This window comes from Capricornis sumatraensis, chromosome 2, assembly GCF_032405125.1.
Source record: "Capricornis sumatraensis isolate serow.1 chromosome 2, serow.2, whole genome shotgun sequence".
NCBI lineage: Eukaryota > Metazoa > Chordata > Mammalia > Artiodactyla > Bovidae > Capricornis > Capricornis sumatraensis.
Window position 1 is genome coordinate 44,424,598 of NC_091070.1, and position 72,089 is coordinate 44,496,686.

General features: G+C 40.7%; 1 protein-coding gene across 3 annotated transcripts; it reads left to right on the forward strand.

The window, feature by feature from the left end:
• Window positions 1-9,701: 9,701 nt before the first annotated feature.
• MAPK6 (mitogen-activated protein kinase 6) lies at window positions 9,702-43,156 on the forward strand. Of its 3 annotated transcripts, none has more exons than XM_068994025.1 (6): window positions 9,702-9,823; window positions 28,793-29,981; window positions 31,374-31,518; window positions 34,770-34,934; window positions 39,601-39,802; window positions 40,810-43,156. In XM_068994025.1, the coding sequence occupies exons 2-6, from the start codon at window positions 29,427-29,429 to the stop codon at window positions 41,909-41,911; spliced, it is 2,169 nt and encodes a 722-aa protein (XP_068850126.1). In that variant the 5' UTR covers window positions 9,702-9,823; window positions 28,793-29,426; the 3' UTR covers window positions 41,912-43,156. The 3 variants fall into 3 exon arrangements, with proteins under 3 accessions (XP_068850126.1, XP_068850128.1, XP_068850127.1); XM_068994026.1 differs by lacking the exon at window positions 9,702-9,823 and adding an exon at window positions 10,416-10,490; XM_068994027.1 differs by lacking the exons at window positions 34,770-34,934; window positions 39,601-39,802; window positions 40,810-43,156 and having other exon boundaries at window positions 31,374-31,523.
• The last annotated feature ends 28,933 nt before the right edge of the window (window positions 43,157-72,089 follow it).

Sequence of the window (72,089 nt, forward strand, 5' to 3'; positions counted from 1 at the left end):
ATAAGGGGAAGTAACACAAGAAAGGACGTGATAGGGTTCCTTGATCTTTTGTATTTCCTAAAATGCCTTCTTTCTGCCTTTGAAGCAAGTTCTGGTTCCAATGGAAACATGGCCTCTCAGAGCTGTCAGCACCCCCACTTATTCAGTTGTAAATGTATCACACCTTGTACTTCTTTGCTTTGTCTCACTGAACTCCAGTGCATTGTGAGTCCACCAGAATTCTGTCCTCATGGGGCACTGAGAAAATTGCATGTGAATGGGGTGGCAAAGAACAGTGGACACGAATTGCATCTATCTCCTGCTCACATGGATGTTCCATTGTCCCATCCAACTGCCCTGCAAAACATGAGTTCAAAGATAAACTTACTAGGGATTTCAAGATGGTGAGAAGAGAGTATTAAACCAAATATGGGGTCTTCTGAGCTTGGGTCCTGTGTAATGCCCTGGATATGGGACGAGTGTCAAAGATGGGGAGATAGCCTGGGGTGGGAATTCACCGGATAGAGCTTCCCAGGATGGGCAGATGGATCTTTTAAGCCTGCTGAGGGTCTGGCCATTTCCTTTCAGAATACCGCTCCTAGGGTACTCTTCACTGGAAACAGTGAAGGCTTCAGTCAGGTCTCAGAGACGGGTACTGGCCTCTGGGGATGACATCTTCAGGGAAGGTTGTTCCAATGGTGGTAACTGACAGCTGGTAAAATATGTCAAATAGGAGATGGGATTGTGGCAGGTAGACCTACTGAACAATATTATATACCAGTTGATAACTTGAGCACTCAGAATGACCAATGTAAACACATCATCAGCATGTTTCCTTAGAGTTACACATAGTGATTACCTTCTTCCCCAAATGGCAGATAGCTCGACAATTTGGAGTGCAAAAAGGAGGGGAATGACCTTGTGTACTATAGAAAGCTGCTTTGTCCCCACAATTCAAAATATTTATCACTCGGTGGATAGGCTAAGGAACAGTTTGTCGAATCTTACTTTAATTTGCATTGATCATGTGCTGGAGGCCCAGATTGTTCTCAAAAACTGAGGATGGCTATAGAAGACTTTGTGGTCTCAAGAGTTCATTTCAAAAATGTGGACTATCTCCAGAACTCAGGAGCATCTCTTCTCCTCAGGCTAACAGGGCTCTCACGATAGGAAGAGGACGGACAGAGTATAAATAAGAAAACCCTCAGACCAGATTTCTCTAAAGCCAAGAGTGTCACCATAGCTCTGCTCCCTCTTAAAAAGTATGTGTGTGTTGCCACAGGATCTACACTATTGTATTAGTCATTTAACTCTACCATTTCTGCAAATTTATCCCACTTCCAGAAAATACTGACTTCCAAGGCAGATAAATCACGGGGAGGATCCTTTACTTGTTGTTCTTGTAAAATTATCCGAATAGGTATTTCCCAGTATATTTAAGTGGTTAGTTACATAACCATTATTCAAAAAGTAAGTGTACAGATTGAGATTTTGTTGCAAAGAAAGCTAGATTTTTGTCTAAAAAATGTAAGAAGCTTATGGCATTGCAGCTTTTCTCCAAAATCCTATTTATCATAGCCTAAGAGAATGAAATAATGTTTATAAAGTGTTTATCTGAAAGGGGTTACTTGATAAAGGATATTACCAGGAAACTAACAATAAATAATAACGAATAAATAATAAATAAAGGAAACTAATCCTGTATCCCCCTTAAAAGCAATGGTTCAGCAGTCACTAGTTCAATGTTCAAAGCAACCTTACAGAACATAATTCCACAAAGAACAAGAATCAGCTGGAGTTGGCAATCAGTTTCTTCAATGGAAAGTTGTTTTATTTACAAAGAAAATTACAACATATTCCTTTGGAAACCATGTCTAGAAAAGCAATCATTTTAAATTAATAGTATAAATATTGACACATGGAAACTTCCAATTAAAGACCTTGGATGTTATCACCTCTCTATAGGCCCCTCCAGAAATTCCTTTTATAGCATCCCTGACAGGTGGCCACTGTTTTCTGATTGAACGCTTCCAGTGATGTAGAACTCACTTCACCAGGAGGTCCTGACCACGGGGCTCAATTCCAGTATCCAAAACTGTCCTTTCTTATGCTGAGCCAAAATCTTTCTCTCCATAATAGCCCTCCTGATGGTCTTATATCTGAACTCCAGTGCAATATGGAATAAATCTACTCTCTGCATAACAACTCTTTAGCAAATTGCTTTTCTGCAGGTTAAGCAGACCCAATTCCCTCATCTTTTCTTTAGAGAAAAAATGGTTTCCATACTCTACCTGGATGTCTCCTTCTAAAGAATTCTGATTTGTTATGCAAGGAGCTCTTTTAATGTTGTATCTATGCTTGAACACATGAGTTCAGAAATTCTGAACTGAATAGCATAGGTCTAGTGCCCCTGTGACTTGAACACTGTTTTGCATTAACACAGTCTACATTTTGTTAGTTTTTTTTTTGGTGGCAGCTCACATTGTATGCATATCTCTATCTTATAGTCACACTATCAGGTCAAGTCTCCTAAATCCTGGCCCCTTTCAAATGATTTCTTGAACAAAGATACTATGCTTTGTATTTATTGCAACCAGATGTCATCTTTAAAAAAAATTTTTTTTTGAGTAAATATTCTGTCAACATATTCAGATCTGAGTTCTGTATCTTCCTCAAATCTTAACTGAAAACATTGATAAAAATATTGCCCAAGTCTTGACAAAGGAGGACAAATCTGTATCGCTTTTCTTGAGACTGGAAGCCTCAAGATTAATGTCTCTCCAGTAATTAGCACTCTTTGAATCAAACTTTCTCTACAATTCAGTTCAGTCTCTACAATTATCTAAACCCGTATTTCTCAATCTTATCCACAAAAATGCTTTGACTTTTTGAGATGATCAAGACTACACTACCCATTGTTTAGTAATGTAATAATCCTATCAAAAAAGGAAGTGGTATTTCTTTTGTCATTATTTACTTGAAAAGAATCTATGATGACTCCTATTAACTGTTACATTTCCCCTAACATATGTTTAATGATTTACATTAGAAAATTTCCAGGAATTGGCATCAAGCTTGGTGGTCTATATGTCTAAAATCTGCCTTACCCTCCATCTTTAAAATCAAGATACTGACAGTTTATTTTCATAGGAAGACAGTAAGTGAATTGGAAAAAGATCAAACAAGTAGCCTAATGAGGGAATCTAAACTCAAACAGGAAAAATGGGACCCACGTGGGTGACTCACGACTTTCCCTTTATCAAGGCCAGTTGATTTGGCTTCAAGTTATCCTTGTATTAACATCCCCTTTCTATGCCCAATAGAAATACATTTCTTCTCTCTTCCATCCCGCCCTCCTTCTCTCATGCTTAAAACACAATTTGAATTGGGTTTTCTGTCACTGTAACAAAAAGAATTCTGACTTACAGAAAGGGTGGCTCCTTAAAGGACATCAGAGTATTGTCACCAGAGTAAGACAGACTGGATGCACGGCAGAAAACAACAATGTAGACGAATCCTTCTGCCTTCTTCCTGTTGCCAACTTCTTGTTCACCTAATCTACCCTTTCCATTCATTCCAGAATTACCGTTCTTAAATACTAGTTGAATCATCTAAATTCCTCTCCTTCTGCCTTTAGCATAAATCCAAAAGTTTTGGCATCCAAGCAAGGCCTTCTCAATTGGGTACGAACTTGCCTTCATTTCCCCAGTCCTGTCAGACTTATTTCCAAAGCGTGTCCAGCACATTCATGCTTTTGTACATTCTGCCCTCTCATCTTGAAATGTCTTTTTCCTCATACTTTGCTGATGGAATCAAGCCCAACTCAAACGCTCTGTCTTCAGGTTGAAACTTTCCTGGTATCTTCAGACCTCATCACTTGTTCCCTCCAATAAGAGCAGGTACTTTGCATTTCTGCTCAGGAAGCGCTCATTTCAAGCTGCCTTATGGTGGACTTACCTGCTTCTTTCCTACATTCTTCCCCTACAATGGTGGCTTTCAAACCCTTAGCAATAACACAGCTCAAAGCAATAATGAGCAATAAGTAGTGCTAAATGTAATTTGCTCAGTTGTGTCTGATTCTTTGGGACCTCATGGACTATACAGTCCATGGAATTCTCCAGGCCAGAATACTGGAGTGGGTAGCCGTTCCCTTCTCCAGGCGATCTTCCCAATCTAGGGATCGAACCTAGGTCTCCTGCGTTGCAGGTAGATTCTTCACCAGCTGAGCCACCAGGGAAGTGCTACTGTGATCCAATTACCATTTTTATAGATATCCTACAATTAGTTCATCAATTCTAAGAAGTTCTTCCTCTTATTTGAATATCTCTGCGATTAGGATGTAGCAATAGGGTATCATTATTTGGATAGTTTTTGCTTTCTTGCTCCTGCTACTGCTAAGTCACTTCAGTCGTGTCCGACTCTGTGCGACCCCATGGACGGCAGCCCACCAAGCTCCACCGTCCCCGGGATTCTCCAGGCAAGAACACTGGAGTGGGTTGCCATCTCCTTCTCCAATGTATGAAAGTGAAAAGTGAAAGTGAAGTCGCTCAGTCGTGTCCGACAATACTACATAAAATATTGGTGTCATCAGTTCAGTTCAGTTCAGTGGTGTCTGACTCAGTTGTGTCTGACTCTTTGTGACCCCATGAATCTCAGCACACCAGGCCTCCCTCTCTATCACCAACTCCCAGAGTCCACCCAAACTCATGTGCATTGAGTCAGTGATGCCATCCAGCCATCTCATCCTCTGTCGTCCCCTTCTTCTCCTGCCCCCAATCGCTCCCAGCATCTTTTCCAATGAGTCAACTCTTTGCATGAGGTGTCCAAAGTATTGGAGTTTCAGCCTCATCATCAGTCCCTCCAATGAACAGCCAGGACTGGTTTCCTTTAGGATGGACTGGTTGGATCTCCTTGCAGTACAAGAGAATCTCAAGAGTCTTCTCCAACACCACAGTTCAAAAGCAGTGATTCTTCTGCACTCAGCTTTCTTCACAGTCCAACTCTCACATCCATACATGACTATTGGAAAAACCACAGCTTTGACTAGATGGACCTGACTAGATGGACCTTTGTTGACAAAGTAATATCTCTGCTTTTTAATATGCTATCTAGGTTGGTCATAACTTTCTTTCCAAGGAATAAGCGTCTTTTAATTTCATGGCTGCAGTCACCATCTGCAGTGATTTTGGAGCCCCCAAAAATAAAGTCAGCCACTGTTTCCACTATTTCCCCATCTATTTGCCGTGAAGTGATGAAACCGGATGCCATGGTCTTCATTTTCTGAATGTTGAGCTTTAAGCCAACTTTTTCACTTTCCACTTGTGCTTTCAAGAGGCTTTTTAGTTCCTCTTCACTGTCGGCCATAAGGGTGGTGTCATCTGCATAACTGAGGTTATTGAGGTTTCTCCCGGCAATCTTGATTCCAGCTTGTGCTTCTTCCAGCCCAGCGTTTCTCACGATGTACTCTGCATAGAAGTTAAATAAGCAGGGTGACAATATACAGCCTTGATGCACTCCTTTTCCTATTTGGAACCAGTCTGTTGTTCCATGTCCAGTTCTAACTGCTGCTTCCTGGCCTGCATATAGGTTTCTCAAGAGTCAGATCAGGTGGTCTGGTATTCCCATCTCTTTCAGAACTTTCCACAGTTTATTGTGATCCACACAGTCAAAGGCTTTGACATAGTCAAGAAAGCAGAAATAGATGTTTTTCTGGAACTCTCTTGCTTTTTTGATGATCCAGCAGATGTTGGCAATTTGATCTCTGGCTCCTCTGCCTTTTCTAAAACCAGCTTGGACATCTGGAAGTTTACAGTTCATGTATTGCTGAAGCCTGGTTTGGTGACTTTTGAGCATTGCTTCACTAGCGTGTGAGATGAGTGCTGTTGTGTGGTAGTTTGAGCATTCTTTGGCATTGCCTTTCTTTGGGATTGGAATGAAAACTGACCTTTTCCAGTCCTGTGGCCACTGCTGAGTTTTCCAAATTTGCTGGCATATTGAGTGCAGCACTTTCACAGCATCATCTTTCAGGATTTGAAACAGCTCAACTGGAATTCCATCACCTCCACTAGCTTTGTTCGTAGTGATGCTTTCTAAGGCCCACTTGACTTCACATTCCAGCATGTCTGGCTCTAGGTGAGTGATCAACACCACCGTGATTATCTGGGTCGTGAAGCTCTTTTTTGTACAGTTCTTCTGTGTATTCTTGCCACCTCTTCTTAATATCTTCTGCTTCTGTTAGGTCCATACCATTTCTGTCCTTTATTGAGCCTGTCTTTGCATGAAATGTTCCCTTGGTATCTCTAATTTTCTTGAAGAGATCTCTATCTTTCCCATTCTGTTGTTTTCCTCTATTTCCTTGCACTGATTGCTGAGTAAGGCTTTCTTATCTCTCCTCGGTATTCACTGGAACTCTGCATTCAAATGGGAATATCTTTCCTTTTGTCCTTTGCTTTTTGCTTCTCTTCTCTTCACAGCTTTTTGTAAGGCCTCCTCAGACAACCATTTTGGTTTTTTGCATTTCTTTTCCATGGGGATGGTCTTGATTCCTGTCTCCTGTACAGTGTCATGAACCTCCGTCCTAATTGATGACACTTCAGATTTGTTGGAATAAGATACATCATCAAAACACATTTCACAAAACAATGTTTTTACCCTTTGTTATAGGCTATGCTCTCTAGTTTTTTCTATTTCATTAAGAAAAAAATGCAGATCTTAATCCACCAAAATGACTGCACTATGTATGGCAGTTTGAAAAACTACTGAGAACTTAAACTCTTTATAGCCACACAATAGAGTTAAGAACTAAACTGACTACATTAATGATTCTACAACCCCAAAATATGCTTAAACATGATTTTAATTTCAAGAAATTTCTGCCCAAAAAGATGAAGTGGCAAATAACTATTGCAGTTTCAAGACCTTCGTCAAAGTCCATTTAACTGAACAACAAAGAGACCTAGCCTTCATCAAGGTAAACAGCCCCTCCTCCATAAGATTACTCTTGGGTTTATCAAATAATTGTTGACTTTTTAAGGTTTGCTTCAAAACTCTTCCCTAGGTCTAATAATCCAAAGATTTGTTGTTTGTTGTTCAGTCACTCAGTCGTGTCTGACTCTTTGCAACCCCAGACTGCAGGATGCCAGGTTTCCCTGTCCTTCACCTTCTCCAGGAGTTTGCTCAAACTCATGTCCGCTGAGTTGGTGATGACATCCAATCATCTCATCCTCTGTCGTCCCCTTCTCCTCCTGCCTTCAATGCTTCCCAGCATCCTGGTCTTTTCTAATGAGTCAGTTCTTCGAATCAAGTGACCAAAGTATTAGTTTCAGCTTTAGCATTAGTCCTTCCAATGAATATTCAGAGTTGATTTCCTTTAGGGTTAACTGGTTTGATCTTCTTGTAGTCCAAATATTATATCACAAAATTTAGTCCTATCTCAAACATGCTTTCCAGAGAAGGCAATGGCAACCCACTCTAGTACTCTTGGTAGGCTGCAGTCCATGGGGTCGCTAAGAGTCAGACACGACTGAGCGACTTCACTTTCACTTTTCACTTTCATGCATTGGAGAAGGAAATGGCAACCCACTCCAGCGTTCTTGCCTGGAGAATCCCAGGGATGGAGGAGCCTGGTAGGCTGCCGTCTGTGGGGTCCCACAGAGTCGGACACGACTGAAGCGACTTAGCAGCAGCAGCAGCAGCAGCAGCAAACATGCTTTCACTGAAAGACCTGTTTTTAACCCGAATTCTCTGAAGCTATCCTACCCTTGACCTCTTTCTCTAAGATGCTACTAAAACTCTGAACAAATTTGGCTTTGCTTGATCCACAGGTTATTTCGGTGGTCTGTGACACATAATACGCTCCCTAAGGGAAAGCACAGTGCTTCTTATTTATTCTCTACCCTCTCCTCATCACTGCAGATCGTGATGCGCTTGCTCCTTGGAGGGAAAGTTATGACCAACCTAGATAGTATATTAAAAAGCAGAGACATTACTTTGCCAACAAAGGTCCGTTTAGTCAAGGCTGTGGTTTTTCCAATAGTCATATATGGATGTGAGAATGGGACTATGAAGAAAGCTGAGTGCCAAAGAATTGATCCTTTTGAACTGTGGTGTTGGAGAAGACTCTTAGTCCCTTGGACTGCAAGGAGATCCAACCAGTCCATCCTAAAGAAGATCAGTCCTGGGTGTTCATTGGAAGGACTGATGTTGAAGCTGCAACTCCAATGCTTTGGCTACCTGATGCAGAGAGCTGACTCATTTGAAAAGACCCTGATGCTGGGAAAGATTGAGGGCAGGAGGAGAAGGGGACGACAGAGGATGAGATGGTTGGATGGCATCACCGACACAACGGACATGGGTTTGGGTGGACTCCGGCAGTTGGTGATGGACAGGGAGGCCTGGCGTGCTGTGGTTCATGGGGTCGCAGAGAAGGACACTACTGAGCGACTGAACTGAACTGAACCCTCTCCTCCTGATGTTCAAACACTGATGGATGGGGGAGGAAAGGTGTCATGAATTTCAGGGGAGCTCCAGCAGGCAGAGCAGGGATGTATAGTGGTCAAAGAGGAGCTCTTGTTGTAGAAAAGCGGCATTCACAGATAAGAAATCCTGTGGTTTGGACAACCCTTCCCTTTTTCTTGGTTTCATCTACTCATTGAGTCCTCTTCACACCTGCTATTCAGATGGTATTATTTTTAATATAAAAAAGTATAAACCATTCAAACTCCATCCCACTCACTTAACTTCAAGCTAGTATGTGAGCTTTGAAGTGGTCTTTGCCTCCAGCTTGAGGATATGCATAATAGATATCGGGTTGCCAAACCTTTGGTTCTCACCAGGAATGGTGATTCGGTCACTGAAAAAAATATGTTGACCTGTGTCTCTAATTTAATACCTACTACATTTCACATAAATACTGGAAGGCTTCCTGGATTCAATCAGCCATACTAAAATGAATAAATAAATAAGCTTTTTTTTTTTTTTGTCCTAGTGGGCCCAAGAGGGTACCAATCTACATTTCCCACTTACCTCGCTGTACACTCTGGTCCAAATTCTACGCTTCCCTCAGACTGGCTTAGGCCCAGTTCCTGCAACAAGCCAGGTGCTCCCCTCCTCCACGTTGTGGCTCATTCTGTTCCCTCCGCAGGAACAGGCCCCCTCCTCCGCCAGGCCACCTCCTCTAGTTTCAAGGGCTCCTTCTCATTTAGCTGAAAGGTCAGCGGTGGCAACCTCATTTAGAGGCCTGCCTTAGCACTTGACCTTTAACGCGTTTGCCTTCTTCCTTGGCTGTTGCTTTCTAGCCCATCCATCTTCGGGTCCAGCTTCCTAATTCCCAGGGGATGGGGAAGTCTTGCTCCTCTAGGCCGTCCAGTCCCATGCACGTAGTAGGTGTGCAGTAAACGCTCACAAAGAGTTTGACCACCATGTGCTCTAACGCTGGGGCAAGTAGCAGAGCGAAGAGAGCCTGTCTGTTCACCTCCTTGCCAGCTCCCTAGCCCAGCCCAGCGCATCCAACCGGAGGCGGGGGACAAGCCCGCGTACTTCTCTTGCCGCCCCCGCGGCGCGCGGAGCCCAGTCACGGGCGTTGGAAATTCCGGCGCGTGCCGGCGCGCTGGGCCGGGCGGGGGCGGGGGAACCCGTGGAGTGAGCCTGTGACGTACGGGGGCGTGGCTCCAGAGCCTCCGCCCCCTCTTCCTCACCCTCTCTCGCGGGTCGGGGTTACATGGCGGCGACTGCGGCAAAGCGAGAGCCTCGGAGACGCCGCTGCCGCCAGCACAGCCGGAGACCTGAGCCGACACTGGGGGCTGTCCGTGGGCCCTGCACTCCCTCGATGAGTCGGAGAAGTCCGGTAGGTATATGTGTGTGCGTGTGCGGGGCGCGCCGGCGGGGCGGCTCAGGAGGGCGCCGCGGCGGGCCCGGCGGCTGAGCCGGCTCTCTCCTCCATTGTGTGTGACCCTCCGGCGGCCGTCGCTCAACAAAGGCGCTTTTGTTCCGTCTCCCGCCCGCCCTCGGCCCGCCCGCCGGCTCGCTCTCTCGGGCCTGGCCGGCGCGTCCTCCCGCGGGCCGCCGGCGGCGGGCCGGGGTCCCCGCGTGGGGCCGGCAGAGCGGCCGGCGCGCCCCTCCCACCCGGCACGCCCCTCGCGGGCCGGGGTGCCGGGCCCGGCGGTGCGCGCCGGCCTCGGGCCAGGCTTGCCGGCTGCCTGCCGACCGCTTACGTCTGGCTCCGCAGGTTCGAAACCCGGCCCGGCCGGCGGCGGGCTGACGCGGGGCGGCGGCCGGGAGGGGCTACTCGCCTCAGCAGCGTGAGGTGGCGCGGAGTCTAGCCTTCCTGGCACGCCGCCTTTCGAAATGCTCCCGCGTCTCCTCCCCCATCCCACTCCGGTGACTCGGCCTCAGCTGACTCCGGCCGGGCAAAGTCTCCCAGTGCACAAGGCACATTGCGTAGCGCGCCGCTCACTCGACTCGGCGCGGAGCCCCGAAGTCCTCTGCCCGAGTTGAATCTGGCCGCTAAGGAGGTACAGAAAAACTCCAAATCGAAATTCCTAATTTCTTCCCCCTCCCTCTACTACAGTCTTGTCTGAGCTGCGTTCGGGACGCGCAGCGGTGGTGGTCCGTGAGAGTCCCCAAATGAAAACTTGTTTTGTCTGTTCACAGAAAAAGGGCTTCCTCGCTTCTCGGTGCATTTTTCTCTGACTTGGTGAGGCTCGTTGATAAGTAAGGATTTTTTTGGCCGCTTTTTGTTCCTTGATTGGTAAGATTGGTTCAGGTGTTAGGTGAGAGCGCTCCGAAGCAGGATCTTTTCGATTCCTTTCCTTTTTATTTCTACCTTTGCTCGTTCATTGGGAAAGGTCCACTAACGTGAGGTACTGCATTTGCAGCACAATTCGTGTTCTTTTCCTTCATCGCTAAAAATGCCCTCCAAAGTCAGTCTGAGTTTTTTTTTTTTTTTTTACAGATACAAGATGATTTATCAAGGGAAAGAAAAATTAACAGGGGACAAAATAGAGCGATAACAGCTTCAGAGTACTTTTCCGATTGTTTAAGTCGTCTAGCCTTGTTATTTTTTAAAGCTCTGATGGGACGCATCCTCTCTCTTGAACGTTGGGGAACTGAAATGGAAAGAGTAGTCTAATTAGAAGGTTGAAGGGATCAAACAGGACTGGGCCCTGAAAGGAAATTGCCTCTAGAGTTTCTTCTTAGAATGTCAGATATTTATGTTTGAAATAGGCTTGCTAATCGGTGGCAGAGACTTTACATTTCTTGAATGGGTAGTTGTTCCGACATGTTTAGGAAGGGCTTGCTGTTGTGCCAAGGAGCAGAGTCCTTTCACATCACTGAGTAAGAATTGCCTTGTGAAACTTGTAAAATTGCTTATTGGTGTCCTGAATTCAAGAATTGCAGTCGTCTAGGAAATATACCAGATTTGAGCAGGACGTGTTTTAATCACCTAAGAATTACTGTTAGAAAAAGAGCTCTGGGAAATGAAGGATTATTTATAAAAACCTTTATCTATGACCATATTTTGTAGTTCAGTTATTGGCAAAAGAGGATTAAAAATGTTTGCTACTTTCTGTGATTAAGAAAGAATCCAGAGAAGATTGATTTGAAGATCAGTTAATTTTGCGATAGAAAAAGTATATGTTCTAATGACAAATGTTAGTACTAAAAGTGTTGCAGCATTTTGCATAAGTTCGTTTAAACATCGTGAGAATTCATAACTGAGAAAATAGTAAGGTTTGCTGACTCAGGGTACATTGCTGAGGGGATGGGGTCGGGTAGGAGGAAGCTTCGAAGTGCTGCAAGTTTTGAGTTGGGTGATGACTCATCCTGCCCACGGACTGCTACGTGGCCCTTTTTTTTTTATACACTGTATTTTTTTTTTTTAATGATAGGCTAAAATGCTCCTGTCTACATTATAATTCTCTCTCACACAGAGGAGCCACAGATTCTCTAAAAAAGTAATGGCTTCTAAAATTGCATTTTAAAGGGATATCATATATTCTGCAGGTGGAATTTGGTAACATTTGTTGAAAAGAAAGGTAAAATTAATTGCTAGTCAGTTGGGGCAATGAAATATTTGATCCTATGGGTTGGCCAAAAAGTATGTTTGGGTTTTCCTGTAAAATGTTAGGTGAAAACCGGAGGGAACTTTTTGGCCAATGCCACAGCAGTTCCTTGGCTGTTGATGAGAGAGATTTCTTATGGATTTTTTTTACAGATAGTACTTTTATGGTATAGATAGAAATTAACCCATTTTGTTTTCATTGGTAATGTAAAAGTTAACTTTGTACTATCTAGAAGTTAGTTTGTATTGTAAAAGTACAGCAGTGTTTAATCAGCTACAGCTCTGAACATGAGCATTTCACTCTGGTGGAATTATATATAGTGCTTTCTCCTTTTTTCTAATCTATATTAATTTAATAGACTATAATATATAATAATTTAGTTTAAAAGTTAAAATAGGTATTGTTACAGGCACTATTTTTTCATCAGTCCTTTTGGATTTACATTGAAATTTGGTAATAAAATATTTTGACTGATTGTAGAAAGCCATTGTTTAGCCGGTTGGCCTAAAATAAGATTGAGAAAAAAGGGGATTGAGAATAACAATGTGTTTTAAAGGTGAGAAGAAAAACTCGCCACTCATATTTTTCTTTGTATATACTATTTATCTTCTCAGTTGATTTATTTGAATGGTATTATGGGCAGTAAAGTGTATTAATGTGAATTAAGTCTTTGAAGAGATTTTGGAAGAACATTGCATGATTTATAGAGGGGAACTTTAGTAAAGTTTAATTCAAACTTTAAAATATACTTCCTACTAAAGGAAATATAAAAATACAAGTATGAAAGTATTAAAGACTTTCAAAAGCCTTTTAGAGGTTGAACATGTATTTCCAGTGTGTGTTTGTGTTTTAAGAATGTAGGTAATTACCTGTCATGCTTAATTCAGAATTTATAAACTGGTTATGTTAGTCTGTCTTCTTTCTATGAGGTATTGACTAATGAAATGCTGATGAGCCTCCCTGTTGCTATACAGTTCTGAGTTTGCATTGCCCACTTGAATTCTATGTTACTTTAGGGCCCCTGTTAAAATAGAACATGCCTCAATAGTAAATTCTTTGTAGCATTGTTGGCTTCCCACTGTCAGCTCCTTCAGCCTGATTTGTGGGCTGTTAACATTACCCTATAGCCTGCTAGAGATATGGAGATTTTGGTTGGTTTTATTGCTCAGTCCTGATTGAGACTTTACAAAAACAAAAATGTTATTGTAGTTACTGTTTTTTTTTCCCCCCTTGGGAGTTGCTTTTCATGTGAAACTGATGCCTTTAATAGTGGCATGGGCAAAAAAAAAAAAATAGTGGCATGGGCAGAGTCCACCAATGTTTCTTTTCCTTCTGAACTGCATATTTGGAAAGTGTAGTGTATCCCCTTTGATATGTTTTAAAAGGTTTATCTTACATAACATGTCCACCTTTTAAATCCATTTCTGAAAAAGTATACAGAGATTGCAGCAAATGACATTTTCCCATTGATTTTCATTTAAATTTGATGTCTTTTTCATAGGGAAAAAAAATTTAATTCAGGAAAGAGACTGTCTCTTCAGAATGTGAGAAATCTATGTGCATTTAATTCTGTACAACCATAAAACTATAAAATGTTAGTTTTTACAGAGGGGTCCTGGACATTTTATCTTCCCCCAGGTACATCATTTGACTGCTCAAGAAACTGAGGCCCAGAGTGATCTAAAATCTTGGTACAGGTGATTTCTGAACCAGTAGTATTAGCATCATTTGGGAATTAAATGCAGAATCCTGACCCCATCTCAAGACTTATTTAGAAGCTACAGTTTAACTAGATTCTCAAGTGATTCAAACACATGTTCATTTCTGGAAACACTGCTAAGTGATGCATACGTAAGTTGCTCCACTGGTTAGTGACTGACTTGGAAAACTCAGGTCTTCTGAGTGGCTCTTTCCATTGACTCTCCTGAAAAACATCAAAAGGAAGATTGAGAATCTAATCACTGTCCAGTAGAACTTTCTGTGATGATAGAAGTATTAGTATTTTACTCTGTGTTGTCCAGTGAGATAATCACTAGCCACGTGACAGTTGAGCATTTGACAGGTGGCTAGTATACCCAAGGAACTGAATTTTTAATTATATGTATTTCTAATTAATTTATGCTTCGCTGCATGAAGTTAGTGGCTGCTGTATTGGACAGCACATATTTAGATGATCTTTGCCCACATTAAGTTTAAAATTATTTAAGCTGTAATTTAATAACTGATTAGGCTTAATTTGGGATTCCCTGATGGCTCAGATGGTCAAGAGTCTGCCTGCAATGTGGGAGGCCTGGGTTCAGTCCCTGGATTGGGAAGATCCCCTGGAGAAGGAAATGGCAACCCACTCCAGTATTCTTGCCTGGAAAATCCCATGGATGGAGGAGCCTTGTGGGCAACAGTCCATGAGGTCGCAACAAAGTCGGACAGGATTAAGCAACTTCACTTCACTTAGACTTAATTTAATAATTTCCTCCTAATTTACAAATTGGAGTGATGGTAGGTTTCTAACTACCTACACCCCTAAAATGCCTAGGTATTAGTTTAGTAGTTACTATAAAGCAATGCTAATTTTCTGATATACTCCTGTGTTCAATAGTATAGATAATTTAAGCTGCAAGAATATCTATTTCCCCATTTGTCTCAATCACTTGGATTTAAAAATATTAAAAATAACCTGTTAGGGACTTCCCTGGTGGTCCAGTGGCTGAGATTCCACACTCCCAATGCAGGGGCCTGGGTTCAATCCCTAGTCAGGAAACGAGATCCCACATGCCCCAACTAAGGGTATGCATGCCACAACTGAAAATCCCAAAGGCTGTGACTAAGACCTGGTTTGACCAAGTAAGTAAATATTTAAAATAAATAACCTGTTAAGTAAATGTTCCTTAATTATCTTATGGATAGCATTGAGGGGACAGTTTTTACCTCTGGCGTAATATCTCCAGGTCATTTGGCAGCTGCCAGATTGATCTGCCTTTTGTTGTGTTATTTCCAGGTGTAGAAACATTGAGTGGTTCTTAACCTTCCACCTTATGCAGTGGGAAGATTCTAACCCTAGAGTAAGTCAGAGTGACCTGCGTCCAAATCTTGCATGATTTTGGTGAATTTGCTTTATCTTTTGGAGCGAAGTGCTCTTGTTTGTAAAATGAGACTTAAAAGGTGGTGGTTCTGAGTAACAGAAATAGTTTTTTTACTTAGAAAATGTGTGTGTGCACAACCATGTCCGATTCTTTGTGAACCCATAGACTGGTAGCCCTCCATTCTCCTCCGTCCATTTTCTGATCAAGATTACTGGAGTGAGTTGCCATTTCCTTCTCTAGGCCTGCTTCCTGACCCAGGGATCAAACCCACATCTCCCACTTCTCTTGCATTGTAGGTGATTCTTTACTGCTGAGCCACCAAGGAATCCCCCCTTAGAAAATGCCTGGCACTTAAGGGACACTCAGTAAATTTGAATTACCTTCCCTTTCCCTTGTTCTGAGCTTCGTACAGCCTGTATTTAGTTTTATGTTTAAAATTCTGATTTTAAATCTTGTTGGTTCCCACCAATTACATGGCTTTTTGCCTTGCTTCATTCATGTATATCCCTAGTACATTCCTCCACTTGTGCTCTGAATTCCTTCACTTGATCTTTTTTTTTATTTTAAGAATTTTTTGATGTGAACCATTTTTAAAGTCTTTATTGAACTTGTTACAGTATTGCTTCTGTTTCACGTTTCGGTTTTCTGGCCGAGAGGTATGTGGGATCATAGCTCCCTGACCAGGGAGCGAAGCATCACCCCCTGCATTAGAAAGTGAAATCTTAACCGCTGGACCACCAGGGAGTCCCATTCTCTTAACTTCTTAAGGACTCGTCTCTTGCCTGCCTTATGAATTTTGCCCCTTCTATTGGACTGTCTTCGAAAAAGTGAAAAGTAAAAGTGCCAATTCAACTCTTTGCAACCCCATGGGCTGTAGCTCTCCAGGCTCCTCTGTTCTTGGAATTATCTAGGCAAGAATACTGCAGTGGGTAGCCATTCCTTTCTCCCGGGGATCTTCTTGACCTAGGGATCGAACCCGGTATCTTTATTGATATACAGATGTGCTTAGAGAGCTATACTAAACAGTAGCCACTAGCCACATTTGACTATTTAAACAAAAATTATCAGTTCTTAGTCATGCTAATTACATTTTCCTTGCTTGGTATCCATGTGTAGCTATTGGCTTCTGTACTGGACAGTGTAGATATAGAGTAGAAATCTCTTACAGACCATCTCCTGATTCCACATTTTTCTCTTCTAGCTATTGCTTAGCTGTTGCTTCTAGCTATTTCTCTAGTCCACTTTCAAGCATATTTTCAAGAACTGTCTTTGTGTTCTCGTTCCACTTTGCTTTGTTCTTCAGCTCCAGACTTCTGTCACCATCTCACCACTGTAAGTACTCTAGTCAGGGTTACCAGCGATACCATTTACCAAATCCATCTTAAGGGATCTTACAGCAGCATTCAGTATTGTTAACAGTTTCCTGCCTATTCACCTGCTTCTCTTAGTTTATGGGACACATATTTTTTTCCCCTCCTACTTCACACCTTGTCATACATTAACAGGTTTCTCTCTCCTCTCCTGCCTTTAAATATTGGCATATCCCAGAGTGGTCCGGGCTTCCCTGGTAGCTCAGCTGGTAAAGAATCCACCTGCAGTGTAGGAAACCTAGGTTCAATTCCTGGGTTGGGAAGATCCCGTGGAGGAGGGCATGGCAAACCACTCCAGTATTCTTGTCTGGAGAAACCCCATGGACAGAGGAGCCTGATGGGCTACAGTCTACGGGGTCGCAAAGAGTTGGACACGACTGAGCGACTAAGGACACAGAGGTTGGTCCTGGACTTTCTTCCCCTTCTCTTAGTTCTTTCCATAGATGATCTCATTCAATTTAGTTTTTAAAATACTATCTACATGTGAATAATTATCAAATATATGTTTCTGGTTTAAATATCTCACCTGAATAGACTTAATGTGTCCAAAATAAAAGAACTCCTTCTCTTATAGTGTTATCCAAGTCTCCTCCATCTCAGTAATTGGCACCTAGGAGTTATGCTTAAAACCTGTGTTTTCCTGTATCATCCGCCATATCCAATCCATCGCCAGGTTTTCTTGGTCCCCAGAATATTCGGGTTGTCCTCTTTTTCTTCCTCATTTCTACCAGCCTGGTCTCAGTCGCCATTATCTCATGTGGCCTGCTGAAATAGCTTTTAACTGGTCTCTGCTTTCACTTGACCATCTTCTTCAGTGCATTCTCCTCCCAGTAGCTAGAATTATCTTGGAAACATGGAAATGCAACCATGCCATTTGTCTGCTTAAAATTCTTCAATAGCTTTCTTAGTTATAAAGTTCAGAATCGTGCGTCTTGTTCGCATCAGACCCTGCTCTCTTTACTAAGGACGCCATCAGTACACTGGCTTCTTTTCTTTTCCTCCACAATTCCAAGTTACATCCTGATCTAGAGTGTATTTGCTTTCCCCTCTGTTTGGGACCCTCTTTTTCCATCTCTTAGTAATGCTGCTTCCATCTTACTGTTCAGGCTTCAGCATCTCAGATGGCCATTTCCAAGCCACTCCATCAGAGCACTTGGCCAAACCTGAAGTGCTACTTACTTGTAAGTCTTTTCTCATTAGAGTGTAAACTGTGTGGAAGCAGAAGAACCTTAATTGTCTTATTCTCCACTGTGCCATAGAGCAGTGCTTGACACATGCCAAGTGCTCAGTAAATTTTTATGCACCTATAAAATGTTTGGCTCCCTTAAATTTCTGAAGGGGAAAAGTATGTTAAAGATTGCATTGTAGTCATTGTAAGATAATTCTGAACTGAGTTTTTTAGCTCTCTGTACATTATTGGTACAGTTGCAGAAACTTAAATGGGATCTGAGTATTAGATGGTAATGGGTATGCCAGTGTCAATTTTCTGATTTTGATTGTATTCTGGTTATGTGGAAGAATGTCTTGTCTATAAGAGACATACTAGGGTTGGGAAGGAAGGTATAGTGTACTTGTCAATAAATTACATTACTATTAGAAAGAAGCATGGGCTTTGGACTGAAACCTGAGGTTCAAATTCTGGCTCTCAGTGTGTGTGACTTTTAATGCATTATTTAAATTCTCTAAAAATCTCAGGACCCATTTTGCAGTGTTGTTAGGAGGATTTAGTGCAAGAGTAGTATGCTTCACACACAATACATTCTTACGCTTGCTGCTGTTCTATATTTGAAAAAATCTTATTCCCATGTTCAGTGCTGTGACTTCCTTTATAATCCGAATTTTTTCATTAATTGCTTTTATAAGAGCTGATGATGTAAGATAAATATGTACCAGATGGTGTTATTTATATCCTCAAGTTAAAACTTTTTGAACTGTATTCCATAATGTAGTTTTAAAATTCTTAAAAACTGTATACTTTTAAGTTAAAAAGTAGAGCCTCTCAAAATTATTTCAATTAAAATATGTGGGAAAAAATAATAAAATATGTGTTTGTCTTGAGTAACATGGTAAATTTTTATCTTCTTTGAAATTGTCAGTGCATCTGTGGTATTTAAATGCTAATATATTAGTTTGTATTATTATTGATGTAAAAATACACAAAAATTGCCTAGCAAAATGAATCATCACTTATAATTGGTGATTTATTTAGTTTTCTCTTTTTCTTTCCCTTCACTCCCCTTGATGGGATATTATTAAGTAAACATAATGACCAAAAAGGAACTTCCCAGGTGGCTAAGTGGTAAAGAACACACCTGCCAATGCAGGAAATGCACGAGATGTGGATTTGATCCCTGGGTCAGGAGGTCCCCTGCAGAAGGAAGTGGCAAACCAGTCCAGTATTCTTGCCTGGAAAATTCCATGGACAGAGGAGCCTGGCAGGCTACAGTCCATGGGGTCGCAAAGGAGTCGAACATGACTTTTGACTAAAACAACACATACAGCAACGACAGATGACCAGAAAGGGAGAAGGTGTTTAAGGATGACCCCGGAGCCTTTTTATTTTTTCAGTGTATTATTTCACAGTCTCTTTTAAATAATATAAACTGCTTCACTAACACTGCAGACCTGAAGACCGCATGATTCAGGTTACCCTTGTAACCCACTGTGCTCTTAGGTTTCACTTCTACATATGCTGTGACCCCAGTACATTACTGCTTTTGCTTTAAACAGTCAGTAGGCTCTTAAAGACATTGAAACATGTGGATTGGTTTTTTTTTTTTTTTAAGGCTTTTTGTTTTTTCCAATTATTTATGCTTTCTGTAGATCTTCCATTTGGTTCATCTTCATGATAGCAAACTTAGCATTTCTTGTAATGGGAATCTGTTGGAGACAAATTCTTTTCACTTTTTTCTCTTTAAAAATGTTTTTGTTTTGTTCTTTTTGAAGTATGTTTCTCTCAGTGTGGACTTCTGGACTTCTGGGCTGGTCGTTTCTTTTGACACTTGAGAGATGATTTTCTGTTGTCTTTAGCTTTTGTGTTTGTCAACCTTTGTTCCTATTGTTTTTCCCTAGTATATACTTTTTTCTCTTTCATAGTTGCTTTTAAGAGTTGCTCTTTACCAGGACTTCCCTGGTAGCTCAGACGGTAAAGTGTCTTGCTTACTAGTGCGGGAGACCTGGGTTCGATCCCTGGGTTGGGAAGATCCTCTGGAGAAGGAAATGGCAACCCACTCCAGTACTCTTGCCTGGAAAATCCCATGGACAGAGGAGCGTGGTGGGCTACAGTCCACGGGGTCGCGAAGAGTCGGACACAACTGAGCAACTTCACTTATTCCCACTCTCTAACTAGATATGAGTTTCTTTGTATTTATCCTGCTTGCAGTTCATTGACCTTCCAGGTCTTCGAGTTGGTATCTTTATCAATTTGGGAAAGTTTTTGCCCATTGTCTCATCACATACTTCTGCCCTGTCAGCTTTGTAGATCATGTCAGCTTTCTGAACTACTTTTCAGCCTTGCTGCTGGCTCTTTGGATTGCTTGGACATTTTCTTTGATTTCCAGTACCACCTCAGGTTTTCTTTACATCAGGTTTTTGCCTATTTTCTTAGGAAGAATATTTGCCTTATACTCAAGAGTGCCTTTGAGGGATTTATCTCATACTTCCTGTCTTGACCTCCACCTTAAGAGGGGCATCTGTCTTGGACAAAATGGATGCCCGTATGCTTCATGGGGTTTTCTCTCAGCTTTCCTGACTTGGCTTCAGACTTGCACTCTTAGTGAAGACCCATGGGGAAGGATTGGCAGGTAGGGCTTGTAACTGGGCTTCCTCTGAATTCTAATCTGTTACCTGAACCCGCATGCGGCAAATATCATTGTTTATAAATTTGACTGGTTTCTTCTTCGTCCTGTTAGTGGAAAATATCTTGTTCTCTTGCAACTTTATGAGAAATGGGAATAGCCATGGTCTCTTGTGTTAGGAAGGGCTTGACATTTTCTAGAGTTTAGAGATCTTTGCATCCTTAGCTTTCTGATGTATTTCTTAATTACAGTTCTGTAGCTTACTCAGTTTATCGTGGTTTATCAGGAGAGAGTAATGGTGTCTTGCAACTTTCTGCATTTTAATCAGAAGTGGAAATCCTGAGTCTCTCACTAAACTTAAAATATTTTGGAGCTAGAAGAGACTGTAGAAATCATGGAGTTTAGCTACATCATTTTCCTGATGAGGAACTGAGACATAGTAATATAAGAGGCTTTGATTACAAAGCTAGTTTAGCCACAGATCCTGGGCTAAAGTTCAGATCACGTTAGTTCATGTTTCTTTGTTTTTAATGTGAGGTTAGTGACATCAGATGAGAAGTTTTCAACAGTATCAGACTGTCATGTGACTCTGATAAGAGACTTACGCTATTTTTTTTTTTTTTTTTAATTTGGCCGCATCAGGTCTTTGTAGCGGCTCACAGGCTCTAGAACTCAGGCTCAATCATTATGATGCCTGGGCTTCACTGCTCCATAGCACGTGGAATCTTCTGGGACCAGGGATTAAACCTGTGTCCCCTGCATTGGAAGGTAGATTCTTAACCACTCGACCATCAGGAAAGTCCCTACTTACACTATTTTCTATCTTACAAGCTTTCTTGTTTAGGTTTGGAGAAAAGATATTCCAGAAAAGCTATATGCCATTCTGAATAATTTTTTTTTTTAATTGGGCACACTCTTAAGTAAGCATGTGGTTGTCTCTATTTGGTGGGGATCCAGACATGTTTTATGTGGCCTTGTGCAGTGGGACCTTCTTCAGACCCTCACCAGGGTTAGCTCAGAAATGACAGCTGTTGTATTAGATGCCAGTCTGGAAAGCTGTGGTGCTTTTAGATTCTCCTAACATGGGATAAAGAACAGTACAATCGGAGTACTGGCATGATCTTCCATATCTTCACAATACCTACCTGCTCGGCTAGCAGGACTTTTTACAGAGTCCTGCTAATCTGGTTATATAGGGCACTGCGTAAGTGGTGCAGTCCCCCTCCATTACCTCAGCAAATCAAACTAGGAGCTATAACAGAGCTAACGTTTTTCTGTTTCTTCAGTCCAGCTGGGTTGAAGTCAATTGCTTCCTTCGTGTGTTGACAGACCTATATGTTCACCATAGGGTGAGACTCCTGGGCTAATGGCTGGAAAGGAAAGCACCATATCTGGAGTCATCACTGATGTTCCCACATGGTAGGTCAGAATGTGATCAGATTCTGAAAAAATTGAGGGTAGAGCTTGTGTTCTCCAAAGCTTTCTCCTACCAAGTAGAATATGTTATTTACATTAATTCATTCAATAGTATTTAAGGTGCCTACCATCAGGAGCTATGCTCAGAAAATGTCAGTAAAGATACTTAGTCCCAAACCTTTAAAAATAGAACTGCAGCAAGAGGGAAGGGAGTGGTGCCCTAGAAAATGAATATTGGAGGATTTGAAGATTAGAGGGTAGATTAAATGAGATTGGGGATGGATGGCAAAAGACAAAGGAAGGAAAATGCTATAGAAAAGAGAAAGCAAGCCTAGTGGGACAGAGAGAAGTCTACTACAATGGAATCTACTGCAGTGGAATACAATGCTCTAGGAGTATGTGCTCCATGAGGCTTTTTTTTTTTTTTTTTTTTTTTTTTAACTATTTTGATCCTTCTATACCTTAATACCTAAGACAGTGCCTGGCATTTGATAAGCGCTCAAGGTTTTGTTGAATAAAAATGCAGTGGATGGATGGAAGAATTGAGACAAACAGTGAAAGCTCTTAAAAACTGCTTCTGGGCCATTTTGGGATTACATTTCCTTACTGCATTGAAGTTGGAGCCACCATGTGACCTGCTTTGGTCAGTAAAACATGAGTAGAAGTGAAGTGTATGATTTGTTGGACGAAGGTTTATGAATCATTGGGGCTGTCCAGGTGGATTGGTGGCAAAGATCCTGCCTCCCAGTGCAGGAGATGTGGGTTCTATCCCTGGATCAGGAAGATCCCCTGGAGGACATGGCAACCTACTCCAGTATTCTTGCCAGGATAATCCTTAAGACAGAAGAGCCTGGCAGGCTACAGTCCATGGAGTTGTGAACAGCTGGACATGACTGAGCACGCACAATGTTACGTATCAGTGAGATCTTCTCATTTCTTTCCCTCTGGCACATTGAGTGGCTGTGATAGAGGTGATATAGCTCCTTCAGGAGTTTAGATAACAGCTATGTTTCACTTGTTGCATGAGCCAGACTTAAAAAGTCTTTTTACTCACTGAGGTTTGGGGGTTATTTGTTACTGTAACACCGTATAACCTGTCTCTCGACTACTATAGAAATTTGTATTCATATTTGTTTGGTTGGAATCATCAGATTTCCAAAGGTACTTGAAGGAGAAGGATGCCCAAGTGTCTTCTGCTTATGTATTTGCCCCAGTGTTTCCTTGCCATTGGTTAGGAGAGGAGTCTTAGAAATGACGGCTCTGGCAGGAGGAAGATAGGAAGGGGTTGAAGGGTTAATATAATTATTTTAAATTTTCCAGCCATAAATTTGTAGATGGGATTTTGTTTGTTTAATGTTAATTTTATAGCAATTTGAATCACAGTTCCACCATTCTGGGTGTCCTGCTGTATTAAGTAGGAGCAAAAACTAGTCAGGTTAGAAAATTGTACTGTGCTTTCATAGGTCATAGATTTTTAGAATTGGAAGGGTCTTTAGAGATTGTGTGACTAGTTTATCTGGTCTGTAAACTTCTGATATTCCACTGTGAGTACCTAGAGTAAATAGCAACTAGATACGAGCATCAAAATAAACATATGACGTTTATCTTATAATGGCCTTTTAAATGGTTGAAGTCCCTAATGTTAAAATGCATTTAGGCAGAGGTTCAGACAATTTAAGAACAGAAGTTAGGACTAGAAGAGAAGTTTTTAAAAAACTGGTTACTTTGTTAGAAGCTATGTAAGCATCCATCTTTGAAAGTCTGTCTCTGTAGCTAATGGTAGTTACTGATAGCAGGCAAAAGCCCCTTCGGCTTTGATGCTTAAGTGTTAAGGTCCTCCCTCTCACACCGAGTTCTGAGATGATTCACTGACACTGGTTTGCACTTCGGACCTCCTTGAGGCCCAAATCCTGAGAGGGGTCCTTGATAACTGAGGGCTGTCCTGCGTTAGGAGTAACAGCTTTGTCAGGAATGCCTATGAGCAAGCAGTTAAGCTGTAGTCTTTGGCCTTCTCTGCCCTGGAAGCTTAGTAGCTTTGATGAGAGCTTGAGAACATGATCTTAGGGAAGGTTGAATTTGCTCTAACAACACCTCTCTGTGCCAGGGTTAGGAAACAGTCTTAGGTGAATGTAAGTAGAGCTCAACCTTTCCCTTCTCTCCAAAAGTAACTGAGCTTTGCCTGAGATGTGAGGCTGGCTGAATGCTGGTTAACTCAGGTTACTCAGTTGACCCTGGAGAAGAGCTAAATAGGCAAGAGCTGGTGAGGGGTGGGGGTAAGTGAGTGAGTGAATGTGATCAGGCCAGATGACCCAAATCAGCATTTAACCTGAGAAGCAGCAGAATAGAAGATGGAAGAGAATATCAGGCAAATAACCTTTATATTTAAGGCCCTCACCTCAAACTTTGTACTTGCTGACACTGACCAAGTTGTTCCTGGATAAGAAAGGAAAGAAAATCGAATTTCTGTAGAACGTGGAAGTGAGGCTGCTGCTGCTGCTGCTAAGTCACTTCAGTCGTGTCCGATTCCGTGCGACCCCATAGACGGCAGCCCACCGTCCCTGGAGTTCTCCAGGCAGGAACACTGGAGTGGGTCGCCATTTCCTCCTCCAATGCATGAAAGCAGAGTGAAGTTATTCTACTGTCTTTTTTATTTCTTTCTTTTGTGTTTTATGACTTCATACACTTAGGCCTGACTCAGTACCTGCATTTCTCTTGGTGATGGAGTGAGCTAAGTGACAGAAAGCAGAAGCAATTTAGGGAAGAAAAAGCTCGAAGCAACATTTGTAGCTAATGTAGTTTCAGGGAACTATCTTGTAAGTATTGGAAGCTGGTACTCAGCCTGGCTACACAGAGACCTTTTACTTCCATGTTACGGGTAATCACTAAAAGAAGACCAAAGAGCCAACTTCATTCTTATAAATCATTCTCTGCACTTCATTTTTATTTACCAAATTGTTAAAAACAAAGCAACATCAGCTTATCTAATTAAAACTTAACCAGTGATCTCTCTCCAAGCAACACAGTATCAGCACTCAGGTTAGTAGGAATGGGAAACATTTGGAGACATAGAAATTAAAAAGGTGGTGGGAAGGGTCATTTTAAAGTTACTGTCCTGTCTGGGTTTTCCCTTTCCTCCCTTGAAGTGTGTAGAAAGTGCAAAAGGAAGGAGAACTGCACATCTTGAGTCTGAGCCTTGAACTTTGCTTTTATGAAGTTAAACATGATAGATGGTGGAGAAAATGGTATAAATGAGACATTCTAGAGGTCGCTGAGGTGGATGGAGGATGCCCTGACCAGTAATCTGCTGATCCAGCTTAGTTGCAGTTGTATGCCCAATGACTGCCTGGTGGATGTGAAAGATGGAGGTGATTGGACAAGATCAGGATTTGAAATGTAACTGCTGTAAGGGTCATAGTGATAAGGAAGAACCTGTTTTCATGGTCACAAAGGAGGAGCATGGGAGGCCTTTGGCTTTTATGGCTTCCAGAGGCACCTATCCTGACTGCTTTAATTAGGTCAGATCACCCAGTGTCTAGGCTCTCACAGCATCCTGTACTGCTATTTCCCTCCTGCATTCCCTTTTTTCCTATCGTTTCTATTGTTTGTTTCCAACTGTACTATAAACTTCATGAGGGCAGGAGTCAAGCCTATTTTTACTTAGCATTTTATCTGCAGTGCTTAGGATGCTGACAAGTACATAACACAATTAGCAAATACTTGCTGCATGGAGGGGACTGAATTGGAAGCATTTACTAGATCCACTTTATCATACAGAGGTATGGCATTACCTCCAACTTACTGATTAAGGTGGGCTTACTTTTCAAGCTCCTGGATGAAAAGGTGCTAAAAAGCTTTTGGTCTAACAGATACTGAAGGACTTTGAAGAACACTACTCACAGAGCAGTGAGGCAACTACACAGGCAAGCACTCCCCAATGCTTCCTCCGCCACTCCCCCATCCCAGTTTTTTTATTGGTACAGTCCTCACTGTCTGGTGGATAAATATTACATTCTTTCTTAAGATTGTGGTCTCATATTTCTGTAAAGTTTGCTCAAGGCTTTCAGTGTAGGCATCATCTGAGTCTGTAGTGAGAACTCTGTAGCTCTCAGCCTGGGCACAAGCTCTTACCTTCCCTGAAATGAATTTTTACCCATTCTTTACCCCTGTAAATGATGACCAGTGTCTTTGAAATTTCCGAAAGGGCATTCTCATCCTTACATTTGTTTTTTGGTCTGTAATGCTTCTTGATCTCACTGAGATTGAAAAGGGGCCAATATGGATGGAGGTCTTGAGTCTTCAATTCATCCTCTGAATGGAGTTTCTACTGTGGTACTTTTCTCGTGGATGAGAGTGGTGGTGTTTTAGCGAAGCCTTATTTCTGCTTGTCTCTGATTGCTGTGTTAGTGAACTAGAAGCTTATGAGAGTACTTAGAGGTTTTAGTATTCTTATGTCAAGTCTGTTAGACATAAAAATGTACATTTATCAAAAACTTAAAACTTGACTGAGCTTTTTAAGAAATTGTCTACATCAGGGCAAGAGGGATCATTTATCTACTTAGTTTCTGAGTTATTTGTATTATCATTTTCTTTCACAGTAATTTTTCATATTTATGGATCTCTCAGAATTGAAGATTTGCTCAGATTGAAGCATATACTGTTAACCGTATTTTATTTTTCAGGATCATATATTTCCACATGTGAAGTATGTAGAAATATGAATGAAGCAGACAGGGAAATAAGGTAGATTCCTCTGTTGTATAGAAGCTTCACCACTGTGAAATAGCGGATGTGTTTGGTCCTAGCAATTCTTAAGCCACACCTGAAGGTGATTGGAAGTTGTCGTGTCTTCAGGTTCAGAATGGACAGCTTTATTTCATTCACTGATAAAAGTTTCTCCTGCCTTTAAATAATTATAATTAGCTCTTTGAACCAAGGATTATTGCAGCTGTCCTGTTTCCAGTCCTTTCAGACTCATTATTGAGAAATAGCATTGTATATGCAGCTATACTAGCTTTAAGGTCAAAAGTCAGCAGCAGGAAGCCTTTCCGTTTTAGACTGTATTACATGCTTATAGGCATGTATTAATACGTTTAAATGAGCTACTGCATTGGTCTCCTAGTTGGTTCTGGAACATGAAACAAATGCTCATCTTAGTGTATTTATTTATGCCTAATAGCTTTATGATGTTTTTACTTTTTTCCAGTATTTTATGATAAATTTATTTTATTTTGATTTTTTAAAGCTTTTTATTTTATATTGGAGCCCCCTCTGTCTATAACAATTACTTCCACATAACATCCTTAAGGCCCACCCACCTCCTTACTTCCTCCCTTAGAGCTTTGCTCCAGTAACACCTTATCAGAGAGGCATTTCCTCACTACCCTCTTTGTCTCTTTTCTCTATTTTATTTTTCCATACCACTTATTGCCATTTAATATGTGTTTTGCTTTTTTGTCTGCCTGCGTTTCCCCCTATAATATGAACTCTTCATTTACAGTCTACCTAATTCTATAACATTCTAATAATTTATCATACTTCAGTTGTTTTTTAAAAAATAACACATTAAAGATTGGTTGAAGCAAGCTGTGTAATCCCCCCGCCCCATTCTTGTTTCTTTCTTCATTCTTAAGGTGATTATTATCTTTCATTTGTTATTTATCAATCTTATGTTTTTATACTTTTGCTACATCTGAATGTACCTTAAAATAGCTTTATTTTGCATGTTTATCCACCTGCTATAACTAATTGCAGCATGTATATTTCTGTATGCAGTTTGCTTTTTAAATTTAGTGTATATTTGATGATTTCTGCCATATTCATTTTTACTGTTATATAGTAGTTCACTGTATGACTATAACTCATTTATTCTTATTGTTGAAAGTTTAGGCTATTTTTGTTATTTTGCTATTCCAAAAAAAAAAAAAAATGAACATCTGTATATCCATTTGCAAGCACTTCTCTAGGGAATTTTCCTTGAAGAAAAGTTGCCAAGTCATAGGTATGATATTTATTTATTTACTTATGTATTTACTTATGCCAAATTGTTTTTTGATGTTCTTACTCTTTCCCAATATTTTATGATAACTTTATTTTGTTTTAATTTTTTATTAACTTTAAATTGGAGTATAACTGATTAATAATGATGTGATAGTTTAAGGTGGACAGCAAAGGGACTCAGCCATACATGTACATGTATCCATTCTCCCCTAAACACTCCCCTCCTATCCTGGCTGCCACATAATGTTGAGCAGAGTTCTCTGTGCTCTACAGTAGGTTCTTGTTGGTTATCCATTTTAATTATAACATTTTATATACATGTCAATCCCAAACTCCCTACCTGTCCCTTGTAAACTCTCACCATTTTTGTAGGAAAGTTCCTGTTTTTCCACATTCCTGTTCAGACTTGATATTTGCAGTTGAGACACTTCATTCAAACTATTTTTCTAATCTGAAATATCATCTTCATGAAGTAATTTGATATTTTTGATCATCAGTGAAGTTAAACATTTCATAGGCTTTATTCATAGGTTTATTCACTGTTTAAGTTCACCCCTGTGTAAGTGAACTTTCAAAGTTCACCTTGTAAGTTTAAGAACATGTTTGGCAAATTTCTTAATTTGTACTGCTACATTTTTGTTTATTAGGTATTGTCAGGCATTAACTCTGTCAGGCAGAGTTAATAAATAAACATGCCCTTTAATGAACTAACACTTGAAGTTATTATATATGTATTTTTAGAAAAATGTTGCAAATGCTTTACTGAAAAATTCTAAAGAATTCTGTAAAAATATTATGGACTTTTCCTTTGCTCTTTGGCATTTAAGAAATTATACAACCTAATGACCTAGGTAATACAAAGAATCTAGTATGGTGAGGTCTGGAGCCTGAGTAACACATGTGAATTGCTTACAACATAGGTAGCTATTTTTGATTGAGGGTAATCTTTCCATTTAGTGATGTATGTAAGTTTAATACACCACCAGTGGTACCTTATAGCTAAATGCCCAGTTTGTGTCATTTTATAAAGTTGATTAAAAGAGCATTTCCTGCAGTGGTGACTCTTTTCCTTCTTTTTTCTCATCCTCCAGGTTGTATCAGAGTAAGATGGACGGTAGCTTTGATTGTGATTGTGGTGAGCTGGAGCCACCTGATCACTAACAAAAGACATCTTCTGTTAACCAACAGCCGCCAGGGCTTCCTGTTGAAATATACAGCAACAGAGGAAGAAAAGAAGCAAAACGGAAATAGCGCTTACCAGCACCTTAGAATGATGCTGCTCAGGACCAGTCCAACACTGAATGTATCTGCACTGTGAGGAGAATGTTCATAGAAGCCTATTGTGTGCATATTTATTCACATTTTTGTTAAATGTTAAATCCTTCAGCACAGTAAATCTGAGTGCATAGTATGTCATTTCATTCCGTTTGAGTTTCTTGAGTGTTTTCTTTAAATGTCTGCAGAGTTGTTGTCCCTTTCTTGAACTATGAGTACTGCAATCTTTTTAATTCTCAGTATGAGTAGAGCTTTTTGAGCTTTAAATCTAAGGGGAACTCAACAGGCCTGGTTGGCATATGCAATGAGCATCAAGAAACCATCTTGCTGTGGACGCAGAATTATTTTTTTCTCCCTTTTTAAAAGATCTTTCCTTTTGATGCCAGTTTTCTTCCTTGTTCACACAAGTTCAACAATTTGAAAGGAAAAGCCAATAGTAAGGGTTTCAAAATGGCAGAGAAATTTGAAAGTCTCATGAACATTCATGGTTTTGATCTGGGCTCTAGGTATATGGACTTAAAACCATTGGGTTGTGGAGGCAATGGCTTGGTTTTTTCTGCTGTAGACAATGACTGTGACAAAAGAGTAGCCATCAAGAAAATTGTCCTTACTGATCCCCAGAGTGTCAAACATGCTCTACGTGAAATCAAAATTATTAGAAGACTTGACCACGATAACATTGTGAAGGTGTTTGAAATTCTTGGTCCTAGTGGAAGCCAGTTATCGGATGACGTGGGCTCCCTTACCGAACTGAGCAGCGTTTACATTGTTCAGGAGTACATGGAGACGGACTTGGCCAATGTGCTGGAGCAGGGCCCTTTACTGGAGGAGCACGCCAGGCTTTTCATGTATCAGCTGCTGCGTGGGCTCAAATACATTCACTCAGCAAACGTGCTGCACAGAGACCTCAAACCAGCGAATCTTTTCATTAATACTGAAGACTTGGTGCTGAAGATAGGTGACTTTGGTCTTGCACGGATCATGGATCCCCATTATTCCCATAAGGTATGTGGAAAGTCAGTTGAGACAGACCTCTAAATTGATACAGATCATCAGAACCAGGTGCTTGTAATTTCCTTTGTGCGTGGTGGCAGAATTTGTAGTTAATTGTATTAAACTCTGCATACTACCTTTTTTCCATTCACAATCTCCCTGTGTTTGAAGTGAAGGTGGAATGGGATCCTAGTTAAATACAAATTCTGGTTATTTGTAATAACTGAAATTCTCTCTTACTTAAAAGTAGGATATATCATGTGTTTAGGGCAGAAGGTTGTTGTTTCAACTTTTACTTTTTTTTGTTTGTTTGGATATACTCTTCTCTTATGCCTTGTTTAGCAAACTTAGTTTGAAATCTAAATTTGCACAAACATAAAGTAGGCAGTAAGAATAGGCAGAAGAATTCATAGTAACTTTCCCTTAAATAAATTTGCTTTTGTACGGGAAATTAATGACATTTTTTGAGCTGAACTCTTTAGTTTTAGTTTTTTAGTTTTCAAATGAAATCATATGTGGGACCCTGATGTTTAAAATGTAAAAATGGAGCTGTTTTGGTATAAACCATCCCTGGGAAGCCTGCTTGCTTGGCTTCCCATAGCATACATCTAAGACACATCTTGGTATTTGCATGTATCATCTTACATTGAGTATAACTTAACTTTAAAAAAACTTCAGGATCGAAATTGAGTACCAAAATGAAATGGATGGCCACATCTTTATGGATAACAGTGAAGTATTATGGATAGAACACTGAACTAGGAGTTACACTATCTAAAATTGAGTTCCATTTCTACATCCAGCTAAACTATATGACCTGCAGACTCCTTAACCTGGGTGTTAATATCTACTTTCATATTTTCTCAGCATTATTTTTAGAATGAAACAAGGCAACCTATGTTTAACTGTTTTTGTCAACTACTTCATAAATATAAAGTAGTGAAATTGATTAGAAATGGCATGTGCAGTATAGCCAGGTCCCCTGGTTTGTCAGTGAGGAGGCTGGCATTGCTTTATAAATAGCTCACCTTTGGTACTCTTTCCTGGCTTTCTCTCATTGATTTAAAGCATACCTGCCTCATTGTTGACTTGAAGTGATAAATAGCTTCTCTTCTCAAGCCTGTCAGGAATATGTGCCCTAGAGTTAACACTGAATCCTTACAGTACTCTTTGGTCAGAATACTTCATGAGAATATCATGTTATAGATGATATGTTATGGGGGAGTTTAATCTCCATACAGCCTCAGCAGTGCAAGAGCCTTGAAGATAAGCATAGAAGCCACCAGTGCTGTTTAAGGATTTTACAAGTATAATTTGTTTTTAGATTAAGGGCTCATTAATGAATCATGTTTTATGTACTGTTATTCAGCTAAAGTAAAAAGTATATTTTTGTTCCTTTTTCAGGGTCATCTTTCTGAAGGATTGGTTACTAAATGGTACAGATCTCCGCGTCTTTTACTTTCTCCTAATAATTATACTAAAGCCATTGACATGTGGGCTGCAGGCTGCATCTTTGCTGAAATGCTGACTGGTAAAACCCTCTTTGCAGGTTAGAAATTTTAAAATAAATGGGAAAATTATCCCAAGGAGAAATAATTTCATATATTTCTATGAATCAAGATTTATGTAAGATTTAAACCAATTTATTATAGTCTAAACTATTAATCCGAAGTGTTGACTCATTGGAAAAGACTCTGATGCTGGGAGGGATTTGGAGGCAGGAGGAGAAGGGGACGACAGAGGATGAGATGGCTGGATGGCATCACTGACTCGATGGGCGTGAGTCTGAGTGAACTCCAGGAGTTGGTGATGGACAGGGAGGCCTGGTGTGCTGCGATTCATGGGGTCGCAAAGAGTCAGACACGACTGAGCGACTGAACTGAACTGAAACTATTAAAATGAAAAGATAAAATAGTATTTTAAAGATTGAGAACATTTACATATTCACTGGATTGTTTGGTAAAGTTAGTCTGAATTCTAGTGTTTCTTTTGTATATATCTTTATTTCTTAAACATAATTTCCTATTTTATAGATCAATATTTGTCGGTCGGTTTTGTTAAATGATACCTGTGTTAACCCTGTTGCTTGAACCGCCATATCCTGTTGGCCTGACTGATGTGATATTTCAGAAACAACCAATTTTATAATGAGTTTGGTGCTATGAGGGAATCTAAAAAAGTGCATGAGAAAGTTTTGAGTTAAGGTGGATTAAAACAAATCTAAATAAAACAATTTTTTATTTTAAATCTTTGTACACTTTAAACATTTAATTAAATAGAAATGCTTATTAAATGAGCTCAGTTTTAGTTCCCTCCTAAAACCTTTTCAGTAGGTTTGTGAACCATTCAGTAAAAGCAGAATGAGGGAAATCTATTGGTTAGGATGGGCCTCATATTAATAGTGATAAAAGGCAAGGCCTAAGCATTCACTAGAAATCTGTGTATTTTTAACCTATAGTAAGTACCCTAGCCTTGTTTTTTGGTCTTACTCAGTATCTCCACTTAGATGTTTAATGGCATCCCAAATTTAACTTATCCAAAACTGACCTCCTGATCTCTCTCCCTCATACTTCCTCTTTCTGCTGTCTTCTTCATCTTAGTAAACCAGTCCCACTTCGTAGTTGCTCAGGCCAAAATCTTGGCATCGTCTTTCACTTTTCTCCATAACAGGTCTTATGGGCTGTTTCTTTAAAGTATATCTTGAATCGTACTGCTAGTATCTCTTTCACTACTCTCATCCTCCCAGTCCAGGAAGCCATTCTGCCTTTCCTGGTCTAACACATGATCTCTTAACTGGCTTTACTGCTTTAACTCTTCTTGTCTGTGGTCTAGTTACGACATAGCCACATAGTAGTTTTCTGAAAACATAGCTCATGGCATTTCTCTGTTCAGAACTCTGTAATGGTTTCTTATCTAACTCAGAATGATGTAAACTCTCAGTGTTATGGTACCACTGGGCTCATCTCTTGTCACTTTCCTGAGTCACTGTATTTCAGCTACACTTGCCTAATTGTTCTTTCTTGGACACACCAAGCCCGCAGTCTCCTCTAGGCCTTTGGGCCCTTTCTCATCTTCCTGGAACTCCCTTCCTCTTCATGAATGTATGGTATATTACCTAACTTCCTTGTCAGCTTCTCAGTGAGGCCTTCCTTGGTCATAAGGATGATATGGTCATAACAACCAAGGGGTTGTTAATATAAATTAACTGTACTCCTTACAGTGCTCTCTGTCCCCCTTCAGTTCAGTTCAATTCAGTCGCTCAGTCGTGTCCGACTCTTTGCAACCCCATGAATCGCAGCACGCCAGGCCTCCCTGTCCATCACCAACTCCCAGAGTTCACTCAGACTTATGTCCATCAAGTCGGTGATGCCATCCAGCCATCTCATCCTCTGTCGTCCCCTTCTCCTCCTGCCCCCAATTCATCCCAGCATCAGAGTCTTTTCCAATGAGTCAACTCTTTGCATGAGATGGCCAAAGTATTGGAGTTTCAGCTTTAGCATCAGTCCTTCCAAAAAACACCCAGGACTGATCTCTTTTAGAATGGACTGGTCGGATCTCCTTGCAGTCCAAGGGACTCTCAAGAGTCTTCTCCAACACCACAGTTCAAAAGCATCAATTCTTCGGCGCTCAGCCTTCTTCATAGTCCAACTCTCACATCCATACATGACCACTGGAAAAACCATAGCCTTAACTAGATGAACCTTTGTTGGCAAACTAATGTCTCTGCTTTTGAATATTCTATCTAGGTTGGTCATAACTTTCTTTCCAAGGAGTAAGCATCTTTTAATTTCATGGCTGCAGTCACCATCTGCAGTGATTTTGGAGCCCCCCAAAATAAAGTCAGCCACTGTGTCAACTGTTTCCCCATCTGCTTGCCATGAAGTGATGGGACCGGATGCCATGATCTTCATTTTCTGAATACTGAGCTTTAAGCCAACTTTTTCACTCTCCTCTTTAACTTTCATCAAGAGGCTTTTTGGTTCCTCTTCACTTTCTGTCCTCCTTAGCTTACTCTAATTTTCTTCATTTGACACTGTTTGATGTAAATGTTTACAGAAGCTGTTGTCTGTCTTCCTCCATTATACTGTGAGCTCTGCAAAGGCAGGAATCTGGTCAGTTTTGTTTCACAGGTGTATTCTAAAGTGCCTTGCTCATGGTAGGCACTCAAGAAAATTTTTGATTGTTGAATGAGTTTCTAGACATAAGTGGAAAAACAAATGAATTTTTTTTTTTTTTTTTTAATATTAGCTGCCCATTTCGCCTGAAGTTTCCCCTTTTATTTCTTTAGTAGTAATTCTGGAATGTTAACTGAGCCTAATCCATAACTATAAAACTTTCTGTTTCACAAATCTAGTCTAAGGCTTTATTTTATTGATAGTGAAATTAAGTCATCACTGTGTTAGGTATTCTCCGAGTTATAGTGAGTTAATTAATTAGTATGTATGGTTGAGACTAGAATCTCATCTTTTAAAATCTCATTTTATTGCTTTTTTTACTACTTTGTGATACTTTAATATGAGGCCAGACTTCAAGTCAATTTCTTACGGAAACAAAGCAGCTAAAACTGAACGTATCAATGAGCAGAATTTGAAAAAGATAATTTATTTTTGAGCAGATTGATGATGATGTTCAAAGCAGTGAAATCTGCTGATTAATGATGCAGTTAAAACCATTTTCCCCTTTGATGGTCATTACAGTTCTGTTAGTTTCCTGTAGCTTTAGAATGTTTATTGCCAATAGGTTAAACATTGAGAAATGTGTTTATTAATGTTGCATTTGGTATTTTTTAATCTCATCTAGGTGCACATGAACTTGAACAGATGCAGCTGATTTTAGAATCTATTCCTGTTGTCCATGAGGAAGATCGTCAGGAGCTTCTCAGCGTAATTCCAGTTTACATTAGAAATGACATGACTGAGCCACACAAACCTTTAACTCAGCTGCTTCCAGGAATTAGTCGAGAAGGTACTAGAGCTGAAAAGTAACCATCATGTAATGGTGTGTTTATGTGTGAGCAGGATTTATGTAGGGAAGCTTTAGCTTTTTATTGTTATAGATGTGGCATTCTCCCAAACAGTCTTTAGGCATTCAAAGTACACCTAAAACTTCAGCTCTCGCTTTCCTTTTTATAGCCAGGCACTTAGGCTGGGAATCTTTTCTTTGCTCTGAATAATTTTCCAGATTCCAGTGTACCCTTCTTGCCTAGTTCTGACTCCGTGTGCTTTTCCAACTTTTACTTCTGATCGTCTCTGCTAGGTGAACATGTTTATCACTGACTGTCACTGAGCTGGAATGGGATTCTCTGAGGGTTATATGATAAGTAAGTAAGGGTTCAAATATGAGTGTGATTTAGATATGAAAGAGGGAATTGAGTTGAAGGAAAGCAAGGGTTTTAGAGCAAGGAAGAGATGGAGGAAAGATCAAAACTACATATGAACAAACTTGTTACATAAAAGATTGCAGATTGGTGTTGGTAATACTGGGTGCTAAATGTGACAGTTTGTGCAGACTTGAAAGTAATAGGAACATGGAGAGAATCAAAACTTCATTGATCATTAAAGCAGTTAATTTCATACATCAGAATGGAGAGATGTATCTTTAGGGTTTGTTGATACAAATAAGATACAAAAATCTAAATGTTGTAATAGTTATCTGTAATAAGATAACATTTTTTAAAAGAAGAGGATTAGAAATGAAAAATATCGTCCTTAAAAGTTGACTGTATCATACCTTTAAGGATTATTGTACTGTATTTAGCTGTATCCATCCCAGAATTGTGATAGTTCCTGAGTCATAAAGTTAGCGAGATAGAGTTTCCTAAACATCTTAAACTTTCTCTTAATTATACATTTATTGTTCACATCACCCACTCTGATCATTATGTAGTTAAGGTTAATGTGTATCAAAGTGCTTTAACTTAGCAAGTGTTTTGAGAAATAGGCAGTGGATGTCATCTTTTTTCCCCTCAGCTATGCTTGGAACTCATTAGTAAATGCCTGAATGAAAAGGAAGCAACTGTATTTAATTTCAGCAGGTTTCATAAGCTTCCTTTTCAGGAATGCTGCATTTTTAACCCATCTTTTAGAGTATCTTAACAGTTAGTAATATATTGCTGAGTTTCTGACTCCTGATCTTGTTGCCGCTGTCATGATAGCATCCTTGTTCATAACTGAACGGCAGTCACGTAGCACTTAACTATGCCTCAGAGTTGTCTGTTGGAATTCTTTAAAAAGTGCAGAATGTTAAATCAGAATCCAGAGGTGGGGAGGCAAGCAGGACATGTGTCTGCTCTGCAGGTATGACCCTGCTCAGCCAAGTTGAGAGAGAGTGCTCAGGGATTGGCTCGGAGTCATTGTTGCCATTGCTGAGTCTTATCAAAAGAGGCAAGCTAGTAATACAGAATGTTGCTGTTGAAGCATTTGTAACCTAATTAAATTTGAATCTTCTTTTCCCTTGCCCTCATTAGTCAGCTGTGAACTAACCTGAATATGTAGTTGGTGCCTGGGATTTATTCATAATGTGTTGAACGAATGTCTTTGATAATAGATTCATTAAAAGTAACCATTGGACAAGGATTCTTGATTTTCATAAGTGATAGAACTCTGTGTGTGTGTGGGTGCACGCACGTACTCATTCATGTCCAACTCTTTGCGACCCCATGGACTGTAGCCCATCAGGCTTCTCTGTCCACAGGATTTTTCAGGCAAGAATACTGCAGTGGGTTGCCATTTTCTGCTCCAGGGGATCTTCCCGACCCAGGGATCAAACCTACGTCTGCTGCGTCTTACGCATTGACAGGCAGATTCTTTACCACTAGTGCCAGCTGCACTCGCTACAGACGCAGTGCAGAGTGTTCACAGTTCCTGAAGCTAAGGACTCGTTACATAGATGTGCCCTGCAAGTTTCCAGTGCAGAGTGTTTACAGCTCCTGAAGCTAAGGACTCGTTAACACAGATGTGCTCTGCAAGTTTCTTCTTCATTAACACTGGAATTTTGTTTGGGGGGGGGGCTACCTTCTGAGCATTGGGGAACTCTTAGAGTAGTAAATGTTCCTTTCTCATATTCTATTCATGATCTTCAGAGGGAAAAAGCAAACAAGAGTAAGTACATGTGAACTGACACATTAAGACTACTGGAACCCTGTACTGGTTAATGTCTTTAAATGGATACGCAATCTTTTAAATTTTCCTTCATGGTTACCTTTTATCCTCCCTTTCTCTATAATTTACTACTTATTTCTCTATCTTAGCATACCATTGTAGTAAATAGACTGATTTCCTTTAGAGCAGGGCTATCCAATAGAATTTTCATGATGATGGAAATGTTTTTTATTTGCATACATTTGGGAGTGCAGCCTGACTAGTTTGTTGGCCCTCCCGTTTCTCCCTGCTATCAGTTTTAGGGATTCTAGAGTATATTCCTCTCATGTTTCACTCTGAGAATGGCAGTTATGCTGAGTCAGCTGTCTGTAACTGTGCCTTAGATTGTCTCTTGCCTTGAGACATATGGGGCAGTGACTTGCAGAAGAACCAAGAACAGCTTGATGTATCATGAAATCACTTCCTAGGTCCAGTTCAGTTCAGTCGCTCAGTCATATCTGACTCTTTGCGACCCCGTGAATCGCAGCACGCCAGACCTCCCTGTCCATCACCAACTCCCAGAGTTCACTCAGACTCACGCCCATCGAGTCAGTGATGCCATCCAGCCATCTCATCCTCTGTCGTCCCCTTCTCCTCCTGCCCCCAATCCCTCCCAGCATCAGAGTCTTTTCCATTGAGTCAGCTCTTCGCATGAGGTGGCCAGAGTATTGGAGTTTCAGCTTTAGCATCATTCCTTCCAAAGAAACCCCAGGGCTAATCTGCTTTAGAATGGATTGATTGGATCTCCTTGCAGTCCAAGGGACTCTCAAGAGTCTTCTCCAACACCACAGTTCAAAAGCATCAATTCTTCGGCGCTCAGCCTTCTTCACAGTCCAACTCTCACATCCATATATGACCACAGGAAAAACCATAGCCTTGACTAGACGGACCTTAGTCGGCAAAGTAATGTCTCTGCTTTTGAATATACTATCTAGGTTGGTCATAACTTTTCTTCCAAGGAGTAAGCATCTTTTAATTTCATGGCTGCAGTCATCATCTGCAGTGATTTTGGAGCCCCCAAAAATAAAGTCTGACACTGTTTCCACTGTTTCCCCATCTATTTCCCATGAAGTGATGGCACCGGATGCCATGATGTTTGTTTTCTGAATGTTGAGCTTTAAGCCAACTTTTCACTCTCCTCTTTCACTTTCATCAAGACGCTTTTTAGTTCCTCTTCACTTTCTGCCATAAGCGTGGTGTCATCTGCATATCTGTGGCGGGTGGGGAAAAGGTGGAGCATAGGCAGGAACCTCAGCCCTGGGCCACTGAAGGGTAGGAATAACAAGGAGCCTTACCTTTCTTCTCTTTAGTACTTCATTGGACTGATCTGAGGATTGAATGAGATAATGTAGTGAAGCACTTTGTGGAATATAAATGGCTGTATAAGTGTCATCTACTTTTAATATTAATGAGAGATTGGGAGTTGAGAATAAGGTCCTTTCTAGAGTGTAGCTTAGTTTTACAGAAGTGCTGACCAGCTTTTCTGTTGAGATAGAAGGCAAGGATCAGTAGATGTGTGACAGGCCAGAGTGAAGAAGTAGGGATTGAGATAAATGTGAAGAAGGTTTATCTGCTAAGAATAATGAGAAGATTGAGAGCGTAAAGAAATGGTGAGGAACATTGCTGAGCCATTTCAAAGGCCAGTTGAAATTCCACAGTATGTGTGAATCTGTAGAGAGCTTTTATATATATATATATATATACACACACACACACACGTGATTTTGCATCCAGCTTTTATCAGTACTGTATAACTAGGAAACAGAAAAAGTGGAAGGTGGGAATGGTTCAGAGTTTAAGATGGTATAACTCATAAGGCATTCAAGTGTGTGGTGGTGGTGGAGGGCTGGTGACAGAGTGATGCAATCTGAGTTGGTGAAAAGAACTGGGTTTGTGGTAGCTATGCTGTAGCTCTAAAGTGATCAAATGCATTATGTGATCTGCAGTAGTATGATTGGTGTGAAACAGAAGTCAACAAAATTAGAACAGCTGGTCAGTGAGGTAAGGGGAGCAAAGGGCTTTATATTGAGCACTAAACACTATACATTTCATTTTTATACCTTATACCTACCTCTGTATCCATTCTACACATGAAGAAATGGAAGTTCAGCACGTTTAACCTCTCCGGTCCCACATAGCTAGTAATCCAGCTAACTAGTGAGTTGCAGAGCTGAAATTAGGACCTATGTATCAGGTTATGCCATATGAAATTGCTGTTATTTGACTGTTTTTGACTGACAAAAAGGAAAATTTCATATGGTTCAACTTCATATATTGTTTTTCCTTTATAATTGGCCATAATATGAGATTGGGATATATTTCAACACTTACTTTGATTCTTGGACACATCTTTTTAATCAGTGAATCAGGTATGTTATTTTGTTTCTCTGACAGAACTTAAATTAACTTACCTTTTAATTGTGTAATCCCTTTTTTTCTTTATGGGTTGGTGGACCTCCAGTACAGTTAAGGTTTTTTTCTTCCTCTTGTAGCACTGGATTTCCTGGAACAAATTTTGACATTCAGCCCCATGGATCGGTTGACAGCAGAAGAAGCGCTTTCCCATCCTTACATGAGCATTTATTCTTTTCCAATGGATGAGCCAATCTCAAGTCATCCTTTTCATATTGAAGATGAAGTTGATGATATTTTGCTTATGGATGAAACTCATAGTCACATTTATAACTGGGAAAGGTAAAACTGACCCTAAATTAGGAAAAGCTTTTGTTTTCAATAAAACATAATTTAGTGAGTTTTATTTTAAATTGTATATGATAAGACAATGTAAAAATCTTAAAAATTTAGAAATGGTCTTTTTGGATTTCTGCTAAACTTATTGCTGTCTTTGAATATCCTTTATGTAATTTCAATATTTAATAGTTACTGCTTAGTATATACATAATGGGAAAAGTTAAATGCTACTTTGGAACAAGAAGTAGTTAACGTTGAAATTAGTTTGTTTACTTGCTGCATTTTTTAACTCCTAAAATGTTGAAGTATTTATGATCAAACATATCTGCCAACCATCTACATGAACATTTCTACTATCTATATATAGTTGTTTCACACATACCCAGATGTCTTCCAATCTCGACATTTTCTACCATACTTTTTAGTTAAGTCACCTAATTTCTTTTCTATTCTCTTCTGTTCAACTGCCACTGTTTTCGCTTGTGTCTTAGTCTGCCTCTGCTTGGTTGTAGTGTGGGCACCTTGCTGGAATATGTCAGTAAGAGGATACCACATTCAGTAACACATTTACATGGAGACTTGTTTTGTTCTGCTCGTGGGGATGAGTTCCAGCAAGCCTTCTTCTAGTCTGCTTTGTTACCAGAGAGTGAAAATCTGTATGGCACCTGATTGAAATTAGAAATCTACATTTTGTGGCCATAAAGGTTTTTTATTCCCCATGTGTGAAATAATGTTTGTAGAAATTTTGAAATTGAACTGTAGACCTGCCAGCCACTGAGATGTGGCTTTATGTGAAGTTTATATAATTATATGCTCCATTGCATCATATCGCTTTATATAGTAACAAGGCTTACCTATCCATTAAGATTATAAATTCTTATATGACTTAATAATCTTATTATTCTCCTCATAGACCTAGCAAGCATAGTGCTTTGACCCAAAAGGCAGGCAGTAAATTTGAAAGTGAAATCATATACCTGGAGTAACGCTAATGTTTTAATTTTTTTCAGGTACCATGATTGTCAATTTTCAGAGCATGATTGGCCTATACATAACAACTTTGATATTGAGGAAGTTCAGCTAGACCCAAGAGCTCTGTCTGATGTCACTGATGAAGAAGAAGTACAAGTTGATCCTCGAAAATATTTGGATGGAGATCGTGAAAAGTATTTGGAGGATCCTGCTTTTGACACTAGTTACTCTACTGAGCCTTGTTGGCAGTACCCAGATCATCATGAAAACAAATACTGTGATCTGGAGTGTAGCCATACTTGTAACTACAAAACGAGGTCATCATCATATTTAGATAACTTAGTCTGGAGAGAGAGTGAAGTTAATCATTATTATGAGCCCAAGCTTATTATAGATCTTTCTAATTGGAAAGAACAAAGCAAAGAAAAATCTGATAAGAAGGGCAAGTCAAAATGTGAAAGGAATGGATTGGTTAAAGCCCAGATAGCTTTAGAGGAAGCATCACAGCAGCTGGCTGAAAAAGAAAGGGAAAAGAATCAGGGATTTGATTTTGATTCCTTTATTGCAGGAACTATTCAACTTAGTTCACAACATGAGGCTACTGATGTTGTTGACAAATTAAATGACTTGAATAGCTCAGTGTCCCAACTAGAATTGAAAAGTTTGATATCAAAGTCAGTAAGCCAAGAAAAACAGGAAAAAGGAATGGCAAATTTGGCTCAATTAGAAGCATTGTACCAGTCTTCTTGGGATAGCCAGTTTGTGGGTGGTGGGGAGGACTGTTTTCTCATAAACCAGTTTTGTTGTGAGGTAAGGAAGGATGAGCAAATTGAAAAGGAAAACACTTACACCAGTTACCTGGACAAGTTTTTTAGCAGGAAAGAAGATACTGAAATGCTAGAAACTGAGCCGATAGAGGATGGGAAGCTTGGGGAGAGAGGAAATGAGGAAGGATTTCTGAACAGCAGTGGGGAGTTCCTCTTCAACAAGCAGCTTGAATCCATAGGCATCCCGCAGTTCCATAGTCCAGTTGGGTCACCACTTAAGTCAATACAGGCCACATTAACACCTTCTGCTATGAAATCTTCCCCTCAGATTCCTCATAAGACATACAGCAGCATTCTGAAACATCTGAACTAAAACACTCAGCAGACATTTCTCTCTGTATTCTTCATGAAATGTGTTTTGTCTTTTTTTATTACTAGTGTTTAAGTCTTTTTTTTTTTTTTTTTTACTTGAATCAGATGGTGTCATTTAGAAAGTATTTTTTTCTTGGTTTTTAAAATCCAGACTTTTTTCTACATGTGAGATGGTTTTCATTTTAACTGGCATGTCGTTTGCACACAAAAATAAAGAATAGAGCAAAATAATGCAATGCAGGAGGAGACAAAAGAAATGCACTAAGACAAGTAAAAAACATTCTCTTATAGAACAATGATCTGTTTTACAGGAAACAAAAATCTTGCCTTGAAATCTACACAGTGAGACTGTACATAATTGCATGAAAATATCTATTTTTTTCCTAAAACATTTTTCATTCATGAGTATTTTCAAGTTTTTCATACTGTACACATTTCTTAAAAACACATGATACCAGCAGCAACTGAAAATGAATGCCGAATTTGGTACACATGTGTTATCTACCTCAAGGTAACAAGAGTATGTGGCAAAACATATACCACCCATAGTGCTTCACAATATGCACTTCTATTTAGCCAGCGTTTATTGTAGTAAACTCTTCTTAATGGGATTCACTCACTGTTTATAAATGTTCTGGTATGCATTCTTTATAGTGAAGTGTTACATCACATCTTATTTATTTTAGCAAATCAGTATATTTTCTGTATTTAATTATAAAAAGTTAGTTTTTGAAATTTATTTGCAAATACACTTTTTTCCATTTGGCACTATGGTTTGTTGCCTACTTGGCTGAATATATAATGTCAGCTTATCCTAAGGCTGTCCACGTACTTAATTTACTTAAGTATTCATTTTAAGTAAAGCGCTCACTGTGTATAGGAATTTGTATTTTGGAGGTGCTTGATCTATCTACAAAGAAAAATTAGGAATTACTTTATTATAAAATGCTCCTAGAAGTCTTAATTGTGTTTATTTTTTAAAAAACTGTAATGTTAGACTTGTGTGCATGGAAGTAATTAAGGTACATCATTATTGTAGTTTAAAAGTTGTACATGATAAGACATATTTTGTTTTTACTGTATGTTTTTACTGAATGATCTATTCCCCATCCCAAAGCAAGCATGAATAAAATTAGGTTAAATGTAGCATGTGGCATTGCAGTCTCTTAGAGTTTCTCTCATCTATTTTACTTTATGGAATACTGTCTGTATCTTTGGTTATCCTGTTTGAAGAAAAAGGACAAATAAAACATGGCCAGCAAATATGGCTCCTGTTTAACTCTTTGGCTTCCCTGGTACCTCAGCTACCAGTAAAGAATCCACCTGCAGCGCAGGAGACCCTGGTTCGATTCCTGGGTCGGGATGATCCGCTGGAGAAGGGATAGGCTACCCACTCCAATATTCTTGGGCTTCCCTGGTGGCTCAGCTGGTAAAGAATCCACTTGCAATGTGAGACACCTAGGTTCAATCCCTGGGTTGGAAAGATCACCTGGAGAAGGGAACAGCTACCCACTCCAGTATTCTGGCCTGGAAAATGCCATGGACTATATATATAGTCCATGGGGTCGCAAAGAGTCAAACACGACTGAGTGACTTTCACTCTAGGTAATGAAAATGATTACCTAGCTAGAATGAAAATCACTAGCAGAATCTTCTCTAGTTCCACTTTTCAGCATCTTTGAATTGTGACTATAGTTTAAACTATGTTAGGCTAAAAAACTTAGAAGAAAAAGACTCTTTTTGTCTCCATACAGAAATCTCTTGTTGACTTAACCTCACATATTAAAATGGTAAGGCTTTATAGATTTCAAAGCTATTATGTAAGATGTATGTGGAAGCTTTGAACTGTGCAGTTGGAGGATGTATTTGTATTTTAATTGTATTAAATGTATTTGTTCTGCATCATCTTTCCTTTGCTCAAGAACATACCCATTTACCTGTCCAAATATGACCATTCTTTCTTTAATGTCACTTTTCCTGTTTGTCTTCCATTCTTGTTTTGTACATTCTCTTAATATCTGGACTTCTGCCTTCCCACTGACCTATTTATTGATTTCATGTGGATCCACAAAGGTTTTAAAGATACATATATTTATAATGAATTCAGTGATTTCAGTGAATATCACTGTTGTGAATTTATATGCTCATATTACCTTAAAAAGTTAAGGTCTTAGAGGAGAAGTTTTCAGTTTTTCACATTTGGATATGATGTTACTTGTGGATTTTCATATGTAGCCTTTGCTATGTTGAAGTAAATTCCTTCTGTTCCTATTTTGTTGAGGTTTTTTTTTTTTTTTTAAATCATGAGAAGATGTTGAATTTTGTAAAATGCTTTTTCTTTTGAGAGTAATCATGTGGGTTTTGACATTTATCCTGATAATGTGCTTTATTACATTGATTTTTTTCATATGTTGAACCAGTCGTACATTCCAGGAATTGCACCTGTCCATAGTATATAATTCTTTCAAAATGCTACTGGATTTAGTTTGCTTGTTTTGGGGTTTCTTTCTCTTTTTTTTTTTTTGAGGATTTTTGTATCAGTATTCATCAGTCATATTGGTCTGTAGTTTTATTTTCTTATATCTTTGTCTGATTTTGCTATCAGGATAACACTGGCCTCATAGAATGAGTTTGGAAGTATTCCCTCTTTAGTTTTTTGGAAGAGTTTCAAAAGGATTGGTATTAATTCTTCTTGAAATGTTAGGTAGACTTCTCTATTGAATCTATCTGGTCCTGGGCTTTCTTTGTTGGGAGGCTTTTGATGATTGATTTAATCTCCACTTCACAATTCACTCTTGTAGGTTGCGTATTTCTAGAATTGTATCCATTTCTTCTAGGTTATCCAATTTGTTGGCATACAGTTGTTCATTATAGTCTTATATGATCCCTTTTTAATTTCTCTTTCATTTCTGGTTTATGTTGACTCTCTTACTCTGGCTAAGCATTTATTAAATTTGTTTACTTTTTCTATATTGCCATTTATTTCTCTTCCAGTTTTTATTTTCTTCCTTCTGATAACTGGGTTTAGTTCTTTTTTTTTTTTTTCCCTTGTTCCTTGACGTGTAAAGTTAGATTGTTGATTTGAAGCCTTTTTCTTTTTTTGTCTTTTTTTAATGGGATTTGTTTTTAGGGAAATTTCAGATTCTCAGCAAAAATATGCATAAGGTGCAAAGATTTCTGATGTATCTACTGTCTCCATATATGAATAATCTTCCCTATTATCACCGTCCCCCAGCAGAGTGGTAGATTTGTTATAATTGAGAACATAGCACTGACGCATCAGAATCAGCCCAAGCCCCTAGCTTACCGTAATTAGGGTTAACTCTTGCTATTGTACGTGGGTTTGGACAACTGTATAATGACATGTGTCCACCACTGTATCATAGAGTTATTTGTCAGGTGATGCATAGATCTCCATTTCTTTTTGGTCAGTTATGGATTCATTTTGTTTCTTTGGGCCTTGTTTCCGTTTCTTGTTATTTTTTTGTTCTGATTTTTGCATTTGAAAAAACAGGTACCTTTGTCTGCTTTACAGACTGACTTGTACTGGGAAATATCTTCAGCAGTCTTGCCAGCTCCAATATTTTGGCCACCTGATGAGAAGAGCTGACTCATTTGAAAAGACCCTGATGTTGGGAAAGATTGAAGGCAGGAGGAGAAGGGGACAACAGGATGAGATGGTTAGATGGCATCACTGACTCAATGGACATGAGTTTGGGTAAACTCCAGGAGTTGGTGATGGACAGGAAGGCCTGGAGTGCTGCGGTTAATGAGGTCACAAAAGAGTCGGACACGACTGAGCGACTGAACTGAACTGAACTTCCCAGCTAGAGATTCTCAAACCTTTTATAGGATTGTGTAATCTCTGTGCTTGTATGTGTAAACTCCTCCCCGCCCCCACCCCCTTCATCCCCCAACCAGGTTTCTTTTCCAAGGAGTTAGTCTCTTGCTTCGTCTAGTGTCTGAGGTTGTCTGATACTGCAGCAATTCCCTGAGCTCTCTTTTGTTCTCATTGGCCCCCAGGCATTCAAGAACGGTGCTTTGAGTCCGGCCAAACTGAAATCAAGTCTCTTGGGCAGACCCCCAAAACCTGGAACAGTGGGGGATTGTTCTAGTCTTCCATTTCCCTCCCAAAGAAGGAGCTACAGGGTGGGCTTTTCCTCCCAAGCAGGAGCTATGCTGGCTTGAGGAGGGGGCTGACATGGTTGAAATAAAACTGCTTTTCAAGTTATTCATTTCAATGTGTCTGTTCTTGGCTTTGAGATTGTCAACTGGTATCTGGAGTTCTCATGAAGGCTTTTTGGACCGTATGTTGTTAAGTCAGTTTTTCTCTGAGGTAGTGAGGTCTAGGGTTTCTATTCTGCCATCTTGTCTGTGTCCAAAAATAATTGTTAAATGACTGGTTGTGACTTAAAGGAATGTCCCAGCTGTGGTGCAGCTTTCAGACTTTTGGGGTGATCTGTGTCATGAGCTGAGTCACATCTCTTAACTAATGGCTTGGCATGATGTTTAGAGCTACTTCTAAATCTTAGATATTAGGTTTAATTTGGAAATAGCAACACCTTCCCTCCCACACTTGTTTGGTTGGTCTTTAAATAAGATTTCAAGCATGTAGAAAAAGTGTAGAATTAAAAAAAAGAATACCTCTTGCTTTATTAGTTTATCTAATGTCAGTTTGTGTCAGATAAACACCTACAGATAAAATTGAATCCCTCTCAGCCCTCCCACATCTCATTTCCCTGCCTCTGTTCTCAGAGGTAGACTCTTTGAATTTGGTTTATCATTCTCATACACAGTTTTATACTTTTACTAATTTTGTAAGTATGTAATGTTGCATATTAAAATCATGGCATGTTTTTTCAACTCAGGTGTTTCATTCAACATGTCTGAAGTTTATGTTGATGTGTGTAGGCCTAATTCCATTTTAATTGCTGTTTTGCAGTGTATCCATTTTTGAAATGACACTTGTTTTTCAAATTTTGCTGCTAAAAACACATTTGCAGTGAGAATTTTTGTAAACACATGTAAGAGTGTCTTTTGGGTAATATATAGTGTAATTGCTAGATCACAGAGAAAGCATATCTTCAAGTCTGTGAGATGCTACATGCTGTCCAGGTGTATGAAAGTTTCCGTTCATCCACATCCTCCCAAAGAGAAACCAACTCTTCTACTCAGTTAACCCTGCCAGGCTCAGTGTGTTCACTTGAAGTTCAGTTCAGTTCAGTCGCTCAGTCGTGAACCGCACGACTCATGAACCGCAGCACGCCAGGCCTCCCTGCCCATCACCAACTCCCGGAGTCCACCCAAACCCATGTCCATTGAGTCAGTGATGCCATCCAGCCATCTCATCCTCTGTCGTCCCCTTCTCCTGCCCTCAGTCTTTCCTAGCATCAGGGTCTTTTCAGATGACTCCATTCTTGGCATCAGGTTGCCAAAGTATTGGAGTTGTAGAAATCGAAATTTCTAATTCCAAACAACTTCACGACAAAGTTATGACTACACCTTAGGGATTTTTGTGCGGTTGCTTCAGTGATGATGAGATAGTCTTGTTTCTTCTCTCTCACTGCAGTTGCTGCAGCTTGGGAACAGGTGAGTCAATTTTATAAATTTATACTTGGGCCTACATCTAGGGAGTAAACCAAACTTTTAAAATAAAATCCAATATGGTACCACCTTTACTTCTAGGTTAAAATAATGTATTTTACTAGGTTCTGCATAGTATTATTCCTTTCAAAATTAGAAGTACTGTTTTCTGTAGCACATTTAGTGTGCTGGTTTTGTTCTTTGAATTGCTCACCTCCTAATCCTGGCCTTTTCAGTTTCCATTTACTGTTGAATTCAAAACAAGCCAAGACTTTACCCTAAATGGGTTTATCATGTATCTACCATTAATAAATATTAATAATTGTAGTTTGCCTCTTAATATTAGGGTTTCTTACTATTAATATGTTGAAATCTGGCTTGAGAGAAAAAAGGACAAATTGGGAGATCCAAGTTTTGTATCCACTTTCACCATTAACTCATCTCATTGGTTGGCACTTATCTCTTTGGACCTAAGGTCCTTGTTAATTTAGGTGATGCAGATTACCTGAGCCTAATAATACAGGCTACCTGGGACAACTCTGAATGGGACGCCTTTTGAATTCTAACCCACTATAATAGCCATGATGTTTAACCTTTACCAGTATACATTCCTTCAGGTCTTATTTCTGTAATAGATGCACTGGACTGAGTGCATTAGTATGCCTTTGAAGCAGAATAAGAATGAAACTTTGGGTTCAGTGCAACCTTGCCAGAAACAAAAGTATTCAAAGTCCAAATTTGTTTACCTTTGAAAGAGCATTGTGAACTCACCAAGCTCTTTCTTCATAGTGCCTGGGGCATGCTCCTTAAATAAACCAGGTGAAGAGAAGGATCTTTACAAGCTCTTCCAAGGCTTAGTGTGTAATAAGTATCTTAGAAAAGATGGATGTTTGATTAGCCATGTTGGAACATTATCTCAGTTCCGATGCAGAGATCTAACAAATTCCACTGGATTTGTATGCTAACCCTTGCTGTCTTGATATAGCACAGTGATAGTGTTATAAGTCTAGCTAAACAGGATACGGTACCTTGCGGTACAACCGTCTGCAAGGACAATGCCTTGCTTATAGCTTGGTGCTGCTGCAGTAGGATGACTGGTGCTTTCCCAGATCCTGGGCTTCTGATTTCAAACTCCAGCCCAAGCCTGTTTCTTCACGTCCAGCTTAAACCACAAATTTGGATCCAAATTTGTCTGTGGACTTGGACTCTGCTTCCACTTGAGCTCACCACTCCCACACCCACATAACTTGAGATGATTTCAGCTGCCTACTGAGACACTGAAACTTGCAGTGTTGCGCAGTCTAAGCACACAAGCTTCAGAGTCAGATCCAAACCAAGCTTAATACTGTGTTCTACGGCCTACCAGCCGTGTGTGAGTTATTCCTCCTCTTGCTTTTCCTCATCCATAAGATAAGGCTAACGACACCTAACTCATGGGGTTTTGTAAGGATTAAATGAAATATACTCAAACCTTTTTAGCAGAATGTGTCATATAAACTATCCTTGCTCTTGTCCCGTTTCAGTTGTTGCCTTTCCCTCCCCAGTTGGACTGAAGCTCTGAACTCTGACCTTGACTTTGCTTTCAGTATCACTTCCCCTTATCTAAGTATCATAACTTCTGGCCTTGACATACAGGTGGCATTTTGTTCTAGGCATACTGCTCATCAGCTCTGCCCAACTCCTGCCTCCAGGTTTTGATCCTTCCTCAGCCCAAACCCTGGCCTGAACTACTTTAGCACAGGCAGCTCTCAGATCTATAAAGACTAAACAGTTCATGTCCACTTTCTGTGTTTGCTATAAAGAGTCTGCATTGCTTTTTGTCTCCCTGGAGAACAAGTGTCTTCATTTGAAAGTCAGAAGCCTCAGAGTCATTCGGTGTTCCTTCCTCTGAAAACCCACAACCAATCCCTCTGAGTCTATGGCAATATCTGGAATCTGACCACTTCTCACCATGTCCATCGCTGCTACGTTATCTAACCCACCATCTGTCTGCTGGACTATGGCCATAGTCTCCTTTCTGGTCTCCTGGATCTCCTACAGTTTATTCTCTGTACAGCAGCCAAAATGATCCTTTTAAATCATAAATCAGATCATGTCTCTCCTCCAATTACTCAAAATCTCAATGACTGCTCTCAGAAGAAATGTGAAGGTTTTGACTTGAGGCCTACAAGGCACCCATCCACGACTCCTTGCCAAGTTCATGAGAGAATTTGACGTAGGAGAGGGAAAGTGAGAGAGGGATGGACAGCCACCTTGGCTCCCACCGGCTCCCACCTTAGGCTGTGTACTAGCTCTCCCTCGGCCTAGAAAGCTCAACCCAGAGTGCAGTGTCCCTTCCTCCCGCCCTTCTTAAAAGTCTCTGTTCAAACGTCAACTTATCACAGAGGCTGTCCTTGACCAGTGCATGTGAGGTAATACACATCTATTACTCCTGTATGCCTGAGCTGGCTGATTTTTTTTCCAGCAAATACAAGAACACATTATATCCCCATTTTATATTGTCTGTCTCCCTCCACTTTGACCATAAGTTCCTTGAGACAAGGACCTCATCAGTTTTTTTCACAGGTGTATCCCCAACCCCTAACGCAGTACTTGGCACATAGTAGGCACTCAATATTTGTTGAATGAAGGCATGAAGGAAATGAATGATGACTGCTGTTTTCCAAATTTCCTTTTGGATTGACGGGGCTCAGGGTTAGTGAGGCTCTATTGACTTTTCTATTTGCTAAATAGTTTTGAGGTTAAATTACAGTGTTCATTGTTCTCCAGCCTTTCTATGATTTGCAGTGGGGAAGGAGTAACTTTGGGGTTCCTTAGGTGTGACTCTCCATAACTAAGAAGATCTAAATTGCAGTCTCAAGAGCAGTTAGAAATTCTCAAAAAAATGTCATCTGGTCCAGCAGGTTCATTTTCCTGAATTGCATTTCCAAAAGTGGGTGCAGTTTAGGTTAATGACAGTCTTTGCTCCTGACTCAGCTGCTTGCCTATTTTCCTGTTCTCTTTGTTGGAATGACTATACCTGTCAGGGTTGCACAATATGTTCATGACCCAGTTAAGCCAGGACAAGGTGGTTTATTTTTTAACTGCCACTGTGCTATTCCTGTTAATCGTAACCCTGCCAAATGAGCCAGGCCTAGACTGTATGTTTAGTTCAGGAACTTTGGCAACAGAAACCATGCTAACCTTTGAAAATTTATCAGGATTCAACATGGGACTCATGGAGCCCAAGAACTGGGCCTCAAGAAGAACCAGAACCAGGCTGGAGGACACCAGCAGCACAAGGAGGGCTGTTTCTCAACTCTGCCTCATTCTTTCTAGACCAACCGGACTTCCTGGCCCAAAGATGGCTGCTCACAGCTCCAACTTCAAGTGTAACTTCCAGATGTACAGAATGCTTCTGTCTGGCTGTCCATCTCTGTTTCCCTCTCCTAAGTCAAAGCTTCTCTGGAAGAAAATCATATTGGCCCACCTGTGTTTAACTATTACCAGTGGCTGGGTTGTGTTGAGGAAACACTGCTGCTGGAAGTCAGCCCTTTTAATGGAGAGTAGAAGGCATGTAGAGGGGTTGTTTTTAGATGGCTGTCCCCAGTGTGCTGGTGACACATGGTGATAAACTCTCTTTCCTCGATCATTTTGAAGGACAATGCTTTTGCAACTGGACCCCACGGGGTCCTCCAGGCATTGATTCCACTGGCTTGTCTCTTGTTGGATTTATCAGAACAATCTATAGCTTCATCAATCACAATTCTTTGATTTGTATATAGTGTTTGAGGATTTTTTTTTTTTTTTTTTTTGGTCTGTACTGGATCTTTATTGTGGTGGCAGGCACTTTGGTGCTGTGAGCCAGCTTAGTTGTTCTGTGGCGTGTGGGATCTTACTTCTCCGACCAAGGATGGAACCCGCATCCCCCACATTGGAAGGCAGATTCTTAACCACTGGACTACCAGGGGAGTCCCTGTTTGACGATGTTTAGCGCATATTTATATACTTCATGTGAGTTTCACAATAACCCTATGAAGTCAACTAGACCATATATTATTATCCCCAACTGCAAGTTTAAGGATACAAATAGAAAAATAAGTAACTACCCCAGGTTTGGGCAGTGGTGGAATCAGGACTAGAATTCAGGCCACCTAATTCTTAGGTGCTTTTTCAGGTTTTTTTATCAGAATAAAAATTTCCTTTAATGTCTGTTAAGTGACTCATTTGCAAAGACCCTGATGCTGGGAAAGATTGAGGGCGGGAGGAGAAGGGGACAACAGAGGATGAGATGGTTGGATGGCATCACCGACTCGATGGACATGGGTTTGGGTGGACTCCGGGAGTTGGTGATGGACAGGGAGGCCTGGCGTGCTGCGATTCATGGGGTCGCAAAGAGTCAGACACGACTGAGCGACTGAGCTGAGCTGAAGGTGTCACACCTGTATATTTCTCTGTTGGTGGTATTAAATAACCAATTACTGATAAAGCAATTATTTATTTTTAATTTAAAAATATGTGTATATATTCTTTTAATTTTTATGTATCTATCACTTAATTATCATTAATTATAATTCTTAAAAATTATATTTATTCATTGTGAGACAGTAGAAATATATTGGTCCTTGCCCCTGGTTCCTGGCACAGAGTTTTTATTTTTATTTTTTTTAGTTATTTTATTTTATTTTTTTCCTTTTTTTTTTTATTAAATTTTAAAATCTTTAATTCTTACATGTGTTCCCAAACATGAAACCCCCTCCCACCTCCCTCCCCATAACATCTCTAATCCTTGTAATTTAAGTGATAAGACAACTAGAAGCATCTTGTGTTCTAATATTTGGTCTTTGACTCCAGTTCTGACACGGAATTCCTAAATCCCTTGGAATTTCCCAGTGTTAGCAGCATCTTTTGTTCCAAAGAAGTGACCCCTGGTAGGCTCCTAGATGGGGACTGGTGACCAGAAAGACCAACTGTGATTAGAAGCTTGATGTTTTCAGCCCCGTTCTCCATTCTCCAGAGATGGAAGAGGGGCTGGAAATGGAGTTTATGACCAATCCTATTAATGTGATGAAGCCTTCATAAAAATCCTACAAGTATGGAATTCAGAGTTTCCAGGTTGATGAAAACATGTGTATACTGGGAAGGTGATTCACCCAACTACATGGGGAGGAAACTCTTGTGCTCAGGATCCTCCCAGGTTTCACCTTCTGTATCTCTTCTTCGGCCTGTCTATCTGCACCCTTCATCACATCCTTTATTACACAGCAATAAACTTTTAAGCATAAGTAGACGTTTTCCTGAGTTCTATGAGCTGTTCTGGCAAATAATCAAATCCAAAGGGGAAGAGGCTGTGGGAACCCCCAATTTGTAGCCAAGTTAAAAGTTGCAGGTAACCTGGGACTGACTGCTTGTGATTGGCATCTGAAGTGGGGGCAGCCTCAGATCCCCTTAACATGTGGGATCTGAAGCTATCTCCTGAAAGACAGTGTCAGAATTGAGTTAATCTGTGGGAGACCCAGCTGGTCTCCCAATTGCAGACCCAACTGCAGAATTGGGAAACACCCCCAACATGCAGTGTCAGAATGTTGTGAGTATGGTAGTAATAGTAGGGCAAAGACACAGGAGAAGTGTAGGTTTTCTACTCATTCATTGAATATTTTGTCTTATTTCCTTACCTATCACCACAGTTGTGTAGGTTATGATTTACTAACATGTTATGTCTAAAGTTGATTATCTTCTGGAATGTAAGCTTCTTGAGGGTGGAGATCTTTGTCAGAGTTGTTCACTGATGTACCTACCTCAACACCTAGAAAAGGGCCTGCATCTAGTAAATCCTCAAATATTTGTTCAATCTATTTTTTATTTAACACAAATACATAAAAGTAATTTCATACATTTTTAGTGCATTTTATGCTCTTTGCTTGTTTCTCCCCAGTTGTCTACTCCCTCTCAGAAGTTCCCACCATACATGCCTGGTAATCATATGTATCCTAACATAGCATACTTATAGTATATATAGACAGATAAATAGATATACATACCATATTCACACATATGCAAATATACTTTTAAAGTTTAAAAAAGATTGGTTTTCAAAAATGTCATTTTATTGGAATAAACTTCCTTGTCTATCTTGCTTTAAGATAGGGAACCTACCTGACTCGATTATTTACTCACCAATGGGAGAAAAGACAAAAGGAGTTCTAAGACTTCTAACAGATTAAAATGTTACCTTATTTACCATCTGGACTCATATATGTCATTTGAGTACTGTAGTCCGTAGTGATCAATTAGCATAATAGAACTTTCAAGTTTCAAGTCCAAGTTGCACCAAAAATACATTACAATTTTGAAGTTCTGATGCCTCAGAGAGACATTTTCATGATTACTAAGTATGTGACTTAGGATTTCATTCTTTTTTTTTTCTGTACTGTACCAGATGGCATGTGGGATCTTAGTTTCCCCACCAGGGATCGAACACATGCCCCTTGCATTGTGAGCGTGGAATCTTAACTACTGGCCCACCAGGGAAGCACCCGGATTTCATTTCTATGTATGTTTCCAGCACCATTTCTCCTAACATTCTCTTCTAAATGGCTTCATTGTTTGGAAACTATCTCCTTTTGTACCCATGTCACCGAGTCTTTCCTTATCTGTTTAACTGCTGAACAGAAAGGCATTAGGATGTTGTTTTATTTCTAACTATTTTTTTCAACAACTAATAAAAACTCATTGAAAAACTAAGAAAATACAGATAGGCAAATGGGAAAAATTCTGCAAAACTCCATCATCTAGGTAAAAATCAATGTTAATTACTATTCCTATATTGTACCTTCCCTCTCACCTTCTCTGCTTCCTTCCTGGTTTTCTCCTAAGGTAATTGCTTTATTTTTCCATATTTATCAAAGTATAAAAATGATTCAAAGGTATACAAAAAAAATTTCCTCCCCCCACCCCCCATACTCTCTCTCTTCCAAATATCCAGTCCTCACGGGTAACTGCTGTTATAGTTCATTGTGTGAAATTAAGTGAAGTGAAGTCACTCAGTCGTGTCCGACTCTTTGTGACCCCATGGACTGTAGCCTACCAGGCTCCTCCCTCCATGGGATTCTCCAGGCAAGAGTACTGGAGTGGGTTGACATTTCCTTCTCCAGGGGATCTTTCTGACCCAGGGATCAAACCTGGGTCTCCTGCATTCCAGGCAGACGCTTTAACCTCTGAGCCACCAGTTCATTGTGTACTTATCCAGAAATTTTTCTATGCATATGCAAACATCCATATCATTATTTTTGCAAAATTGACATTAGACATACTGTTCTGTAACTTATTTTTCTTCTCTAACAATGTATTTCAAGCATCTTTCTATGTCATCAGTAATTGAGTTTTTTTTTTTAATGGTCATTTAGTGTCTAAGGGTGAGGATTCATCATTTGTAGCTAGTTTCCTATGAATGGACATTAATTGTTTACTACTACTGTGAAGAAAGCTGAGCGCCAAAGAATTGATGCTTTTGAATTGTGGTGTTGGAGAAGACTCTTGAGAGTCCCTTGGACTGCAAGGAGATCTAACCAGTCCATTCTAAAGGAGATCAGTCCTGGGTGTTCTTTGGAAGGAATGATGCTAAAGCTGAAACTCCAGTACTTCGGCCACCTCATGCGAAGAGTTGACTCATTGGAAAAGACTCTGATGCTGGGAGGAATTGGGGGCAGGAGGAGAAGGGGAAAACAGAGGATGAGATGGCTAGATGGCATCACCGATTCGATGGACGTGAGTTTGAGTAAACTCCAGGAGTTGGTGATGGACAGGAAGGCCTGGCGTGCTGCAGTTCATGGGGTCGCAAAGAGTCGAACACGACTAAGTGACTGAACTGACTGACTGACCGACATAGCTATAGTAAACATTCTTTGGGTGCCTTTGAAACATTTCTGAGGATACAATTCTAGAAGTAGAAATGCTGGGTCAAAATTCTCCTTACACTGAACATTTCAAAGATCCCCCAGGGCTTACTTTCAGCCTACTGCCTCAGCGTGGAAGGCTGGTTATTGTCAGCTTCTCACTCAGACATGAAAATGTATTGCAGGACCCATATGGCACAGCGGTAAAGAATCTGCCTGTCAATGCAGGAGACATAGGTTCAATCCGGCTGGTGGCAACCCACTCCAGTATTCTTGCCTGGGAAATCCCATGGACAGAGGAGCCTGGTGGGCTTCAGTCCGCAGGGTCTCAAAAGATTTGGACACGATTTAGCTACTAAGCAACAACGAAGTGTGTATACACCAATTGTGACCTCCCAATCCATCCCACTCCCTCTTCTCCCCTTGGTAGCCATAAGTTTGTTCTCTATGTCTGTTCATTGTGATTTTGATTTCCATTCCCCTAATGACTAATGATGCTGAGATATTTTCATGTGTTTGTTAGGTATTTGTATATCTTCACTGGAGAAATATCTACCTGTATCTTTGCCCATTTTTAAATTGGGTTTTCTTTTTATTACTGAGTTGTGAGAGTTCTTTATGTATTCTCTGTACAAATCCCTTATCAGATATATGATTTGCAAATATTTTCTCCCATTCAGGGGTTGTCTTTTCAAATAATGAATTAGAAAATATTCTTTCTTCTATTTTGGGGGAGAGTTTGTGAAAGATTAGTATTAGTTCTCTTTGAATGTTTGGTAGAATTCATCAATGAAGTCATTGGAACCTAGGCTTTTCTTTCTGGGAAGTTTTAAAATTAATTACTAATTATTAGATTTATTTTAGTTCTTGATTTTAAGGTAAGACTCTAACTTAATTTTTTCTAAATAGATAGTCAATTGTTCTAACATTATTTACTGAATAATCTGTCTTTTCCTGCTGACTGTAAACGCCACAAAAATTTCTTTAGACCATGTTTGGATCTTGTTTGTAGCCTTACTCCTAATGAAGCACAAAAGGAATTTGTTTTATCAGTGGCTAAATTCTTTGTCCTGGGGCATGTAAGGTTGGAAAGCATAAGGGATCAGGAATGGCTCACGATTTCCCTGTCTCACCATGAATGTGTCAGTGTGGTCTGGACTGCACAGAGAGTCCACCAACACCCCGCAAGCCTTTGTCCTCATCTGGGAGCATATCCTTGGCTGCCTGCCTGCCTGCCCACACCACAGCAGAAGTTCAAGCCAGGCCAGGGCCACCAGTCTGCTGGTCTTGCTCTTGTGGTCTGGATCCCTGCCTTGGGTGATTTCCTGGACTTTGGAGTCAGATGGGCCTATGCGTCTTTCCTGAACCTCTCTGCAATCACATTTTTCTGTGACCTTGGACTTGGTCTTTTAATGTGCATCAATGTCCACCACTCCCTCCATGCTTGGGAACAGTGAGTTGTGTTCTCTGCTTTCTTTCTGATCCAGGACACTAACTATACTAATCTGCAACTCTCCTCCTCCCCGCCCCCCACCTCATTACATGCCTCTACTAATCTCTGAACTACTCATTCTGACCCTCTCCACCCTGACTCATCGCACAATTGTTGATGGTTCAGCATGAACAGGCAGACTCAGCCATGACACCCCGGAGACAGGACCCTATGCTTGATTTGACATGATTCTGAGTCCTCTCCTCTCCCTGATTCTGTTACGTATAACAGATGCATGTGAAGCCATGGGAATAAATGAGGTGGTTGAGAGCAAGAGTGAATGGAGAGAAGGCGCCAAGACACACCCTGTCAAATACCAACATTCAGAGCCCAGTGAGAGAAGTAGAAGCTGAGAAGAGTGACCAGGGAGGTGGACAGAATACCAGGAGAATGTGGTGACTGAAGTCAAGACATGAGAATGCTCTAGGATGGAGGGAGAGGGCAGTGGGACCAAACGCTACCATGAGAATTCACGTTAGATGCAGATTGAAAAGTACAAAATGGATTCGGCAACACAAGGGCCATTGGTGACTTTAGCAAACTTCCGTATCGATTATCAGCTAACTCCATTGTTTAAAACCCTCAAAACTTCCCGTCGCCCTGCAGAGAAAGTGGCCTCTGCTCCAGCATCACCCCTTACCTTGTCCATGCACCCAACGTCAGACTCCAGCCAGGCTGAGGTTACTGCATGAAGAGATGCCCCCTTCCCTCTCCTGTGCTGCTTCCTCTGCCTGGGACCCTCTCCTCCTCTCAGACTCCCACATGCTCTTCCCAACCAATTCAAGTACTGCCTCCTCCAGGAAGCCTTCCCTGACCCCCAGGCTGGGATAGCTGGTCTTCTTCTCTTTTCCCAGCACATCATGTATTGGGATGAGAAAGATACATTTTCCCCCAGGAGCATGTCTAGTCCCTCTTCATTCTCTCATCCTCTGGCCAGGACCTGCCCCATCATGTTTCTGAGCATGCAGGGAAGCAAGCCTCGGTGATGAAAGTGGGATTGCACCCAGCTTCCCTCTGACCAAGTAAGTAAACACTTGCGAGTCACATTGGTTGGCAGCAATGGGATGGCTGCATCAGCATCACGAACCACAAGTGTTTCTTTGCTCTTTGGTTTCATGTGGGTCAAGTTTGCTAAGAGACCCATGGCCAGGAGTGCAATTCCTGGTGACCCCTTCCTCGGGGTCGTTAGGTTGCAAAATCCCCAGTATCAGTTCAGGTCACAGGCTTTTCACAGCACTACCTGTGCCTCCAGTATGGACTTGCCGGCCTCTGCCTCTTTCTGCTTCTCCACCTGCCCTCCTCCCCTGGAGCCCTTCCCTCCTCTATGTACCCATCTTTCAAGCATCTGATAACATCCTGCTGATTCACATTTGCTTCTGCATTGATGAATCTCTGCCAAATCTGCCCTTGCCCCACAGGTCTCTTCCTCCTTTCAATTGTTAACTCCCTGAGGTCAAGGAGCATGCTCTTCCTTCTTGTATTTGCTGAGTCCAAGTTTTGCTAAACTGTACTTGCTAACTGATTTCAAGGAAAATGGACTTAAATTAGTTTATTTATTTTAACTGGAAGATAATTACTTTGTAATAGTGTGGTGGTTTTTGCCATACATCAAAAAGAATCAGCCACGGGTGCACGTTTCCCCCCACCCTGCATCCACCTCCCTCCTCCCTTCTCACCCCATCCCTCTGGGTTGTCTCAGAGCACCAGCTTTGAGTGCCCTGCTTCATACATCGAACTTGCACTGGTCATCTGTTTTACATATGGTAATACACATGTTTCAATACTATTCTCTCAAATTATCCCACCCTTGTCTTCTCCCTCATAGTCCAAAAGTCTGTCCTTTACGTCTGTGTCTCTTTTGCTGTCTTGCATATATAGGGTCATCATTACTGTCTTTCTAAATTCCATGTATATGCGTTAATATACTGTGTTGGTAGTTTGAGCATTCTTTGGCATTGCCTTTCTTTGGGATTGGAATGAAAACTGACCTTTCCATCCTATGGCCACTGCTGAGTTTTCCAAATTTGCTGGCATATTGAGTGCAGCACTTTCACAGCATCATCTTCAGGATTTGAAATAGCTCAACTGGAATTCCATCACCTCCAAAGCTTTGTTCATAGTGATGCTTTCCAAGGCCCACTTGACTTCACATTCCAGGATGTCTGGCTCTAGGTGAGTGATCACACCATCATGATTATCTGGGTCGTGAAGCTCTTTTTTGTACAGTTCTTCTGTGTATTCCTGCCACCTCTTAATATCTTCTGCTTCTGTTAGGTCCATACCATTTCTGTCCTTTATCGAGCCCATCTTTGCATGAAATGTTCCCTTGGTATGTCTAATTTTCTTGAAGAGATCTCTATCTTTCCCATTCTGTTGTTTCCCTCTATTTCTTTGCACTGATCGCTGAGGAAGGCTTTCTTATCTCTTCTTGCTATTCTTTGGAACTCTACATTCAGATGCTTATAGCTTTCCTTTTCTCCTTTGCTTTTGGGTTCTCTTCTTTTCACAGCTATTTGTAAGGCCTCCTCAGACAGCCGTTTTGCTTTTTGGCATTTCTTTTCCATGGGGATGGTCTTGATCCCTATCTCCTGTACAATGTCACGAACCTCCGTCCATAGTTCATCAGGCACTCTATCTATCAGATCTAGTCCCTTAAATCTATTTCTCACTTCCACTGTATAATCATAAGGGATTTGATTTAGGATTTGCACTCATCTCACACGCTAGTAAAGTAATGCTCAAAATTCTCCAAGCCAGGCTTCAGCAGTACGTGAACCATGAACTTCCAGCAATTCAAGCTGGTTTTAGAAAAGGCAGAGGAACCAGAGATCAAATTGCCAACATCCGCTGGATCATGGAAAAAGCAAGAGAGCTGCAGAAAAACATCTATTTCTGCTTTATTGACTATGCCAAAGCCTTTGACTGTGTGGATCACAATAAACTGGAAAATTCTTCAAGAGATGGGAATACCAGACCACCTGACCTGCCTCTTGAGAAACCTGTATGCAGGTCAGGAAGCAACAGTTAGAACTGGACATGGAACAACAGACTGGTTCCAAATCGGAAAAGGAGTACGTCAAGGCTGTATATTGTCACCCTGCTTATTTAACTTCTATGCAGAGTACATCATGAGAAACGCTGGGCTGGAAGAAGCACAAGCTGGAGTCAAGATTGCCAGGAGAAATATCAATAACCTCAGATATGCAGATGACACCACCCTTATGGCAGAAAGTGAAGAGGAACTAAAAAGCCTCTTGATGAAAGTGAAAGAAGAGAGTTAAAAAGTTGGCTTAAAGCTCAGTATTCAGAAAACGAAGATCATGGTATCCGTTCCCATCACTTCATGGGAAATAGATGGGGAAACAGTGTAAACAGTGTCAGACTTTATTTTTGGGGGCTCCAAAATCACTACAGATGGTGACTGCAGCCATGAAATTAAAAGACAGTTACTCCTTGAAAGGAAAGATATAACCAATCTAGACAGCATATTCAAAAACAGAGACATAACTTTGCCAACAAAGGTCTGTCTAGTCAAGGCTATGATTTTTCCTGTGGTCATGTATGGATGTGAGAGTTGGACTGTGAAGAAGGCTGAGCGCTGAAGAATTGATGCCTTTGAACTGTGGTGTTGGAGAAGACTCTTGAGAGTCCCTTGGACTGCAAGGAGATCCAACCAGTCCATTCTGAAGATCAGCCCTGGGATTTCTTTGGAAGGAATGATGCTAAAGCTGAAACTCCAGTACTTTAGCCACCTCATGCAAAGAGTTGACTCATTGGAAAAGACTCTGATGCTGGGAGGGATTGGGGGCAGGAGGAGAAGGGGACGACAGAGGATGAGATGGCTGGATGGCATCACTGACTTGATGGACGTGAGTCTGAGTGAACTCCGGGAGTTGGTGATGGACAGGGAGGCCTGGCGTGCTGTGATTCATGGGGTTGCAAAGAGTCGGACATGACTGAGCAACTGAACTGAACTGACCTGTATTGGTGTTTCTCTTTCTGACTTACTTCACTCTGTATAATAGGCTCCAGTTTCATCTACCTCATTAGAACTGACTCAAATGCGTTGTTTTTTTTTATAGCTGAGTAATATTCCATTGTGTATATGTACCACAACTTCCTTATCCATTCGTCTGCTGATGGACATCAAGTTTGCTTCTATGTCCTAGTTATTGTAAATAGCACTTCAGTGAACATTGGGGTACATGTGTCTCTTTTAACTCTGGATTCCTTGGTGTGTATGCCTAGCAGTGGCATTGCTGGGTCATATGGCAGTTCTATTTCTAGTGTTTAAGTGCCCTCCACACTGTTCTCCATAGTGGCTGTACTAGTTTGCATTCCCACCGATAATGTAAGAAGGTTCCCTTTTCTCCACATCCTTTCCAGCATTTATTGTTTGTAGACTTTTTGATGGTGGCCATTCTGAGTGGCATGAAATGATGCTTCATTTGTGATTTTGATTTTCATTTCTCTAATAATGAATGATGTGGAGCATCTTTTCATTTGTTTATTAGCCATCTGTATGTCTTCTCTGGAGAAATGTCTGTTTAGTTCTTTGGCCCACTTTTTGATTGGGTTGTTCATTTTTCTGGTATTGAGCTGCGTGAGCTGCTTACATATTTTGGAAATTAATTCTTTGTCAGTTGTTTCATCTGCTATTATTTTCTCCCATTCTGAAGGCTGCCTTTTCACCTTGCTCATAGTTTCCCTCCTTGTGCAAAATCTTTTAAGTTTAATTAGGTCCCATTTATTTTTTGTTTTTATTTCCAGAAATGGACTTTTGTATTATTACTGACCAGGGAGGCAGGCGTTAGAGTGTCAGAAGCATTCGAGCCACTCTCAGCATGGTTCTTTAGGAGTGGAGGTGGACTTTCGAAAAATGTACCCTTTACACATGGCTCCCTTGAAATCCACTCCTGACTCATGACTCAGCTGCCTCCTTATTTAAAGGTAAAGCTCCCCCTTGAGGAAGAATACAGTCTCCTCAGAAAGGTCAGACCCCTTACTGCTGTCAAACCACACCTCCTTGCCCCTTTAAGAACACCTTTACTGGGGTTGAAAGGAAAAATAGCTCTGCTTTTTTAAACATGTAATGTTATATATTGTCTTACTTCTGATAATAAACTAGGTCTATCTGATGTTATAAAACATAGCAAATACAGTAAACTATAAAAAAAAATTAAATAGAAAAATCACCACATTCTTCCACAGACAGCAACTGTAGATATTTTGTAGTACTTTTTTTCTATGAAAATTCAAGATATGTAAAGAAACCACATGGATATATATGTAGTATAGGCGTTAAAGTATAAATTTAGCAGGTGAGGTTATACATGTACTTTTGCATATAGGTGCACTTCTCTTGATAGTCTTACGGACTAAGCCCTTTGTCTTGGAGCCTTTGTGCCCCTGTTCAGCCCTGCAGCCAGCGCTTGCCCCACCCCTCAGCTTTCCAGTTCCCCATCCCACTCTACTTTTGTTTTCTTCAGCTCAGTGCAGTTCAGTCGCTCAGTCGTGTCCGACTCTTTGCGACCCCATGAATCGCAGCACGCCAGGCTTCCCTGTCCATCACCAACTCCCGGAGTTCACCCAGATTCATGTTCCTCGAGTCAGGGATGCCATCCAGCCATCTCATCCTCTGTCGTCCCCTCCTTCTCCTGCCCCCAATCCCTCCCAGCATCAAAGTCTTTTCCAATGAGTCAACTCTTCGCATGAGGTGGCCAAAGTACTGGAGTTTCAGCTTTAGCATCATTCCTTCCAGAGGACACCCAGGACTGATCTCCTTTAGAAGGGACTGGTTGGATCTCCTTGCAGTCGAAGGGACTCTCAAGAGTCTTTTCCAACACCACAGTTCAAAAGCATCAATTCTTCGACACTCAGCTTTCTTCACAGTCCAACTCTCACATCCATACGTGACCACAGGAAAAACCATAGCCTTGACTAGACAGACCTTAGTCAGCAAAGTAATGTCTCTGCTTTTGAATATGCTATCTAGGTTGGTCATAACGTTTCTTCCAAGGAGTAAGCATCTTTTAATTTCATGGCTGCAGTCACCATCTGTAGTGATTTTGGAGCCCAAAAAAATAAAGTCTGACACTGTTTCCACTGTTTCCCCATCTATTTCCCATGAAGTGATGGGACACTTATCATCTCTTACTTATTAAGCAATTTTCTTATTTCTTATGCTAATTGGTTGTTGTGTGTCTCCCTCATCCACTCAATGTAAGCTCCCAGAAGGCAGGACCTTGTCAGTTTTGTTTAATAATGTATCCCAAATGCCTAGAGCAGTGCCAACCATATAGTAGGTACTAAATAACTCCTTGTGGACAGATGACTCAACACTATATGTCTTCCATTTTTCATTACTAAAAGTTATAAGCATATGTATTAATAGTAAAGAAAAAAAGTGTACTGTAACTAAACTCAGGTTCAGCTGTTTGCCACTCAAAAGCCAATACACAAGAGTGAGTGTTGATTAGAAAAGAAAAGTTGTTTTATTCAGGAGGTCGGTGACTTGGGGAGAAGGTGAGCTCATGTCCAAAAACCAGCTCTGGATTCTGCTGGGGCCATGACAGTTTTTGAAGGGAGAAACACCTGGGGGGCGGGGGTCAGAGTCTTGGTAGTCTTCCACTGTCTGCAGACTTTCTCCTGATTGGTTGGTGGTGAGGTAACAGGGTGGTGTTCCAGGAACCTCGAGCTCAGCCTGAAATTAACGTCCTCGGGCTGGGCGGAGCTTCAGGTCTCAGAAGAACTCAGCGGTGTTTTGTTAGGTATGTTCTCTAAGAGGGAAGCAGAAGCCTGCCCCACCCTGCGCTGCTGTCTCTTGACTGCTTCTCCTTTGTTTCTGCTTGGTGTAGGGGAAAACCTCCAGACATTTGGGGATCAGGAGTGTCAGAAGTGAAGTGTTTTGTGTGAGTAGTAAAGAAGACACAGTAGGGAAACACTGGAGTTTTCCTGGCTCAGGTGGAAAATTGAGTTTTTCCTTTATCATCTATTTCTACTTTGATCTAGCTCTGACTGCTGAAAAGGCCTCTATTTGCATAGGGCTGGAAAAAAATATCATTTCTCATTCTCTGTGAAGTTTACATTTTATAGTTCTCCTGAAAATCTGACGAAGGTAGAATGTCAGCTATGTTACTAGGCAACATTGTTTATGGTAAAAATGACCTACTGTATCTGGACAGAGAGGACAGTGAATGAATTAGAAAGACATGGTGGAAAGCTGTGGCTTGGAAGTTTCCTGAGAAGTATGACTCTTGGAATTGGACATATCCCTTGAGGGAACAGGGAAGCAAGCTAGTCCCATAAAAATATTGCTAATATTAGAATATTAGTTTCTAATTGGCATATGAGGATTATATTCATTGTTTATCTGAAATTCAAGTGTAACTAAGCATCCTGTACTTTATCTGGTAATTTATGGGGGTAGGTGGTGTCAGCTTGTAAACTGGTTCCTGTACAGGGAGGGCAAGGAGGAGAGAGTGAAGAAAGAAGGAGACCACTCAAGGTTGGTAGGTGGCAGGCTTTAACAGACAAAGCAACTTGCATACAAGGCTTGTCCTAGGACACCGAAGATGAATGGATTTCTGGCACCCTCCAGCACCTGCCTGCTAGAGTTCAGTCATCTTCCCTTGGTATCCTCAGGGGATTGGTTTCAGGACCCCCATGGATACTAAAATCCGTGGATGCTCAAGCCCCCTACATAAAATGGCATAGTACTTGCATATAATGTATATGAATATTTTCCCTATGCTTTAAATCATCTTTAGATTACACACAGTGCCTAATACAATGTAAATGCTATGTAAGTAGTTGTAAATACAATGTAAATGCCATGTGGTTACTGGTCCACTGGTAAATTCAACTTTTGCTTTTCAGAAGCCGTTGGAATTTTTTTCTGACTCTTCCATCTGAGGTTGGTTGAATTCAAGGATGTGGAACCTGTGGATACAGAGGGTTGATTGCCTTAACTGGGTTCAGTCATGTATACTGTCCAGATGGTCTCAACAACACCTTACTCAAGGCTGCATCCTTGGAACAGCTCCCACTGTGGGAACACAGGGCAGAACTTGCAATCCAAGGAGCGGGTAGTGGATGAGGAACCTCTGACTGCCTGGGTCCAGCTTATGGATCAACCAGCAGTCATGTCCCTTTGATGACCTCCTCCAAGGGGTAGGGAATGGGGGTACCTAGACAAAGGCCTGCCACTCCCCTGTTGGTGGGCTGTTTCCTGTCCTGTATCCTTATTCTAAGTGAAGTCAATGCCAAGTGTGGCCTATTGTAGTGATGTGAGTCCAAATGTTTACTAGAGCCTGAAAAGAATGCCCAAGTAGGCACTGTATCCTAGAAACGGTGATCAGCTGATGCAACAGCGCCCTGAGAGCCCAGACTGCAGTCTCAAAATACTGTTTCTTATTTAAGTAAATGGCTAATTCCACTGGAACAGCAAAAGCACAGGAAGAACCTGGAACGTCTTGTCATACCAGAAAGCAGGACCACTTGAGGATCACTGTGTGCAGGTCAAAGAACTCGGAAGCTTGCCTGGAGTGGTTGGGATTTGCTTTTTGAAGTGATAGGTTGTAAGGAAGGGTATGAAAGATGAAAAAGGTTGGTTGTGAGTTGATAACAGTTTAAGCTGGATTTGTAGAATGTGAGGTTTCACTGTGTTGTTTCGTCTAAATTTGTATTTTTGAAATTGTCCACAATAGAAGTTTAAAAATAATAAAAAAGGTGTCTGTGCCACATGAAAAGGACCAAGTTGTAAAAAAAAATATAGAGATTTAATTGTTCCTAACGTTGAATAAGGGTTTCCCAGGTAGCTCAGTGGTAAAGAATCCACCTGCCAATGCAGGAGATTCAGGAGATACAGGTTGGATCCCTGGGTCGGGAAGATCCCCTCGAGGAGGAAATGGCAATCCACTCCAGTATTCTTGCCTGGGAAATTCCACGGACAGAGGAGCCTGGCAGGGCTGCAGTCCTGGGGTCGCAAAGAGTCGGACATAACTGAGCACACATGTACACACACACACACAATTGAATAATTAATTTAAAAATCTAGATTCAGGGAATTCCCTGGTGGTGCAGTGGTTAAGACTCCCAGCTTTTGCTACTGAGGACTCAGGTTTGATCCCTGGTCAGGGAACTAGGATCCCACAAGCTCCATGGCACCACCATAAAACAAACAAAAAACTAGCTTCAACAGGTAAAGAGCTAAGGTTGAGAGAGAATTTCCATTCTCTTCAAAAGAAGTTGAATGAATCACACTGGCAATTCTGGTATGCATGTACCTCTGTGCTCATTTATTCTCCCCTCTGGGCCTAGAGGGGAGTGTGACCTTCTTCCTGCCTGGGCACACCCGGGGCCTGCATCCCTCCACCTCACCGGTGGCCAGGGGACCCTCTGAAACCTCCACTAAAGAGGAGAGCCAGGATTACTAAGGATTACTGTTCAAGAGCCTCTCCTCTTCTCTTCAGTGACCACGAAGATGGTCATGTTGGGAGACCAGCAGAGAGTAGAGCTGTATCCGAATGCCCCCTCAGGCAGCCTAGGTGCCAGCTTGCCCAGTGGCTCCCTCAGCACGAGGTCACCTCTGCCCTTAGCCCACCAGGTGCCCTTCCCTCGCCTCACTGCAATGCCACTTGCTATTTCTGGGCCCCTTGTTTTATTCAGTCCTCACATCCCTTCCCCTTCTCCCCTCCCTCTACCTCCTCATGGAGCAGGCCCTTGTCACCACCCTCCTAGGACACTTGCCAACTCGAGGGCTGCTCACAGTTACTGGAAAGCAGCTTTAAAAATATAAATAGCTGCAGTAAAGACTGGTCAGAGCTGTCAAACCACAGAAAACCCAACTTCTCTTTCCTGAAAACTGATTTCTGAGAAATAGGCTTCTCCCCTTGAATAGCTACCCTGGTCTCTAGCTGTGGGGGCAAATCCTGTTTCCAAAGGTACACCAGATCCTGTGGTCGACCATGATGCTAAGTCCCCTTTATCTGACCTTGCCTGACTTTTTAGCTGGAAGTCAGTTTCATAGCCAAATTTAGCCTTTTCTGGATGTGCAGTTGGTGCTTAATACATGTCTTTTAAACAAAATTTACTCTTGCTGTAGCTGCTTGATCTTTTTAGTGTGGTGGAAACATATTATTACAATCATGCTGAAATGCATTTGTTTCTAGAAAGTTTCAGTGTCTGGTTTTTAGGATGAAATGAGCTTTATTTCTTAAGCCATTCATTTGCTCCTTGTTAAGACTCTGATTCTGGAATGGTCTATCTTGTGAACACAGATTGTGTGCTGTGCTAAGTCACTTCAGTCACGTCCAACTCTTTGCGACCCTACAGACTATAGCCTGCCAGGCTCTTCTGTCCATGGGATTCTCCAGGCAAGAATACTGGAGTGGGTTGTCATTTCCTTCTCCAGTGGATCTTCCCAACCCAGGGATCGAGACTGTGTCTCTCATGTCTCCTGTATTAGCAGGTAAGTTCTTTATCACTAGTGCCACTGGGTAGCCCAGGAACACAGATTACAACATAATTATTATTTGGGTTCAATATATATTATAGGTAAGATGCATCAATGGATATGCCAGTATTTTTGATAAAACCAAGCATTCCCCTGCCAGACCTTTTAGGTCTTTTTCCCCTCTTGCTAATTTAAGAAATGCCACCCCTTACTCTCCAAATACTATAATTCTCTAAGCTTGTGAAGTATGTGCAATGGGGTTTAAATGCTCTCTTATAGCCATGACACTGATCTCTTCTCACTTCCCCCAAGCACCTTTGGTATCTTCGGGTACTTTGATCAAGTTCCTCTTTTATGCAGAGGTTTTTTGAAGACACCAAGAAAGACCTGGATACATTAAAAACAATTTATTTATTTATGGCCATGCTAAACAGCATGTGAAATCTTAGTTCCCCAATCAGGGATCGAGCCTGTGCCCCCTGCATTAGAAGTGCAGAGTCTGGATTGCCGAGGACATCCCAACCTGGGCACTTTTCTTTCTCAGTTTTCTCCCTTAGAGAAGACACAATTTCACGTAAGACATCTATGAGCTCAAATCTTTCATCCTCTCTATAGCATTCAGCCAAATAAATGTTTATCAAGCATCTACACTCAGCAGGAATCTATCAGGAATAATTGGCTGCAAGTAACAGGAAAACCAATCTACAGAATTTTTTTTTTTAAAAAACAGAGATTCATTTTTCTCATGTGAAAAATTCAGGAGACACTCAGCTTCTGTTACTGGATCAATGTGATAAAAATTATCAGGGGTGACATCTATGATTATTTTGCCTATCTCTCATGGGTTCAAGATAACTCTTACAGCTCCATTTTTATCCATATGAATCCATATTCAAGGGAAGGAGAAAGAAGAGGCCATACTAGTACTTTTCTGTGTCTCAATATTGGGGAAGCAAAAGATTTCCCAGAACCTCCTGACAGACTTTTGCTAACACCTCATTGGCCAGACCATGTCACATGGACACTTCTAGCTGCAAAGGCAGCTGGGAAACAACTTCCACAACTGAAGGACACAAGTTTTCAGGTTGAAAGGGCTCACCTAAGTGCCCAGAACAATGGATGAAAACATACCCATATATGATTGTGAAATATCAGAACTCTAGGGTCATAGAGAAGATCCTAAAGGCTTCTGGAGAGAAAAATGAGCCACCAAAAAAGGATCAGGAATCAACACTGCAAGCTAAAAAAACATGGAAGATTGTCTTTAATGCTGAGCTAGAAGAAAATGAAGAAATGCATCTAAAGTTCTGAAGGAAAATGATTTACAATCTAGAATTTGATACTCAAAGTATTAATCAACTGTGAAGGTGGAACTAAGACATTTTCAGACATGCAAGGGCTTCAGTTTTTTTACCTCCCAAATACTCTTTTTCAAGAAGTTAGTGGAGGATGTATTTCAGCAAAACAATGGAGTCAACCAAGAAAGAGAAAAGACTGGGGTACTGAAACAGGAGATCTGGGACTGCCTTTGTGGTTCAGTGGTTAAGAATCTGCCTTCCAATCCAGGGGAGGTGGTTTCAATCCCTGGTAGGGGAACTAAAATCCCTCATGCCAGGGGGCAACTAAGCCCAGCATGTTTGAACTACTGAGTCCTCAAACTCTGGACCCTGCGTGGCACAACTAGAGAGAAGCCCATGTGCTGCGACAAAGATCTGACGCAGCCAAAAATAAAAATAAATATGTAAAGTTTTAGAAAAAAGAAACGGGAGATCTTACAGGCAGTAAAAGCTAAGGCAGTCCCAGGATGATGATACTGAATGGATGTTGCAGGATAATAATTGTGTACCAGGTACAGATGGCAACCAGCACAGATTTGAGCAGGTCAGAAAGCTCTGAGAGACAGTTCTTCAGGAAGATGAAATTTATGAAATACCTGATATTAACTAACTTCCTTGAGTTAATACCTGCCTTAATTTTCACTTGATTAGGTTTTTAAGTGAATATTTTTATTTTTAATTATTTATTTTTTTGCTGTACCTGAAGGCTTGTGGGATCTTAGAATTTCAAAAATGTCTTGAGAAGAGATTTAAACAACTGTTGGAGAATTTAAGAGTGGATTACTGAAAAGTTCATAGAAAACTAATAAAAAAACTAATCAAGTGGGGAATTCTCCTCAGGTCCTGTGGTTAGGACTCCGAGCTCTCACTGCCAAGGGCTCAGGTGCAATCCCTGGTTGGAGTTTTAAGAACCCACAAGCCTCCAGGTGCAGCAAAAAAATAAATTAATTAAAAATAAAAATATTCACTTAAAAAAACCTAATCAAGTGAAAATTAAGGCAGATATTAACTCAAGGAAATAAAAGAAATGTACATGAAAGGAGAAATAATCATAGTTTTGTTACATGGCTCAGCTCTGAATGGTGTACAAAATCATAATAATGTAAAAAATTAATATGTATTTAAGCAAAATCATGATATAAATATATTGGGTGGGAGTAGACGGACAGAAATCTGTGTGGCAGGAGTTGAGGGGATCAAAAAGATAAATCTTCACTATCATGGTATGAAGACAATAGATAACATGCCACACTGAAAATCAAAGAATAATAATCCAAGAATTCTGTTTAAAGATATAGAGGCAAATACCAAAAGAATCAGTTAAAAGAGTTAAAAAGAGTTGTCTCTAGGGCTGGGAAATGGCAGGAGGGGGTCTTAAGAACTGTTTTTCCAGCAGATCTTACTGAACTATTAAGACTCTAATTTATGACTACATATTACTTCAAAAAAAGTAAAAAAGAAAACAAGAAATTTGACACTGATTTAAGTGGAAATCTTTAAGTATCTTGAGATTTAACTGAAATCTTTACTGGATCAATTAGCTTGTTTGGGCTCAAGAGGAATTGTATTATCATGAAAGGTTAACTATCAGGTAATCATTTAATGAGGTGGTTCTCAACTCTGGCTGTGCAACTCTGTTTGCATGGTAGAATCATCTGGGGAATCTTCTAGAACCTGTTCAAGCTGTGTGCCACACAACTCAATCAAATTGAGATTCCAGAGCTGGCAAAGGCATCCATAGTTTTAAAAGTACTTGAGGTGATTCTGATGTATATCAAGACTGAGACCCACAGGTCTAACAACAAACTGAGGAACATATTTTAAAATTTACTTGTTTCCCTTTATTTTATTTTTAAAAAACAATTTATTCATTTATTTTATTTTTGTCTGCACTGGGTCTTTGTTTCTGTGCAAGGGCTTTCTCTAGTAGTGACGTGGCAGGGCTACTCTTCATTGTGGTTTGCTGGCTTCACTTTGCGGTGGCTTCTCTTGTTGTGGAGCACAGGCTTTAGGGTACATGGGCTTCCATAGTTGCAGTTCGAGGGCTCACTAGTTTTAGCTCCTGGGTTCAGTTACTCCACAGCGTGTGGAATCTTCCTGGATCAGGGATTGAATCCATGTCTGCTGCATTGGCAGGCAGATTCTTATCCACTGTACCACCATGGAAGTCCTACCCTAATTCCTTTAAATAAAGCTCATAGGATACTTAAATAGTGACAGAAAATAACGAAGAGTTTGACCCTGTTCCCAGAATAGGTGATGTGAAGATATAAGTGAAGGCTGACATGCCGGCCCAGCATGGAGGCAGCTTTGGACCAGGGTATCTAGGCTGTATGGAGAAGTCAAGGTCAGTGCCACTACAATCCTAACATCAGGAGAGCAGTGGCCTCCATGGTTTCAACACAGGATAAGGGTGCAGGGTTCAGATCACAGATTTCTTTATCCTTTCTTTTTGCATTTTGAGCTCCTAAAAGCCAGATACGCAGAGGTTTCCTCTTCATCAGGTGATTAGAGCACAAGCTAGCCAGTGACCTCTGAAAACAGAAACACATAAAATCAAGCTCTCAAAATGCTTACATTTTGCAAACCGATAAGTGCAAACCGATGATCTCTTTATGATCCTGTTCCTCCCTTTGGGCTACCAGACTGTCTTTTATTAGTCTTGAGGCAAGATGACTTCATGATTCATCAGGTCTGAATCTTTTTTTTTTTTTAATATGTTTTGTGGATAAGCATTAGATGAGCAGAAATGTCGTCCCCACTTGGCATTCTTCATAAATTGAATGCAGAAAACACTTGGAGGCAAGACTGTGCCAGGAGATCCAGGACTCTATCAGGAAGTCAAAAGTCACTGTCATTATAATCCAAGTCAAGAGCAAGGGGCTCATTGTGTCTTACCTCTTAGGATATAATTTCAGCAGCTATGGGGTCTCTTTACCTGAGGCCTATGGCGGAAACTGGCTTGTAAGCAAAATGGGGAGTCTTACTCCCTGAAACATGACCTATCCCCCATCTCTGCCCTTGTCTCTAGGCTTTGCTAGATCTCTCTGAGGTTGGCTCTGGGATCAGGAATGCAGTTATAACAGCAATGGTTTTTTGTGTTTTTTTTTGGCTTTGCCCCTTGGCATGTGGAATCTTAGGTCCCTGACTAGGGATGGAACCCGCATCTCCTGCAGTGGAAGCCCAGAGTCTTAACCATTGGACTGCCAGGGAGGCCCTATAATAGAAGTGTTCTAAGTGCTTTGTGCATATAATCATCACTGAAGTGTTCAAGAGTTTTGTTGTTGTTTAGCCGCTAAGTCATGTCTGACTCTTTTGTGACCTCATGGACTGTAGCCCACCAGGCTCCTCTGGCCACGGGATTTCCCAGGCAAGAATACTGGAATGGGTTGCCATTTCCTCCTACAGGGGATCTTCCCAACCCAGGGATTGAACCC

Coding starts and splice junctions, on each gene's coding strand:
- MAPK6 (XM_068994025.1), top strand. CDS start 29,427: ATGGCAGAGAAATTTGAAAGTCTCATGAACATTCATGGTTTTGATCTG. Junction 31,519..34,769: donor TGGTAAAACCCTCTTTGCAG/GTTAGAAATTTT, acceptor AATCTCATCTAG/GTGCACATGAACTTGAACAG. Junction 39,803..40,809: donor CACATTTATAACTGGGAAAG/GTAAAACTGACC, acceptor AATTTTTTTCAG/GTACCATGATTGTCAATTTT.